A 72,089-nucleotide genomic window follows, 5' to 3' on the forward strand; every position below is an offset into this window, starting at 1 on the left:
GGCATCCTCACCAAGGTTGTGAGTAGCAGCAGGAGGGATTGGGCAGACATATTAGTGGAGGCCACTTGGGCCTATAACACAACTTGGAAAACAACTACTGGTTTTACTCCATATGATTTGGTCTATGGAAAGAAAGCTCTACTCTCTATTGAGTTTGAGTATAATACTTTGAGAATGGAAGCCCAATTGGATTTATATGTCACCAGATCATAGTAGGAGAGGTTTCTCAAGTTAAATGGCTTGGATGAATTCATGATGCATGCCCTCCTACACACTGAAGTTATCCAATTAGAGAGGAAGGTCAGGCATGATAGTCATATCAAGGACAAAGTTTTTCAAGAAGGGGATCGGGCCTTACTATATGACTCTAGGGTCAAGGATTTCAAGGAAAAATTGATGACAAGATGGTTAGGCCAATACCCGATAGAGAAATGCCATGAAAATGGAGTTGTTCAAATCATTACCATTGATGAGGAATGGATTCCCTTTCTTCTCAATGGCTACAAATTGAAGGTATACAAAAAGCTGTCTAAGGAAGAATTCATCAACACCATCAACGGAGAGGTTAATGTGATTGGAAGTGTCATAGCTTCCAAGGCACAACATTCCTAGATATGTTTTAAAAAAAAAAGAGACAAAAAAAGAAAAAACAATAAAAGGCATGGATAAAACCTTTATCAGGCATCTGAGGCCAACTCTTGGGTTGAAAACCTCCCTGAGGCAGCCCAGGAGTAAAGAAAAAGAAAAAACAAAGACCCCTAGGTGAAAACCTCTCTTGAGGCGCTTAGGGTAGGCATATAGGTTGAAAACCTGTCCTGAGGTAGCTTGTGTGTCTAAAAAAAGAGAGAGAAAGAAACAAAGAAAAAAACAAAGAAGAATCTCAAGACATGGATCCACAACATGTCTGTTAATTATTTTTGTCATTTTGCAGGTTTGAGGATAGTGGCAAATTCCAGAGCTATAGGGCCAACATCCTCAAGATTCTCTCCACTTCTCCCTCCATCCACTCCATATCCTCCATCCAAACCCATGTGCTCACCACTCTCCATCATCCCAGTAGCTCAAAAATAAAATTTCTGCCCTCTCTAGATTGCTACAAGCAGACTGTAATTGCTAAGGGAGATCCTGTAGCACTACAAGAGGACCCTGAAAGACTACAAGAAGAGAATCTGAATGAAAATACCACTAATCATGACCTTGCCAAAGGTAAATAAGGTTCTACCACCTTGATCCACCATCCATCCATCATTCATACATCTCGGTTCACAAAAAAGTTAATATTTTTCGAAACCAACCCTCCACTCTGTCTCATCCTGAAAATTTTCTTGAAAAACATGTAGCACATCCTATCCATTTTCACAAACCTACACTACTCAATAAGAGCCCTAACATCATCCTCCAAGCCCTCTACACCCTTTCTCAACACTCCCATGCAGTTAAAAGACCTTGGAAGAGAAGAAAAGGACTACTACAGGAAGAAAACCTCCTCCTGTAGCAGCTTGTGCAACCATTATAGAAAATCCATAATGCTAGTTTTTTCCTTTCCCATCAAGTAGAGTGGGTGATACCAACTCATGAGGCATTGTGTAGTAACCATACCACTCCAAGAAGGAATCTCCACCAGCAGTAGCAACACTTGGGCCATCAACAAAGGACCTGCACACATAGCAACAACAATAGTCAAATACCATGAGGAGCAAAGAAGATATACATAGGAACATAAAAACACAACAAGTCAACTCCCTTGGTGACATTACAAAGGTCCAACACTTGAGCATGCACACCCTTGCATCAATCAATCGTGAGGTAGGCACAAGTATGGAAACCTCTCATCTCCTCCCTATGTGTAAATAATGAAAAATGTATGAATGTCAAGAGGAGGTATTGTTATAAGTTGGAGGTGGCCAATTAACTTGGCCACCCTCGGTTAGTGAATAAAAAGTGATTATGTGCCCTCATGCAATGTGGAGGTGTTACATCAGTCAAGATTAGATCACAAAGAGTGGGTGATAATTATGAGGGACAAGGGAATGATTACTCCAGGTGGGGACAATGGTCCAAAAGCGGAAACCTCGTGCTTCTACCAAGTCATCACAACGCTCTAAGCCCTAGACAAAAATGGAATATAATGTACTAAGGCTCGAATTCTCTCACATCTATGCTCATTTCAAAAAAAGTTAAGGTGAGGATGAGTTTAGGGAGCCATCGAGAAGAGTCGAACCCTGCTCTACCACTTCTAAAGGAGGAAGATACAAGAAGCCTGCAAATGTTACAAGAAGCCCACGAAATTGCTACTGGAAGCCTCAAAGGGTGAAGGAATGCTACCAAGGGTTGATTTGGTCTCCAATTGATTATCCTTATCCCAGGCCATGTGGTAAAAAGTAAGTGCACCCTCTCATTCATCTATCCATAACTTGTATGCTAGTGCACCCTGAATTATATAGGAAATATTAGTCATTTTGTGAATTTTGGTGAGCACCAATATTGCAGCAATAATGCGGCAAATCTTGGGCTTCCTACTTTACTTTTATCAACCCGGTAGTTCGTAACAAACTTGGAAGCGACGGTGTTGTATGCACAAGTACTAGTTCTCACTGCAGGCTGTCACTTGGTTAGCTGGCGCAAGATCACTAGGAGATCAAGCCAACTTCTATGAATTCCAGAAGAAGCTTTATATGTGATGAAAGAAAGGAAAGCTTACTCTACAGAAGCTACTCTACTTGCAGAAAGAGAAAGAAGACTGAAATGCAAAGTAAACCTAGCAAAACCTAATTAACTAACTAAGCCTAATTTTGCAGAAAGAGAGATGAAAAACCATGAAATGAATGCTATTATTTAATCTAGGAAGCAAACAACATCTACTCAAATTATTTCTAGAAGGAAATGAGAAAAAAACATCTTTTTGGATTTTTATGTGTTTTTAGGTGAAATTGTCATGCATGTAATTTATTTGTTTGTGAATGTGGCAGCGATTAGGTGGCGATGGAGGGCGAATTTGGAGTTTGCAAAGATGTAGGAAGGTGTGGAGGGGTCCTAGGAGGTCCTAGGTGACCTTCTGGAGGCTTTCCCTGCAATCGGACTTCAGAAAGACACCTACAGGAAAATCTACAGGAGGCTGCAAGGGATCTACAGGAGGTCTACAAGAGGTCTATAGGAGGATGTCGAGGGCTGTTTTATAGGTTTTGAAGGTGGGAAAATGGATGGAAAGGGTATCTGATGGCTAGGAGGATGTGTTAAGGTGTCTAAGGTTCATCAAGGAGGATTAGGGAAGAGAAAGATGGTGGACTTGTTCAAGGAAAGAGAGGAAAATTCATGAGAAAAGTGCAAAAAATTAAGGCAGATTTGTGAGTGCTTTGGGTGACTTGTGGAACATGGATCAAAGAGAGATGGTGATGGCTGATTGGTTGATTTATTATGAGCAGAGATGTATTGCAAGAGAACTGAAAATCAAACACTGAGACTAAGCAAGCAAAGAAACTAGCTATACCAAAAAAACAGAACTGTTCATCAAGCTAGTCTAAATTCTGATCTAGGAAAGTAAATGTTGAAAAATGCTATATGGAAAGAAAACATGGAAGGGAATTTATTGTAAAGACAAAAATGAACATGGTGAAATAGATATACAACAAAAACATTAACCTTCTAACAAACTGCAACACTAGAAATCCTATGGAAAAGACAAATCTATGTTTTTTGTGGCAGCAAGAGGGTCTTGGCCTCAGTTCATGGTCCCAAAGGGGAGAAAGGAGGCCAAGGCTCTGTTGATGGCCTTTTTGTATCTTCTTCTATCACTGTTCAACCTGCTACAACAAACTGAAATGGAAACAACCTTTTAAATCACCAAAAGTAACCTATCCTTAACCAAGAAAGAAATCTATCTAACAGTAATGAATTCATAAACTGAAACAAAACATATAAATACAAAACAAGAGGTGCTTGGTTGCTTGGATTGGGCCCTAACCCAAGAGCTTCAGCCCTCTGAGGTAACTCAGTGCTAGCTCGAACAAGATCTCATCTTCATTATCAAAATAATAATAGCATTACATGAAACTGTCAACAAAAGTAAGCTCGAAGTTGAGCAGAGCAAAACTGCAACAAAAGTTTGAAAATTTGACTAATATTCAACAACCTAATGAGGCCCTAGGCCTCTCTACTTATACAACTGGAGCTCCCAACAACTCCCTTAGAATCAGGGAGGCTTGGCTCCCACCACTTGAGATAGACAACAGTTATCTTCCATTTGCTCGGCCGCCTCTTTGGTGCATTGATGTGGCTGCTTGTGCTCCGAGCTTTCTAAAGGAGAATTCAAAGTAGGGAGTCATAAATGAGGGGGACACCCTCCTATAAATCCTCCCCCTTGTCTTTTTCAATATTTGCTGCCAAATGTTCATTAAATCCTTGACTTTGTCTCCAAAATTGACCAAAAATTTGCATTAAGCTCACATTAGACTTCAAGGCATAATGACCAACCCAACTCACTCGATTAGCATAAATATAATAAAAAACATGAAATAAACTAATGAGAATGGTGGATTAAGCTAAGTTAGGAGGCAAAATGAGCCCATATAATTATCCATTTGTGGGTCTCATCATAACCCCCCTACTAAATGTGTTGCTCATCCTCTGAGAAACTAGTCCATCTCCTCATCTTTGATGGCCCTAATGGCTTCCCGGACATCCCATGCTTCTGATGTGAGGTCTTCTTCTTTGTCATGGAATCCTGCCTTTCTGTCCACCTCTTCCCACTTCTGTTGTTATTCTTCCTCTTTTCTACCTTCCAGTAGGCCTAGCAACAGTGGGGGACTCAATTTGAGGCCAATCCAATTGGCCTTCAAACTCTGCATAGAGTGCTTGTACAGTAGCACTCTCCTTAATGATTCTTTCATCCTTGTTGGGGAGTGATACTCCCTGATTTGCAGACTGTGTGGGAGAGTCTTCCAGTAGGCCTAGCAGCAGTGGGGGACTCAATTTGAGGCCAATCCAATTGGCCTTCAAACTCTACATAGAGTGTTTGTACAATAACACTCTCCTTAATGCTTCTTTCATCCTTGTTGGGGAGTGATACTCCTTGATTTGCAGACTGTGTGGGAGTGTTCCACCCCCTCATACAAGCATGAATACAGTCTTCCCCTAGTAATCTTTCCATGTCCTCAAAATGTGCAATGGCCTGAGCCTGCTCATTGATATACCTAGGGGCACTTTGAGGATTATTTGCAAGTAGCTGGTGGGTGCTTATGAGAGCCATGGGGTCTGATGGCTCAGCTCTGATCATTAAGGGTTCATTTTTCTCTTTTGCCATCAACTTTTTGATTTCTGTTGCCCTTTTCTCCTCATGATTCATCCATGATGCCATGGCCATCAGCTGCAAATCCCCTAGCCTAGCATTGGGGTCCCATAGGTTCATATCGGTGAGGGCCATGTTATGCAAATAGAACTCTGCTATCTTTGCCTTGTCTTTTGCTGAAGTTTGGTCACATAGGTCAGTAAACTGTTTATAATCTTGGAAAGGCATGGTGCCCATCTGTGCTAAAGTCTTGATTTGAAACTGCAACTATTGGTCTTTGAGGTATCCTCCGTATGATTTTGCTGGTGTTCTACACTGTAGTGCTTCCATAGACCAGCTGGCCATGCATGCCAATTGTGTTTCCTTTTCTTGCAGCTGTCTTTTTAGCAACTCATTTTCTGCTTCCAAGTGAGTTCTTATGATTGCCTCTCTACTTCTTACAGCACTTAACTCCCTGCCCATCTCTCTAAGTTGGTTCTCCATGTGGCAAATATCCTCTACCCCCTTGGATTTGGCAATTTTCATCCATCTATGGTTCCTTATTCTTTCTTTCTCCAACTCAAAGAGAACTGGGACTGCAAATTTCTGTGGAATGATTTTCCCCCTCTCAAGAAGATTGTAGTAAGAGCCCAAACTAGGCTGGGGGTTAGGTTCTTGAGTCTTTGTTGTTTCCTCCTTCCCTTTTGGTTGTTCTTCCACCCTTTTCTCAAGTTTTTCGGTCACCTGTAGCTTAGTTAGGGTCTCTTATAGAACAGTCTGTGCCTCCTGTAGAGTTGTTTTTTAGTCCTGTAGTCGCACTCTTTCCTTCCAGGTGGAAGATCTAGGACTTCCTCTTTCGTAAGTGATGGGGGTTTTAGAGGGAGATTCTTCCCCTTTGACAGTGGGTGAATCTTCAATTACAATAGGAATTGTTGAAGATGGTTGTGGTTTTCCTATTTTTATCCTTGTGCTTTTCCTAGCCCTGAAATACATTGAGGTTTGCCTCTTCCTCTTTTGTTTGGGTTTAACAGAGGTGCTGAGGGAAACAAGAACAGCTGCTGCCTCCCTTTCTAGGGTCTCAGGAGGCACTTCTGTCTTTTTTGCCCCTTGTTCCTCTCCTTTCGTCTTCTCTGCCTCTGTTGCTTTTGTTTCCTCTTGCTCTATTTTGGTTTCTTCCTCCTTTGGTTTAGTTTCCTCCTTCTCTGTTTTCGTGTCTTCCTCCTTTGTTTGTTCTCTAGTTTCCTCCCCTTCTTCCCCTTGCTGCTCTTCCCCCTCACTTTTAGAAGGACTGTGGTCATATGTGAGGGCCTTTATATCATCTTCTCTTGTCATATTTCTAAAGATTTCCCATTTTGTGGGGATTGTGAAGGTGTGGAGGGCTTCTTCCACTAATAGTTTAATTAGCCCATGGTGAGCCAACTGATCTGGAACTCCTGCCTTTAACTTAATGCCGGAGTCTATCACGGATTGTAGAAGAAAATAGGGGATGCTGAGTTTTTGGGGTGTGGGAGTGTCCATGCCATATCTCAGCTCATGGAGAAGTCTAAAATGGTAGCCATAAACTATGCTATACCTCCATTCAAAAGAAATATACTTGATGATTTGGTAACTAACCTCATCCCAAGGGTAAGGTATGCTTGTTCTTCTAATGCCATTTTTGTCTTCTACAGGATGTTCATTTGGTTGGAAGAAGGTTTTCTTGGCAACTTGTCCCATTGGCTTTTCATCTTTGCTCCAAGGTAATCCAAGGGGAAGGCTGGTAACTCTACTGATATATTTTGGGGTGATTTACATGGTGAGACCTCTGAAAGTAACAATGGCATGGATCTTTGAGTGAGGTACTAAAGAAAGGGCAAACTCCTGAGCCACTTCTTCATCAAACCCTCGGAATTTTTCGAAAAATGGCATCCAATTTGCTTTGGTGAAAATGGCTACCACCTCGGGATGTTCATGGAGCCTGATTGAATTTGTGGGTTCCTTCCTCATGAATCCCCCTGTCATTTTTCTTATATTCTTTTGGAACACCCCAGGTAGAGATGGAGACAAAAAAATTTTGAAGACACAAAAAACAGGGAAAAATTGTGTGTGTGTTTTTTTTAAAGAAAACAGGCAGAAATGTTTTTATGGAATTCCTCTCCTTTTACAGGCTTAATTCCTCATTAAAATTGTATCATTTCTTGCACATATTAATATTCAAGGTGGGTTTGTACAGAACTTACCTCTTCAAGCCAGAATTTGAGCAAAAACCCCATGTTTCCTCCTTAAAAACTGCTTATTGCCCCTCTTGTAGAAATGGCTGTAGGTGCTCCTGTAGAATGCCGATAGCAGAAGGATGGCTGAAAATGATAGAGAACAATGGTTTCGAGGTTATGGAGGTGGTATAGAGCTTGCTGCAGCTAAGTGGACAAGGATGAAATGGAAGAAAAGGTGTTGAAGGAGTTTCGGGGAGGAATACTTATGTCTTCTTTGAGATATTTCTGGTAATGGGGGGAGCTGGCAAAAAGGTATGTTGCCATATTTGGACCGTTGGTCCTCACTGCCTTGTCATCATGGCTCTTCATGACTCTTTCCCACAATCACTTCCCATCATTGCATCGGAGTTCATTGGAGTTTGTATAACCTCCACTACCTATCCTTTGGATTTTCTGTGAGTTGACTAGGCACACATGTGGTGGCATCTCTGGATGAGTGGAATCAACTAGATGAGGGTGGCCAGTTAAATGACCACCTTTTCTCATTCAACCCTAACCATCTCATTCGCTTATGCATATTTTTGAATTACACAGATGCAACAGAGGAGAGGGTTAGACACTTACCTGCAAGTCGAATGTTCGTGCTGTGGTGCATCTTGGTTCCTTTGCTGCTACATGCTCGTATTTCAGTTGCTGCATGCCTGTATCTCCTCTGTTGTATGCTTTCTGCTCCCTGATGTGTGGCTTGTTTGCTTTGTGTAGGTACCCTTTGGCTGGATCTGGCTCAGACATCCTCTTCAATCCTATGGCTGCACCTATTTTGCTGTTGTGGCTTGATTTTAAGGGGATCAGCTGCTACAGGAAATCCTACAGGAGCTCCTATAGCTGCTTCTCCCTTTGAAATTTTTAGCTAATTCTTGTGCTGGGAGTTGTGAGGATGCTACCAGAGATGCTGATGGTGATGGAGAGGTATTTGGTAAGCTGCAGGTGAGATTTGGAGGTGTTGTTCCTTTTATTATTTTGTTTTTTTTCCTCTAAAAACTGGTTTCTGTGTTTTTTTTAGCAGGAAGGAAAGAAATCGATGATGATGAGGTGGTGCAGGTGTGGGATGGATAGCCAAGAGGGTGGATAGCTATAGGAGGGCCTACATGCTCTTCATGAAACTTCCCAGCTCCTCAAACTATTTTTAAAATCCATTTTGAGCTCTCTGTGATTTCTACAGGAGTCTCCTGTAGAACACACAGGGCCTCCTGTAGGATACACAGTGTTCAGAAAAAACACACAATGAGGTGGAAGAAAGGTCAGAAATGATTGAGAAGAGTATGGAGGAGGTGAAATAGGCTTTGTGGCATCTTCTCTTGCTTCCTGTGGTCCACCTGTAACCTGCAATGCATTTTAAAAGTCAATTTCCTCTTTCTTCTTTTCTCTGTTTTTTTTTTTTTGAAAGACAACTAGGGTGCCTCAAGAAGGTTTTCATCCTAATTGCATGCCCTGGGCGCCTCCAAGGGAGGTTTTCACCTGAGGATCTTGTTCTCTCTCTTTTTTTGTTTTTGTCATCACTAGGCCGCCTCAAAAGAGGTTTTCAACCCAACGATGGGACTCAAGCACCTCATGGAGGTTTTCACCTGAGCCCTTATTATTTTTGTTTTTTCTACTTCTTTAGTGAGTGGGTGGAGTGGAGGCTGAGACCTGCTCCACTACCAATACTGTCTTATTTAGTTCTTCAATTAACTCTTGTTTAGAGAGGGGCTTCTTGTAAATTTTCAACCTATGTCCATTGACAAGCATGGGGATGGCTTCCTCATCAATGGTTCTGATCAGAACTGAACCATTGTCATTGCATTTTTCCACAGTGTAGGGTCCCAGCCATCTTGTCCTCAACTTGCCTTTGAAGTCTTTATACCTTGAGTCATAGAGAAGTGCCCAATCTCCCTCTTGGAATTGCTTCTCCTTGATATTTTTATCATGCCATATTTTCCTTTGAAGTTGGACTACCTCTGTGTGGAGAAGGGCTTGCAATCTTTGTTCATCCAATCCATTGAGCTAGAGTAGCCTTTCCCTCTATGCATGGCTGAGGTCTAGGTCCAACTGAGCTACCATCCTTAGTGTATTGTATTCAAATTCTATTGACAACAAAGCCTTCTTCCCATAGACCAGTTCATAGGGTGTGAACCCTGTGGTGGTCTTCCATGTTGTGTTGTAGGCCTAGGTGGCCTCAACTAGTCTATCTTCCCAGTCTTTCTGTTGTTGCTCACTACCTTGGTCAGAATTCCTTCCAAATCTCTGTTAGTGACTTCCACCTGCCCATTGGCTTGTGGATGGTAAGGGGTGGAAGTCCTGTGCTTGATTTTATGATGTGTGAGCAGGTCTTCAATCAAATTGGAAGTGAACTGACTGCCTTGATCTATAACCAGTTCTCTTGGATACTGAACTTATAGAATATTTTTTCTCTTAAAAACTCAGCTACTTTTTCCTCTGTTGCTGCCTTGATTGCTTTTGTCTCTGCCCATTTTGTCAGATAATCGGTGCACACAATGATGTATTGCCTCTGTTTTGAAGGAGGGTTGATAAGACCCACAAAGTCCATGCCCCACTTCTCAAATGGCTCAAAGGTCACTTGAGGTTGCATGGGCATCTCATCCTTTGGAGTAGGTTTCCCCATCCTTTGGCACCGATCACATTGGCTGGTATATCTCTTCACATATTGATGAAGAGTGGGCCAATAGTAGCCTGTTTGCAATATTTTGAAGGCAGCCCTCTTTGCTGCAAAATGGCTTCCACAAGGCTTGTCATGACAGGTCAGGAGAATGTCAAAAAATTCTGCCTCCTTGACACATCTTCTCAATATCTGATCTGGGCCAAATTTGAAGAGATTTCCCCCAATCCAAGTGAAAGGGGTGCTTTTCCTCATGATCTTGCTCTTCTCTTTTGAGGATAGTTGTGGTGGGAACTATGCTGAAACCACGTAATTTGCTATATCAGCAAACCATGGAGAGAGTACTAAGATAGCACATAGGTGCTCATCTGGCATTTGATCATCCACCATTCCTTCCTCACCTACACGCAAATTTACTGTAGACAAAAAGTCAGCAACAACATTTTCTTTACCAGGCTTATCAACAATGGTTAAATCAAACTGCTGCAGTAAAAGCAGCCATATAATAATGCGAGCATTTACATCTGGTTTATTCATTAAATACCTAATTGCAGCATTATCAGTGTGTACAAAGGTTTGATAGCCTATGATGTAATGTTTGAATTTTTTTAGGGAATGCACTACAACTAGAAGTTCCTTCTCAGTTACCGTGTAGTTTAACTCTGCCTTTGACAAGTTTTTACTTATAAAGTATATGGCATAAGGTAACTTTTCATCAATTTGTCCCAAGGCTGCTCCTATTGCTTTGTTCGAGGCATCTGTGTGAATGTGGAAAGGTAGGGCCCAGTTTGGGCCTCTCAAAATTGGGGCAGTCACAAGTTTGCTTTTCAAGGTATCTAGGGCTTCTTGACAGTTTTCAGTCCATATGAACTCGACATCTTTTCCCAAAATACCAAACAACGGAGAGACTAACTTACTGAAATATTTAATGAATCTTTTGTAATATCCTACTAAGCCTAGGAAACTTTGGACATCTCTCACCTTTTGAGGAGGTGGGACCCTTTGGATGATGGCAATTTTGTTGGGGTCCACCTGCAATCCTTGTTGAGAGATTGCATGACCTAGCACGGTCCCTTCAGTCATAAAAAAATCACATTTTTTCGGACTGAGGGACAGGTTCATTTCAATACATTTGTCCAAAACTTTTCCTAGGTTAGATAAAGCTTCCTAAAAGTTAGAACCATAAGGAGTAAAATCATCCATATATATTTCCACTACATCATGAATCAGTTCAGAAAATATACTCAATACTGCTCTCTGGAAAGTGGTTGGAGCGTTGCACAAACCAAAAGGAAGGACCCGGTATGCAAAGGTACCCCAATGACAAGTGAAAGTGGTCTTATCTTGGTCTTCCAGGCTGATTTGAATTTGGTTGTACTCACTAAACCTATCTAGGAAGGAGAAAAACTTTTTCCTTGCCAGACCATATAACACTTGATCTATGAAGGGCAAAGGAAAATGGTTCTTTTTAGTGGCTCTCTTTAGTTCCCAATAATCGACACAGATTCTCCACTTACCATTTTTCTTTGGCACTAGCACCAAAGGAGAGACCCATTCACTATCATAGATGGGGTAGATGAATCCTGCATCCAGTAATTTCTGCAATTCTTCCTTAAAAATGTCTTTAAGGGCTGGATTCATCCTCCTTTGAGGCTCCCTGACTGGTTTGCAATCTTCCTTAATGTATATGTGATGAGTACAAACTAAAGGGTGCACTCCCTTCATCTCCTTATAACTCCAAGTGAAGGCATTTAAATTTCTTCTCAATATGCTGCATAGTTCCTTCTCCTGGGAAGTGGATAGGGATGAGTTGATTTTCAAGGTTCTTTTTGGGATGAACTCTATATTCTTAACAATGAGAAAGGTTGGGTTGGCCACACAGAGATCAGTTAAGGGATTGTCTTGGGTTTCTTTCACTAGATCTTCTAATGGAAAAATACTGGGGGGTGGATTCTAAATTAAATTTTCAATGATATCAGCCTCATTTCACGATTTCCCCCCCATGACAGTTTCTACTACACATAGTGGTGCAGAATAGACTTCATCCTCATCCTCCTCATCCAACCAGAGAGGTAGATCATGTTCTAGCAAGGGTTGGGCAGGAGGGTATATGATTAGTTGCTTGGACATATGCCCGTTCTTGATGGTCATGTCCCCAGCCCGACAACTGATGTAAGCATCGATGGTGGCCAACTAGGGTCTTCCTAGGATGAGAGGATACCCAGTGAGCTTTGCCTTTGGCTGGAGAACCAGGAAATCAGTAGGGTACTCCCAAGAATCAATGGAGGCCATCACATCCTCCACAATCCCTTCAGGGGTCATGGTGGAGTGGTCTGCTAGCTGCAGTATTGTCGTGGTCTTTCTCAAGGAGCCCTAGAGTTTGATCTTGAGCATGATGTCCTTTGTCATCACATTAATGGCAGCTCCCATATCAATCAAGGTATGTGGGATCATGGTGCCATTGATGTGGACATCAACTACTAGGCTTTCAGGGTCTATATATTTCGGACAGATCACCTGCCCCAACATCAGGTTGGACAATTGTCCTATGACATTGATGGTCGGGGCATATCTTTTGCGCCTGCTTGGATGCCTGAAGCACTTCTATTTGATCATTTTATTGTATATAGGCACATCCTTTATGGCTTGGAGAAGTGGTATCATTACACATAACTGTTTCAATTCTCCTAGAAGTTCAGTCTCTTCTGGGGTGGGCTTTGTTGCCCTAGATAATCTCTCAGGAAAGGGTAGAATTTCTTTCGGTTCACTTTCCCTTTTATCTTCCTCAACCTCCTGAGGGGGAGGCTGGCTCTCTGGGAGAACCTTCCCAGAACGTAGGTTAATCTCCTGAATCTCCACAACATAAGTTGGGCATGATGGTTCCCCACTATATACTTGTTGGGCGTGTCTGTTGTTCAGGTTCGGGTTCGGTTGAGTAGGCATTTGGGGTTGCCTTGGTGGAGCAGGAGGCAATGGTTGTGGTTGAGCAGGTGGTGGAGTCAAAAGAGTGGGAGGAGAGTTGTATTGGGGCCTCCACCCCTTGTGAGATGCATTCCACTGAGGCTGTGGCTGAGCATAGGATTGAAATTCATGAGCAGCTGGTTGGGCATGATATTGAGAGGGATAGGACCAAGGAGGAGGTTTGGACCAGGAAGGATGAGCAGGAGGACCCCAAGAAGGTATGGAAGTGGCTTGTTTGGGGTTTTAGTATGCCTAAGATGTCCCTTGCATCCCCCACTGGTATGGTCTAGGCCCATGCAGTCTCCTTTGGTTCATGAAATAGAGTGGTTCAGTGGCTCCTTCGGCCCCTTGGTATATAGCTTTAAGTCCAGGCAAGGAAGATCACTTATCTGTAGAATGATCTTCTTCACAGACTGAACAAAACTCAATAGAGTTCAATGGAAATTCATTCTTAGGATGCCTTCTGGTGCATCTAGGACAAAAAATGGCCAAAGCCCTCTCTACTTCCTCTTGTTTCCTTTTGATATGCAAGGTATCCATTTGCATGGCAAGAGTTTGTAGCATCTCACTCTTGAAGTCTTCCAGCATGTTTCCAAGTTCACCTTTGAGGGATGAACTGGATGAGGAGGTACTGGCTATGGGTTGACTCCCCCTACCTCTCTTTCTGGCTGCCCTAGAATGGTTTCTAAAAACAGTCTTTATGTCTTCATAAGGTAGTTGGTAGATGTCTCCTCCAGCTAGTAGATGGAGGGTGTCTAGAAGGTCTTTCGAAATTCCCCTGAGTAGGACCAACTTCAGAGATTCGGGGTCAAGTGTGCACCTGACCCTTTTATAACTGAGCTGGAATCTCTCTTCATAATCTTCCAATGATTCATCACTTCCCATGGTCATTTGGAAGATTTCTTCCTTGGTGTCTTTTGACCTACAATAGTCTCGATATTTGTTATTAAAGGCCTGCTACATCTAGGCCCAAGTTGTGATGCTATTGCCAAGTAACCCCATGAGCTAGCGCAATGTTGACGGTAGAAGGAAATAATTTCAACTTTTGCTCATCTTCTGCACAGTCATAGGTTCGACAGATAACAACAAACTCAAACAAAAAGGTGTCAGGATCTTCTGTAGTCAATCCATGAAAGTGAGGTAGGGCTAAAGGGCTTATGTTCTTCATTTTAGTGTCCCCATTGGTCTCTCGGATGGGAAAGGTACCCTCTACTCTTTCTCCATTCCCCCTAGCATTTTTGTTTTCAGCCATTGTCTCAGGAGGGATGTTTTCTTCTTCTTCTTCCCCTATAGGTTCTTCAAATATCTCTGGTTGTTCACCTAAAGGTTCTTCTTGATCACTGCCACCGAAGAAGAGAGAAGGGTGGCTATGTGATGTGGTGGGGGTGTTAGGCAAGAATTTTCCTGAATTATCTCTATTTCTGCGAGGCATGAAAGGAAATCTCTTTTTGGGTGGTTTGTTTGTTTGTTTGTTTGTTTTTTGCTTGTACCTACGAAACTAAAATTGATTGAACAAACAAATTGCAACTAACTGAAATGAACTTTCTGAAATGGAAATTGCAAAAATGAAAGCAAGGAAATGACTAATCTACTTTTGCTGAAATGGAAATTGCAGAATTGAAATGAAAGTAAGGAAATGGCTAATCTACTTTTGCTGGAATGAAAATTGCAAAATTGAAATGAAAGCAAGGAAATGCGAAAATTGAGAGACAACTGCTCTACTTTTGCTGAAATAGACTACTTAGCAGAAGGTTGTAGTAGAAAAGAGAAGAAAAGCAGTAATCACAAAATACTCTGACACTTCCTTGGAAACGGCGCCAAAAAGCGGTGACCACTAGTATTGCAACAATAATGCGGCAAATCCTGGGCTTCCTACTCTACTTTTATCAACCCGGTAGTTAGTAACAAACTTGGAAGCGACAGTGTTGTATGCACAAGTACTAATTCTTACTGCAGGCTGTCACTTGGTCCATTGGCGCAAGCTCACTAGGAGCTCAAGCCAACTTATATGAATTCCAGAAGAAGCTTTATATGTGATGAAAGAAAGGAAAGCTTACTCTGCAGAGGCTACTCTACTTGCAGAAAGAGAAAGAAGACTGAAATGCAAAGTAAACCTAGCAAACCCTAATTAACCAACTAATCCTACTTTTGCAAAAAGAGAGATGAAAAACCATGAAATGAATGCTATTACTTAATCTAGGAAGCGAACAACATCTACTCAAGCTATTTCTAGAAGGCAATGAGAAAAAAACATCCTTTTTGATTTTTATGTGTTTTTAGGTGAAATTGTCATGCATGTAATTTATTTGTTTGTGAATGTTGCAGCGATTAGGTGGTGATGGAGGGCGACTTTGGAGTTTTCAGAGGTGTGGGAAGGTGTGGAGGGGTCCTAGGAGGTCCCAAGTGGCCTTCTGGAGGCTTTTCCTGCAATCAAACTTTAGAAAGACACCTACAAGAAAATCTACAGGAGGTTGCAGGGGATCTACAGGACGTCTACAAGAGGATGCTGAGGGTTGTTTTAGAGGTTTTGAAGTTGGGAAAATGGGTGGAAAGGGTAGCTGATGGCTAGGAGGATGTGTTAAGGTGTCTAAGGTTCATTAATGAGGATTAGGGAAGAGAAAGATGGTGGACTTGTTCAAGGAAAGAGAGGAAAGTTCATGAGAAAAGTGCAGAAAATAAAGGCAGATTTGTGAGGGATTTGGGTGACCTGTGGAACATGGATTAAATAGAAATGGTGATGGTTTATTGGTTGATTTATTGTGAGCAGAGATGTACTACAAGAGAACTGAAAATCAAACACTAAGACTAAGCAAGCAAAGAAACTAGCTATACCAAAAAAACAAAACTGTTCATCAAGCTAGTCTAAATTCTGATCTAGGAAAGTAAATGCTGAACAATGCTATATGGAAAGAAAACATGGAAGGGAATTTATTGTAAAGATAGAAATGAACATGGTGAAATAGATCTACAGCAAAAACATTAACCTTCTAACAAATTGCAACACTAGAAATCCTATGGAAAAGACAAATATATGCTTTTTGTGGCAGCAAGAGGGTCTTGGCCTCAGTTCATGGTCCCAAAGGGGAGAAAGGAGGCCAAGGCTCTGTTGATGGCCTTTTTGTATCTTCTTCTATCACTGTTCAACCTACTAGAGAAAACTGAAATGGAAACAACCTTTTAAATCACCAAAAGTAACCTATTCTTAACTAAGAAAGAAATCTATCTAACAACAATGAATTCATAAACTGCAAAAAAAAAAGAAGGTGCTTGGCTGCTTGGATTGGGCCCTAACCCAAGAGCTTCAACCCTCTAAGGTAACTCGATGCTAGCTCGAACAAGATCTCATCTTCATTATTAAAATAATAATAGCATTAGATGAAACTATTAACAAAAGTAAGCTCGAAGTTGAGCACAACAAAACAGCAACAAAAGTTCAAAAATTTGACTAATATTCAACAACCTAATGAGGTCCTAGGCCTCTCTACTTATACAACTGGAGCTCCCAACGAATCCCTTAAAATCAGGGAGGCTTGGCTCCCAACACTTGACATAGACAACAATTATCTTCCACTTGCTCAGTTGCCTCTTTGGTGCATTGATGTGGCTGCTTGTGCTTTGAGCTTCCTGAAGGATAATTCAAAGTAGGAAGTCTTAAATGAAGGGTACACCCTCCTATAAATCCTCTCTCTTGTCTTCTTCGAATATTTTCTGCCAAATTTTCATTAAATCCTTGAATTTGTCTCCAAAATTGACCAAAAATATGCATTAAGCACACATTAGACTTCAAGGCATAATGACCAACTCAACTCATTCGATTAGCATAAATATAATAAAAAACATGCAATAAACTAATGAGAATGGTGGATTAAGCTAATTTAGGAGGCAAAATGAGCCCATATAATTACCCATTTATGGGGCTCATCAAATTGAAATAACTGGTTTGGTTATAGAATAGAGGAATTATAAAAAATTGTCATCAACTAGAAATTTCAATCCTCTACTTCCATTGAATTACACATTAGAGCTATTATAGGAAGCATCCCTCCTACACTTAGTTGAAAACAAAGGAAAGATATGGGGGGAGGATTCAATAGAAGGGAGCCTTCAGACACTATAAGAATTCATCTTCACCCTCATGTATTAAATTTTTTTATAAAACATCAGTGGCTAGGATTCTTTGAATTGTTGAAGGGATATGATGATAACATTTCATATGAATTTTCCATGGCCCTAAGCACTTAGACAGAAGTCAGTGCCACCACTGTGTTGAGGGGATTAGCTATTTCAATCAATCCTAAGCTAATTAGCAGGGTGACAACCCTTCGCCTAGGGATCCAATGGAGAAGAGAAGACAAAACCACTAATGCCATTTTCAAAAAGAACTTCTTCATTGATGATGAAAAACCTATTAAAGACAACAATGGATTTAGGAGGGAAAGCCTATTCTATCCCTGGGATGAGGTGGCCTACCATATCCTAAAATATATCTCCTGTAAAGGAAGGCTGAGTGTAGTCTATGGCTACCATTTTAGATTACTCCATGAACTAAGGTTTCAAGCAAAATTTCCCCTAACCCAAAGACTCAGTGTACCATATTTCCTCCTACAGTCCATCAGGGACATGAGCCAAAAAGTGAGAGAGGGAAAACACCAACACTTAGGCCACCATGGCCTCATAAAAATGATAGTGGTAGATACTTTGAAAAAACTAAGGATCCCTATCCTTTGGTCCAAATTCATTGATATGGAAAGAGAGGCCTTCATTGACACTCAAGCCCTCACACCAGGTGAGACCCCAGCATCTAGTGTTGGAGAAAGAGAGGGGAAAGAAGAAGAAGAAGAGGAAGAGAGGGTAAACAACAATAAGAAGAGGCAGAGTCAAAAGAGGAAAGAGAATCAAAGGTAGAGAAAATAGAGGAAGACCTAGAGGCAAAAGTAGAGAAAGAGAAAGATGATGAAGAAGAAGAGGAGAAACAGGAAAAACTAAGCCCTGGGAAAACTACTGCATTGAGAGAAGAAGGGGTATCCCCAGAGAAAACAAGTTTGTCTCTGGGACGTAGTGAAAAAGAGGTAGTTGCCACATTAACTACCTTGAGCACACCAATCAAACCCAAAAAGAAAAGGCAAAGGAAAACTTTGGCATCAATGCCTCTTAGCGATTCTCAGATGAGTATGAGACCCCTATGCTTAGAACTTTGGTTCACACATGTAGATTAAATATTTGTGATATGTTGGACAGAATACCTGTCATGGCTAGTAGGGGTCCAGTCAAGGGCTTGTTCAAGTATTCGCATTTCCATCATTGTTTTATTGTTATCTTTTTGTTCTGAATCCCAGGTTTTGGGCCTAAAAAAGTGGCTCAAATACCAGGGATGCTAGCACAACATTGAGGAAAAAAGTATTTAAATGATGGCATGCCTTGTCATGAGAGTGTCGAGAGCCTCCTGGATGCTATCAGGCCCATAGCATGGGAGTATCCAGAGGTCTAAAACCTCAGTGGGACCCAGGGGTTGGTTACCAGAAGTGTTGGGATGGTTCTCAAGGGTCCTGTAGCTGATGTGGAAGGTTTGTATGATGTGTTTCCGTCGATTCCATTTCCTTAAGGTCACCTAGGAGGTTGAATCCAATCATAGTAGCCTCTCGTCACATGTTTACCCCAGTTGGACGGCTACTTGGGTAGATGTGGGAGGAGGGCGTTACATAAGATTAAAGTATGCTTTGGAAGGAAACTTGAATTTCGTTGCATGGTAGGATCACATGGAGGTCGTGCTTGATGAAAAAATATTGTTGGAATATGTCAAGGTAGACATTGAAAAACCATAGGCATCTAATGCACAAAACTTAGTCCAATGGAAGAAAAATGGAGCCAAGGAGAGGATGATAATCTTGGAGGGAGTGCGAGACCACATTATCTCAAATATCCATGGAGAAGAAACTCCTTTCACAATGTAAAAGGCACTGACAGAGCTATTCAAGAATAACAATGATCATAGAAAATTGGCTCTCAGAGACAAACTTCGAAAATTTAAAATGGAGAAGAATGATATTATTTCGCAGTATCTCACCAAATTCACATATGTTCGAGATGAGCTTGGAGGGGTTGGTGTGACTGTTGTAGAAGAAGTTCGTGTGAGCCTAGCTATACTAGGCCTTCCCAAAATTTGGCATAGCTACCAGGACTCAGTGAATGGGAGGGAAATTAAAAAAAGTATGAAAGGTTGTGGTCTGATTTGGTACAAGAAGAGTTTAAGAGAAATAACCGGGATGGAACTTCATCCAAAGCAGAGGATGAAGAAAATTTTTCATTGGCTAGAAAGGGCAAGAAGGGAAAAGGGAAAAAATCTCAAACCAAACCAGAATCCAGCCAAGGGGGAAAGAAGAATGAATTTTACAAAATTAAATGCTTCAATTGTTATGAATTCGGGAACTATGCTACAAAGTGTCCACACAAAAATTATGGCAAGAAGAAATCAGGAGGAGAAACTGTAGAATTATCAAGTAGATTCACAAGCTCATGTAATCTACTAAAACAAGAGACAAGAATCTACTTCTACTCTTTACAGCAGAAGCCCATAAAGATCGATCAAAACAAAAGTCGACAAGAGGAAGACAAATCAATGGCACATAATACAATAAATATCTGGGGAAAGTCACAACTCAAAACCCCACTATCTGTATTTCATTAATGAGAAATCAAAGATGATAATATAATTCTTGTTCTCACAAGAACAATCACAACACTCAGTAAAATAAATCTCCCATCTCACAAGCAAGCTCAAGTCAAATCCATGCCTCTTCTCTGCTCTCCAAGCTCCTTACTTCCTTGTGCCCTTGGTCAAAGAATTCAGATGAATACAATATGCTCTACTCAACCTTGAGCTTAACCTGCGCAAGTATTTCCGATCCTCCTCGTGATGACTTCCTTTGGCCAATACTTAGCCAAATTTCCAAGACTCCAAGATTCTAATTCTTTGCACAAATCCTAAGAGAATTAGCCTATATTTAAAGGGAAATTCCTCATCCATAACTACGCAATCCCTTCTAGGTTCAGTTCCTGATTGCATGCATCATTTGTATAACTCAGAAAATTATACAACAAATAGTACACTGTCCCTACACTCTAGTCTCAACTGGGTCTTTCTCAGAATCAAAATGCATGAGTTTCTAATGAGGGAATATTTAGCTAACTGGAGTAGCACTAGTTGAGTGCACTAATGCATCAACTGACTGTTAACTCCATATTAGTTCCTCAAAAAGTTTGGAACTAATAGAATTGGACTTAACTCAATAAAGTGAGTTAACTAATTACCACTCATACTTAATTAATCCTGGACCCTATAATATAGGGAGAACATATACATGACTTCAGAAAGACTTCCAACTCGAAATTCCTAAGTTAACTAAGTCAACTCACTCTAGTTAACTATTACAAGTTGCTATGAGATAGAATTCGATTTTAATTCTCAGTTCAATTCAAGGACAAATTAAACTGGAATTTATGGATTCTATTTTTAACATTTCTTGTTGCTATTTTCAACACTCCCTCTCAACAATAAATGAATTTAACTCGATCCTAATCATGAACCTTTGGAATGTTATGCATGCAACACTTCTCTCTAGTGTTGTTGCTCTAGCAACTCCAGAAACAAAAAAACATCCAAACTGAATCAGAATGACGCCTCTGTCATCAAAGTCTTTGACTGCTATTGCCTCTGTCAACTGAAAACTCTGCGCTTCTGTTGACTCTACCTTTTTGCACTATTGTCAACCCTCTCTATGCTTTTCAGTATTTGACTGCTCTAGCCTATGTCACTCTGATCTCTGACTGCATCAATCCCACTGATTCCTCCCTCTACTATGTACTTTGGGCTCCCGTATCAAGGTACAATCCATGAGATAAAACCACTCAAGGGACTCTGCCTAATTTCATCCCTCTTGGAATTATCACTTCAAATCGCCCCACCTCACACCTGGAGGTATGGCTGCATGTGATCCCTCTGCCCACTTGGCTTGAAATTTCTCCCTACTGGAGGTCTCTGCATGATTGGATGCCTCCACTCGATCTCCTCATGACTTCTCCAATTGTGGTTGCTCCATGATTGTTTAAGACTGATTCTGAGACTGCTTCTTCTCTGCTTGAGTGGATCTCTCCACTCGGTCTCCTCTGGCTTCTCTAGTTGTGGCTACTCCATAACTTCTTGAAGCTGCTTCAGAATTTTCTTTAGGGGTTGCATGTTGAGAGGTAATTTACTCTCCCTCTCAACCACCAAGTCTCTAAAATTTTCCTTGCTCCTCAAGGCTTTGCATGCAGTTTGAACCTCAAGAGCATACATGTTCTTGGCTAGCACACCAATCTGTTTCATATGTTTCGCTGTCACGAAATTTTCTAGAAAAAGGGATGACTTTAAATTAGAGATATATCCCTCATTTGAAGTCCGATTTAGCTGATTTGTTTTTTGAATTTGGGTATTTTTCGCAAGGAATCTAGATTTTCTATTTGTTTCTAAAAATTTTGCACAAAATTTTTCAGATCTTCTCTGCAAAATTGCAACCCAAAACTCAAAACTTCGAAATCTCCTCTAGTATATTGTTCTCAACTCTGATGCCTTGTAGAATTATCCTGTAGATTCACAAGCTCATGTAATCTACTAAAACAAGAGACAAGAATCTAATTCTACTCTTTACAGTGGAAGCCCATAAAGATCGAGCAAAACAATAATCAACAAGAGGAAGACAAATCAATGGCACATAACATAATAAATATCCGAGGAAAGCCATAGCTCAAAACCCCACTATATTTATTGCATTAATCAGAAATCCAAGATGATAATACAATGCTTGTTCTCACAATAACAATCCCAACGCTCAGTAAAATCAATCTCCTAGCTCACAACCACGCTCAAGTCAAATCCAAGCCTCTTCTCTGCTCTCCAAGCTCCCTATTTCCTTGCGCCCTTGTTCAAAGAATTCAGATGAATACAATATGCTCTGCTCAACCTTGAGCTTAACCTGCATAAGTATTTCTTATCCTCTGCCTGATGACTTCCTTTGGATAATACTTAGCCAAATTTCCAAGCCTCCAAGCTTCTAATTCTTTACACAATTCTTGAGAGAATTAACCCATATTTAAAGGGAAATTCCTCATCCATAACTACGCAATCCCTTCTAGGTTCAGTTCCTGATTGCATGCACCATCTTTACAACTCAAAAAATTATACAACAAACAATACATTGTCCCTACACTCTAGTCTCAACTAGGTCTTTCTCAGGATCGACATGCATGAGTTTCTAATGAGGGAATATTCAGTTAACTGGAGTAGAACTAGATGAATGCACTAATGCATCAACTGACTATTAACTCACTATTAGTTCCTCAAATAATTTGGAACTAATATAAATGGACTTAACTCAATAAACTGAGTTAACTAATTACCACTCATACTTAATTTATCCTGGACCCCTATAATATAGGGAGATCATATACATGACTTCAGAATGACTTCCAACTCGAAATTCCTAAGTTAACTAAGTCAGCTCACTCTAGTAAACTATTACAATTTGCTATGATAATAGAATTTGATTTTAATTCTCAGTTTAATTCAAGGACAAATTAAAATGGAATTTATAGATTCTATTTTTAACATTTCTTGTTGTTATTTTTAATAGTCCCTCTCAACAAGAAATTAATTTAAATCGATCTCGATCCTGAACCTTTGGAATGTTCTGCATGCAACACTTCTCTCTAGTGTTGTTGCTCCAACAAATCCAAAAACAAAAAACATCCAATCTGAATCAGAATGATGCCTCTGTTATCAAAGTCTTTGACTGTTATTGCCTCTGTCAAGTGAAAGCTCTGTGCTTTCGTTGATTCTGCCTTTCTGCACTGTTGTCAACCCTCTCTATGCTGTTCAATATCTGTCTGCTCTAGCCTATGTCACTATGATCTCTGACTGCATCAATCCCACTGATTCCTCCCACTACTATGTACTTTGGGCTCCCGTAGCGAGGTGTGATCCGTGAGATAAAACCACTCAATGGACCTTACCCAATTTCAACCCTCTCAGGAATATCACTTGAAATCGCCCCATCTCACACCTAGAGGTTGGCTGTATGTGATCCCTTTGCCCACTTGGCTCAAAATTTCCTCCTACTAGAGGTCTTTGCATGACTAGATGCCTCCACTCGGTCTCCTCTCGGCTTCTCCAATTGTTCATGCTGCATAATTATATGAGACTACTTCTTCTCTACTTGAGTGGATCTCTCTACTCGGTTTCCTCTCAGCTTCTCTAGTTGTGACTGCTCCACAAATTCCTGAAGCTGCTTCAAAAGCTTCTTCTGGGGCTGGATGTTGAGAGGTAATTTACTCTACCTCTCAACCACCAAGTCTCTAACCTTTGCCTTGCTCCTCAAGGCTTTGCATGAATCTTGAACCTCAAGAGCATACAATTTCTTGGCTAGCACACCAATCTGTTTCATCTATCCTACCGTCATGAAATTTTATGGAAAAGATATGATTTTAAATCATTGATATCTCCTTCATACAAACTTCGATTCAGCCATTTTTTTTTTTGAATTTGGGTATTTTTTCGCAAGGAATCCAGATCTACTTCTTTTCTTCTTCTTCTTCTTTTGAAAATTTCGCACAAAATTTTTCAGATTTGCTCTACAAACTCGCGGCCCAAAACTCAAAACTTCAAAATCTCCTTTAGTATACTGTCCTTAACTCTGATACCATGTAGAATTATCCTGTAGATTCACAAGCTCATGTAATCTACTAAAACAAGAGACAAGAATATAGTTCTACTCTTTATAGTGGAAGCCCATAGAGATCAAGCAAAACAATAATCGACAAGAGGAAGACAAATCAATGGCACATAACACAATAAATATCCGAGGAAAGCCACAACTCAAAACCCCACTATCTATATTGCATTAATCAGAAATCCAATATGATAATACTATGCTTGTTCTCACAAGAAAAACCCCAGCACTCAGTAAAATCAATCTCCTAGCTCACAAGCAAGCTCAAGCCAAATACATGCCTCTTCTCTGCTCTCTAAGCTCCCTATTTCCTTAACCTTGGTCAAAGAATTCAAATGAATACAATATGCTCTACTCAACCTTGAGCTTAACCTGCACAAGTATTTCTGATCCTCCGTCTGATGACTTCCTTTGGCCAATACTTAGCTAGATTTCCAAGCCTCCAAGGTTCTCATTCTTTACACAATTCCCGAGAGAATTAGCCCGAATTTAAAGGGAAATTCCTCATCCATAATTGCGCAATCTCTTTTAGGTCCAGTTCCTGATTGCATGCACCATCTGCAAAATTCAAAAAATTATACAACAAATACCACACTTTCCCTGCAATATAGTCTCAACTAGGTCTTTCTTAGAATCGACATGCATGAGTTTCTGATGAGGGAATATTCATTTAACTCAAGTAGCACTAGTTGAGTGCACTAATGCATCAACTGATTGTTAACTCACTATTAGTTCCTCAAAGAGTTTGGAACTAAAATAACTGGACTTAACTCAATAAATTGAGTTAACTAATTACCACTCATACTTAACTCATCCTAGACCCCTATAATATAAGGAGAACATATACGTGACTTTATAAAGACTTCCAACTTGAAATTCCTAAGTTAATTAAGTCAACTCACTCTAGTTAACTATTACAAGTTTCTATGAGAATAGAATTCGATTTTAATTCTCAGTTTAATTCAAGGACAAATTAAATTGGAAATTTTGGATTCTATTTTTAAATTTTTTTGTTGCTATTTTCAACAGAAACATGTGAAGCATTGGCTTCATAGTTCAAGCTTGACTTCACCCTTATCGCATGCATGGCTAGCACTCTGTTTGGGTGTTTGCGGTACTTTGATTTGGGTGCCTCATTCCACATGACAAGGTGTAGAGAGTTTTCCAGTGACTTGGAGAAGAAAGATCTGAAGAAGCATATTGAGTTTGGGGATGAAAGAAGGTATAGTGCTACCAAGATTGGTACAGTAACCTTTCAGGGGGGAGTTGGGATCTCCTCTTCGCCTCAAATATGTCATGTTTCTTCCAGGCTGAAAAAATAATCTCATCTCTGTAGCAGTTTTGGAAGACTCTGGTTACGATGTGATCTTCATCAAAGGGAAAACATACTTGAGACATATATCCACTAGACAGGCGAATTAGATCGGGGTTCGTGTGAAGAACCTCTACAAGTTGGATGTGGAAGATTGAACTACATTAAGCAGTAAGGTAGAGAAAGCATAGAGCTTTGATGTTGGTGAAATTTGGAACAGAAGACTCGGCCATTTGCATCATGACACCCTGAAAATTATGTAGTAAATAACCACTGGCCTCCCTAAAGGAGCACTTGAGCATAAGGATGTCTGCAAAGGTTGTACCTTGTGGAATTATGTGAAATCCACATTCCATGATCGAGACAACAAAGCACATGTAGTCTTGGAAAGAGTCCACTCTGATGTTTGTGGAATTTTCTCGACAACCCCCATTTCCAGACATAACTATTATGTTATATTTGTTGATGATTTGTCAAGGAAGTGTTGGATCTTCTTCACGCAGAAGAAGGATGAGACATTCTCAAACTTTGTAGAGTTCAAGGCACTAGCTGAGAAAGAGATCGGAAATAAGGTGAAGGCTCTCAGGAGCAACAATTGAGGTGAGTATGTTTTGAATGAATTTAAGGAGTTTTGTGTGAAAGAAGTAATTTGAAGAGAGATGACATTACCCCACAACCCATAGCAAAATGGGGTAGCTGAGAGAAAAAACCGTAGAATTTTTGGAGCTACGAGAGCTATGCTACATGACCAAGGCCCACCACTGCATTTGTGGGCTAAGGCATGTAACAAAACAATCTACATGCAGAACCAGAGTCCTTTTTAGATTCTTGGTATGATTATACTGAAGTAGGCTTTCTCAGGGAGGAAGCTGAATGTGTCTCACTTCAGGATTTTTGGAGCCTTTGTTTACTTCCATGTCTCCAAATATTCAAGGAAGAAGCTTGAGCTGACAACAGAGTTGGGAGTTTTTGTGGGTTACACTGAAACTTCACATAATTACCGTGTGTACTTACCTTCCCTTAAAATTACATTTGTGCGAAGGGATGTAAAGTTTGATGAGGAGAAAGCGATGTGGTGCTCCCTTGAGAGGAAACTTTAGATCCGACTAGAAAAGGAAATTTTAGCTCCAAAGGAGGAGCTTCAAGAAGTTGTCGAGCAACGAAAAATAGAAGAGTAGATATTGGAGACATCCACTCAAGTAGAAACATCCAAAGAAGGCAGAAAAAGAATTAGGGAAGTTGATATATTAATGCAAGATGAATGTGGGAGCTCCTTCAAATTTACGTAGGAAAAGGAGGTCACATGAGAGGTACACTGGCTACATGGCTCTTATGTGTTAGGGTCCTATGTCTAGGAATCTTGGTCATGTTAGTATTTCTATATACCTAAAGTCAGTTTGTAAATATTAGTCATGATGACCTGACAATTATTGTTTAAAGAGGTCTAGGTTTAGATTAAGTGCCATGTAAATGTGTCTATTTTGCTAAGAGTCCAATGTCTAGAATCATGTGTTTTCCTTATTAAAGGGTAATCATAGGAATTCTTTGGCCACCTTGGAAAAAGTACAAAAAACATGTTTTGTAAATCCTTGGTTATTGTGAGTTGGTCACCATTCAAAGACATTATTAGTAGGTCACCTAAGTCTAGAGGCTATGTTCACATCAAAATAAATCATGAAATGAACTTGGCACATAATTGGAGGCTCTTTGGCATCATTTTTAATTTCATTTCAAAAGGACAACTCATGATCTCAGCAGGGAATAACAATACTTCATTTTCCCAATGTGTTGCGTTTTCAGAAAAGCATTGCGCATTCATGATTTTCTTTCTAAATAAATATTAGTGCCTTCATTTCCACTCCAAGCCATTCCACATGAGAATTTGAACTTCCCTCTTCATCCCATATCATTCAGCTCTTCATCACATGTGTTGAAAAGCTCAGGTTGCTTGTTTCATTCGTTGCGAAAGGGAGGCAGGGGCGTTGGGAATCCACACAACGCTACAATTCTTGTAAACCAATAGTTAATTCTCCTTCACAGGTGGAAATCCACGTTTATCCTTGTCCCTTAATGCTAAATGAATCCTCAATTGCATGTATGAACCAGGAAAAAAAAATTCATAGAAAGCCAGCAAGAGAAAAAAAACTCATCTTTGTTGCATTTTTGGTTGTGGAAATGAATGTTTGGTATTTTTGATGAATAAAGGTTTGAAAGGGGTCTCCAACATGGTTAGTATTATGTCAACATCATGAAAGGATGTGAATATTGTTCAAAGACATCATTGTTGATCAAAACCTATAGAGGACACGTGGTGTTGCACTTTCTCACTAGCAATGTATTTTTTATGAAAGTGAAATTTAGAGAGTTGGAGGATTTGTGAGATAAAAGAAAGTTTCTAAGGAGGAATTTGATGTTGTTTAGGCCTTTTCACACCTGCTGAAGTCATCAAGCAACTCAAGGAGTGATCAAAGGTATCTCAACCATGGAGTGTTGCGCTTTTGCACTGCATTTTCACACAGTCACCATATTTTCACCATATCTCTTAGACCTGCTATCAATTTTCCATGAAATTTTTACAGTATATGTGTGGGGGTGATATGAATAAACTAAGTTGATTTCAGCCCAAAATGCTTCATGGTTTTCAAGAAACAAGCTACTGTCACCTACACCCATTTTCAGGTTTTCTTGAAATCTGTGAGTTGGATTTGGCTCAAATCTTGTGTAGAGAATAATTATGATGATATTAACTCTTTTTTCCAAATGTAAGCTAAATTTGATTCACCGTTTAGGAGATATTAAATAAATACCAGTCGCGTTGCGAAAGTTGACAATTTTGCTGCGAAAATGGGGGATAGTCCAAAGGGAGGTCTGTGAGCACTTTGAATCTTTTCTAAGAGGTTCAGCACCATCACATAGGTATTTGAAGCATACTCATTTGCTCCATTTTTACAAAGAAGGGTTGCAACCATACATAACGTGGAGGGCTACTTTAATTTGATGCGAATCTGGCTAATGCACTGCAAGTCTAGATAGTCAATGCCATTTCATTTCAAAATTCAAATTTTTGGCTTCTAGAAGTAGTTTAAATAATGTGGATGGGTGGCTTATTGTCTTAGGAGGTGTAGTTAATGTTTATTTGCAAATATTCCAAGTTTATGATTTATTAGGAAAATTATAATAAATAGGTCAAAGGTAGTTTCCTAGTACCTAGGAAAGTAGTTTTGTTAGCTATTTTCATATAATTAATTTGATCTATTAGGGGAATAGGTGGATTTCAACCCCCTTATACTTAGGAATAGAATATTGTATATAATTCATGAATTTGAATGTAGAAAGGGTTGGATGTTGGTTGGATTAGAGAAGAAGAGACTTTTTATGGACTGTATTATTTGAAAACTTTGTTAGTGAATGAATCAAAGTTAGAAGGTGATTTGTAGGGATTCTCGTGTCAGAATCTTGGTGGTTTGTGCTCCTATGATATTATAAGTTGTTTCATGGGTTTAAATCTCTTAAATGTGTATCTTTTTGCTTAAAAAAATAGATGTTTAATTCAGAATTCATCCTTCATGATGCTCTGATTTAGTTCTTCAAGTTATCAATGTTTTCATCTTAAAGCAACAATTTAGAATTCATCTATGGTATTGATGCTCTATGTGTTGTCTTTCACCTTTCTACACTCACCCTCTACAAGGATTTTACCTAAATTACACCACCAAGGCTGCCTACCTTGCCCCTTGGAGAAACCCTTTTCTCTTTCCATCATCTTACTAGAAAAAAATAGATTTGACATGACTCCATGCCCAATGGATTTGTCTCTTTTCTCATCAATAGACCTTTAAACAATAAAACCTTGTTGAGCTTATTACCTAGCCTAATATTATATTTTTCAAGTAACCTAAGTGAGAGAGCCCTCTCCAAGCTAGAAGGGCTAGATTTTGGCCTAGAAGTGGTTTGTGGTTACCTCTAGAATTTTTATCCTCAGCCTAGGGAAATTTACAGAGTGCTAACAGTATGGCATCGTTGTCGGGCCTGAATGAAAGGTTTCATCTTCTCTGGGAAAGATCATCAAAAGTTTTAGATTTGAATGCTAATGGTGGACAACATTCAAACACATATTAAGGGTGAACCATTCACCTTGCAAATCCAATCTACCTGATCCAAAGAATCCAATGGCAGTAGGATCCTAAAATCAAGGTTTTACTGGCAACTCCACCGTTCAAATAATTCATAGCTTGAATTTCCTAATATATCAAAATGGCAGGGTATCTAGCAGACCCTATTTTTATTGAAGGTTTAAAATAATACTAGGATAATTTTGATGATGATCAAATTGATGAAGATTTCTCTAATTTATTACCTATTTATTTAAAGTCGTGCAAATTCATATTTTAAGAAAAAATCAATTTTTAGAGGAGTTTGTTGACAAACTTGAGGACTTTTTACGGTTGAAAGTAGGGTATGATTTAAACAATACATATGAGAAGTCTCATCATGGAAATCAAATTATAGAACTTCTTGATGATCAGAAAGCAAAATATGTTTTCTTTGATCCTATACTTGATTATATGAAAGATTTCAATAGTCAAGATTTGCATCTTTTAATTAGTTGTACGTCTACAAATGAAAATGATGGTCAACTAGTATCAAAAATATTGCGAGGAATGATTTTATTGCAGTTGTTTTACGCAGACTTTTAGTCCTTTCATGATAGATCTAAATTAGCTTTGTGCGAGAGAAAATATGCAGTTGATAGATTGCTACAATATGATTGTCTTCTATTTTCATTTGAGGATCCTTTTACGAGCCTGTTGGAATCATCAGTCAAGGTAGATCTTGTTTTGTTCACCAGTGCAAAGATTGGATTCAGTTTGAGGTTTGATTTGCTTCTGCCATTTAATATTCCAGTGTTTACCTTGTTGAAGCACAATCAAGCAATCAGATTATGTGAGCAGCTACTTGATTGGCTTTACTGGAAATTTGAGATCACTTGATTCAACACTTGTGCTCAACAAAGTAAGATAAGTAGGAAAGTGTGTGCAATAACCTTTATTGTCAAGCATCTCTTTCAACATGTTTGTTTTCAGATTATAGTTTGAACATCTTTTTCCAGCGGCGTGCAGTTGTGATTTTCAAAATGTACAGTGGTTTTGGTCTCAACATCAGTTTGCAAGTTTCAAGATTGGGAACAACCCAATGGATGAGGCTACTAGTTTACAGTGTTATTGGCACCTCACAAGGAGGATGTCATCCCCATTAGACCCTATGTTAGGGTCCTATGTACAGGAATCTTGGTCATGCTAGTATTTCTATTTATCTAAATATTAGTCATGATGACCTACCTATTATTGTTTAAAGAGGTCTAGGTTTAGATTAAGTTTCATGTAAAGGTGTCTATTTTTCTAAGAGTCCAATGTCTAGACTCATGTATTTTCCTTATTAAAGGGTAAGCATAGGAATTCTTTGGTCACCTTGGAAAAAGTACCAAAAAATGTTTTATAAATCCTTGGTTATTGTGAGTTGGTCACCGTTCTAAGTCATTGTCAATAGGTCACCTAAGTCTAGAGGTTATGTCTACATCAAAACAATTCATGGAATAATATTGGCATATATTTGGAGGCTCTTTGGTATTAGTTTGAATGTAATTTCAAAAGTAAAACTCATGATCTCAACAGGGAATAATGGTCAGAAGCACAGTCCTTCCTTTTCCCAATGCGCTACGTTTTCTGAAGAGCGTTGCGCATTCATGATTTTCTTTACAAATCATGATCATCACCTTCATTTCTACTCTAGGCCATTCCACATGAGCATTTTACCTTGCCTCTTCATCCCATATCATTAAGCTCTTCATGATCTGCATCGAAAATCTTGGGTTGCTCGTTTCATTCAATGCGAAAGGGAGTTAGGGGTTCTACGAATCCACACAACACTGCAATTCTCACATACTGGTGGTTAATTCTCCTTCACATTTGAAAATCCAAGTTTATCCTTGTCCCTTAATGCTGAATGAATCCTCAATTGCATGTATGAACCAACAAAAAAATCATAGAAAGCTTGCAAGAGAAAAAAAAATCTTCGTTGCATTTTGGTTGGGGGTGGGGGGTAATGAATGTTTGGTATTTTTTATGAAGAAAGGTTTGAAAGTGGTCTCAAACATGGTTATCATTATGTCAGCATCATGAAAAGGATGTGCATATTGTACAAAGACATCATTGTTGATTGAAACCTATAAAGACAAGTGGCGCTACATTTTTGATGAAAGTGAAATTTAGAGAGTTGGGGGATTTATGAGATAAAAGAAAGTTTCTAAGGAGGAAGATGATGTTTTTTAGGCCTTTTCACACCTATTGAAGTCATCAAGCAACTTAGGGAATGACCAGAGGTATCTCTACCATGGAGCGTTGCGCTTTTGCACTACGTTTTCACACAGCCACCATATTTTCACCATATCTCTTAGACCCTGTACCCATTTGCCCTGAAATTTTTACAGTAGATGTATGGGGGTGAGATGAATAAACTCAATTAATTTCAGCCCAAAATGCTTCACGGTTGTTGATAATCAAGCTACTGTTACCTACAAACATTTTCATATTTTCTATAAATCTGTGAGTCAGATTTTTCTTAAATTTGGTGTGGAGAATAATTATGATGATATTAACTCGTTGTCCAAATTTAAGCTCAATCAGATTCACCGTTTAGGATATACTAAAGAAATATCAATCATGATGCAAAAGTTGACAATTTTTCTGTGAAAGTTGACAATTTTTCTGCGAAAGTGAGGGATAGCCAAAGGGAGGTCTGCAAGCACTTTGAATCTTATCTAAGAGGTTCAGTACTATCACAGAGGTATTTAAAGCATACCCATTTGCTTCATTTTGTCAGAGGAAGGAAGGTGTTATCACTGAAAATGATGTTGTCAAAATTTTTCTAGATTAGCTTAAAGATCGAGCAGTTTCGCAGCGCCTGAATTCTTTTAGCAGTTTCGCAGCGCTACCTGTTTGAGTGATTTTGTAGCAAAAGCACTGACTTTGCACTGGCTGCGCTACGAAATTAGGGATTTGCTCTAAGTTTTCAGTGAAGGCCCAAATTCTAAGCACGCCTATGGTATACTGGCTATAACTGCTGTGGATGAGGGTGAGGTGCTTAAAGGTCTAATGCTGACTAAAGGATATAACTCTGGTGTTGTGTCGGTGATTTCTCCTCCATAATCATAGTTGGAGTATGCGTAATGGAAAAGAAGGTTCCTTCTGCTGCCAAGAAGTACATCCTGGATTGGTTGAGGGAATTTGGTGAATTTGAGATCATAATATTTGGAGACATCATCATTCTTGAAGAAGCAACGATGAAGTGGTCAATTTGTGATTGTTTTTATTAAACCAGCTATCCTGTTGAGAAAGTTGAAGCTTATGCTACTCTTTGAAAGCCTTTCCTTCTGAATGAGGTTAGATCTTAACATCCTCTCCATGATAATCGAAAGGTATATGAGCGCCTTCAAAATTTTGGCATTCCCACTCCAAGTATGCACTTGTAAACGGGGATTACCTTTATCAAGAGTTGGACTATTTTGTGGAGCAAGGGATTTTGTTCAAGTCCATGAAAAGTGAATTATGAAGTCTTTTGTGAAATAACCAGTTCATGGATATGATCACAGTGTTATGATTTACTACCCAAGTTCTGCTGGTGGAGGAATGAAAAAGCTACTTTAAAGGGTTGGAAATCATTCATGTGAGTTTTGTCAAGATTTTAGAAATGTACGATGGAAGGGTCAGCCTATTGATTCTAGTTAAAGGGAATGATAAGGAGTGCATTTCCTGGAGTTGATGTGGAATTTTCAAATTATCCCTCCACCATTATCGAAGTATGGGCTCAGCAAGTTTGTGCCAGTGTTACAGACAGGCGGCATTGTGTTTATTGCTGGCAGAAGAAAAAAGGGACATCGAGAATTCTGTTTGGAACCGGTGTAAGAGATTTGTTTCTTCCCAGCCATTGAGTAACATATATTAAAGTTCATCCATGCATTCTATGAAACATGAACTTTTCAGCCAGAAAACGAGATATTTGAGGCCGAACTCTTCTGGTGTTGATTTTATATTTATTGTGCATTGGTAACGTCGTATGAGGTCAGAACTTTTCTCAACAACCATCTCAATGGTCCGAATGGTAGCAATGTAGAAGAAGAGTTTAGTAAATGAATTCTTGAAGGACGAATGGTATCGTTTGAGAATTTGCGAGCCAAGCTTTTGCTAGAAAAAGGATTTATCTGTGATTTAAGTCACACCCTGCTACCTAAAAAATCAAGCAAATCCTCTTTCATGGCTTATGCGAAATGCATTGCAGCCGTTTCTTCAAGACACATGGGCTTTTAAAATAACTGATATAAATGAAATTGGCGTGAATGTTTTTAAGCACGTTGTTTCATTATTAATGAATATATTGAAGGCATGAAAGTGCTCTTATGAAATGCAGCGATTAATGCCAAGTGTCAAGTAGCTTTATAAAGAATTTGATTGCCATAAGGCCGTCATGGTTAGTGACACTGGGATAGAGATGTGGCGCAAAAGCTGGAATGATATTGATTGATGTCATTAAAAGACAAGTGCGCATTGAATAAACACAGAAGGAAGGTTGGATTGGGAGGAGAGATAGAATGGCGCTTTTATAATTTGCAAGGATTAGTTCAGGGGTTTCTAGACTCCGTCTTTCGGGCAAACTGTTAATATTGATGAATATTTGATAGATAAAAAAGTATCATAAAATCGTTGCTGTCGTAGTGTTGCTCAGGTGCGCGCTATACATTTCATTCTGTGGAGGATAATCAGATCAGAGGATGTTTGTTAAGATCCTTCAATCTTGTGAAACGCATATGATTAGAGTTCTTTCAGATATGGTAAAATAAAGCTCGTTTTTGGGGATTTCAATTGTGGATTGAATCGTGCAGAAGTTGTGAATTTGGATCTTGTAGATTGGCTACCACATAGTAGGGTTTGCAGTGGAAATGTTTCTGATATTTACAATAAAGATTTGGATCGTTGGTCAGTAAGCAGGAACCCAAACGCTCCCAAGGGAACAGAAGGCTAGAGTTTGCATGGTTAAATTGTTGAAGCCATGAAGCCACATTTAATTGGAATGACAGGTCTCGGGGAAATCCATTGCTGTTGTATCATTCCCTTATTTCTGCATTGAGCTGCCATATTCACTGGTATGCTTGGGAATAAGTTGGGAAGGTAAAACATTTATAAAGGAATAACTTTAACTTATGGAATGGAAGGTCACCGTGCTAAGATATGATTTAGAACTTTCATCTTTCTTATTCCTTAATTGAGAGGGTGTCATCTTCACAAATTTGTTTGCTAGCCAATCTGCCATCTGTAACATGTTTGCAATCTTCATAGTACTGTCATGGAATGTTGCTTCTATCCTGGGATGGGATTCAAATCGTGCTGTTAAGAAATCTCGTTTTTCAGAGGATGAAGCACGTTTCTATATTGCAGAGATTGTGGATGTCCTTGAATACCTTCACAAAGTAGGACTGATACACCGAGATGTAAAGAGAATATACTTCTTCAAACCAATGGAAAACACCTCAATTTCAATTATTCCGACTACTTCAAACGAGAAGACCTGCACATTTGTTGGTACAGCTGCCTGCGTTCCGCCAGAGGTCTTTAAGCATGCACCTCCAACAATTGGAAACGATCTATGGGCACTGGGTTGCGCGTTGTATCAGATGCTGTCTGACATGTTACCTTTTAAAGATGGCAGTGAGTGGCTCACATTCCAAAGGATCATGGATAGAGATTTCAAATTTCCTGAATATTTTTCTTCTGAAGCATGGCACCTTATTGATTGTTTGCTGAATATGGGCCCATATAAAAGGTTTTGCTGGATATGGACCCATCTAAAAGATTGGCTTCTGGCCCTGAAGGGTATGCTTCTCTCTAGAGTCATCCTTTCTTCAAGGGAGTTGACTGGGATAATGTTAGGAGTATGCTGGCTCCAAAGTTAGCCCCACTATTAACTGTGACTCTAAATGGGAGAAATTTCTAGATCCAGGGGGAGTTTATTGTGATGGTTTCATTGGTTAAGAAAATTCGGAAACTTTACAACAAAAAGATGCAGCTGATTCTGACAGACAAGCCGAAGTTGATATATGTAGACCCAGTTAAATTGGTACAGTAGGTTGAGATAGTTTGGTTTAATAATCCTAAGGAGCTTAATGTCCAAGTGTTGAATTTTTCCAACTTTAAGATCTGTACTTTGAAAAAGACCACCTCATTTGAAGATTTGAAGACAGCAAGGAATACTACAGTGACTTTATGTTCCAGTTGGGATTTATGAAGCTTTTTATTGGTTTGATGCTAATCAAGTTGGCTGTGATATGTAATGACAGAAGCAAGCTTCATCTTCTTAAACTATTTAGGTTCCTAATAGCTGTACAAATGTCTGAAGAGATCATGAATCTAAGTAGAAAACGCTTCAAAGATACATAGGTTCTGTTTTGACATCTACAGCAGTTTCGTAGCGCGCTACGAAACTGCTGTAGAATGCTGTTTTGTGGAAAAACAATGAATTTTGATGATGAGGTCAGCTAACGGTAAAAAGAAGGTCTCAAACACAGGCAGAGAGATCATACATGGATTTCCTAACAGCTCAAACGGTGACAGGTGTAGGTCTTGAAGAGAAAATAAAATATTCTGTTTAAGTTTCATAAAGTTTTCTCAAAGGCAATTTATGATCGAGCTACTAGGGTATTGGTGGGGTTACCAGAATGTTCGGTTGATACACCTGTCTGGTCCTTGAAGCATCCAGATCATATAACATTTGGTGGTTATGCGTTGTTAATTAAAGGTTTAAAGAACTTGGAGTGTGGTTTTTAAATGATGAAGAAGAATGGAAGACAGGGGACCGTGGATATAGGGTGATTAATTTTATCAATTAATAAGCTGTCTTACAGCCAGCATCCGAGACCAGCTTGCTCGGTGAATGCTCCCTTAACATATCTTAGCCATAATGGAAATCATACAGCTGTCCAGCATCCAAGAAGAATCATATTACGAGGAGAAATGGATTAGTGTTTTAGTTTGATTAGGACTTTATGTAGTCATAGCTCAGCACTTTTGTAATTAATGCATTAGTTAAAAAGCATGTAGGAGTAGTTAATAGCCACCTTCGAGGCTCCCCTCATGCTGGAGGAGGAAGCTCGAGGTGGGGGAGTTTGCTTGCCTATATAGGGATCAGATTAGAATGTAAAAAGGGTTGGATACTTTATAAAAGAACAGTGTGGTTTTGGGCCATTGGAAGACCCTTTTTGACAGTAATAGTAAAACAGAGTTATTCTCTTCCCAAGATTCTCGAAGGATTGTCATGTTCAAATGTAGTGAATGGTGTCTTATACTTTATGTTATTGATAGTCTTGCTGTATGCAATCACTCAGAATTCATGATTACATGCTCTGACTTCCTGTGTATACAGCAAACTATGTTTTGGTGAGTTATGTTTGACATGTAATGCTTAGTGCCTTGGCTTCCATGAGATGATTAAAGTTTTCCTTGTTTACTTGATATTATAGACTCCATAGCCCAATGAGCTAGTTTGATGTGTTCCCAACCAGTTATGTTCTCATAAGTTAATAAAGAGTTAGCCATCTAGTATTTGAAGTATTTTATCAAGAATTGTGAGAGAGCCCTCTCTGGTTAGGAAGGCTAATTCCTAATCTAAAGCATGGTCTGAAACAGTTACATGAAGCTTTGCTTGGTTGCAGCCCCTAGTACTAGTTTTGTGATAACATTTTGGTGCGTCTGCCGGGAGCTTAATATTGGATTTTTGAAGGTAGCAGGAGTTCAAATGATTTTCAAGGCTGCAAAACTACCTTGGCGACTCCATTGTTGAAGAATTCAAAGTTATATTTTCATGGTGATTCCACTGGAGTTATGAAAGACCCAGAAGTTGCCCTTATTTGTTCAAGGTATGCATGCATAGATTTCTCAGGACTTCATGGTTTCCCAAACCATTTTCCCAAGGATGTTTATTTTCTAAAGAATGGTCCAAAATACACCGGAGAAGATTTGAGTTTAACCTTGGATCATATCTCAGATTTTTGTCATTTTGCTGAGGTTCTTAGAATTAAACATGAAGATATTTGCATGAGGTTATTTTATGATTCTTTCCAAGGGAAATGCAAACAGTGGGTTGAATGCTTGCCAGCCAAGTCCATTAAGTCATTGCCAGAATTTTGGCTTTTGTTCTTGGAGGAATGGATAGATAGGCCAGAGGTGGAAGTAAAATCTCCTTCAGTTGAAGGTTTTAAACAGTGGAATGATGATCATAATAAAGAAGAAACAAATGAATCTTTTTCTTTGTCCCTGTCCTCATATCTGGAATCTTTTGACTGCAAGTCAGAGGATAAGATGAAATTTTTTGATGAATTTTCCAAAGACATTGAGAAAGAAATTGAAGGTTTAGAAGGACAAATTCAGGAATATAATTTTCATGATCATTATTCTCAGAAATATTTTATGGCTGAGCGCAAGGAGACTATGCTGGTTCCCCTCTCTTTTACGTTTGAGGAACTGAACACTGTGGTTGAAGATCAGTTTGCACAGATGAAAAGTGTCGTGGAAGGACAAGCTGATCATGTGTTTTGGGATCCTATAGCTGATTACATGGAAGAGTTTTATTCTCCAGTGTTTCAGCTTACCTATGAAGATCAGAGACAGTTTCAGTGGCAGCGGTCATTACATTATCACATTGGCTCTGAAATCCGATGCAGTCAAAGACATTTTCAGTGGCAGCTGTCATCCCACTATCACATTGGCGCTGAACTTCGGGACAGGCAAAGAAATCAAATGTCAGATAAAGCAAATGACTGGCTGCATTGGAAGTTTCATATTGATTGAGCTGAGGAAAGTTGAAATGGTTAGGGTAGGTAGGTAATTGCAAATAAGCTCAAGGTTAACTGAGCATTTCTTTTCAGTAGCATTAGTTTCTTTCTCCTACAGTCAGGCTTGTCAAGCAAATTTCTGTTTGTTACAAATGGGTAAGGCACTGGAGCTGCGTGTTCTTAGCGCACCACAAGGGCACACTATCCCTAGTGGAGCCACTGTTATCACTGAAAATGATGTTGTCAAAATTTTTCTAGATTAGCTTAAAGATCGAGCAGTTTCGCAGCGCCTGAATTCTTTTAGCAGTTTCGCAGCGCTACCTGTTTGAGTGATTTTGTAGCAAAAGCACTGACTTTGCACTGGCTGCGCTACGAAATTAGGGATTTGCTCTAAGTTTTCAGTGAAGGCCCAAATTCTAAGCACGCCTATGGTATACTGGCTATAACTGCTGTGGATGAGGGTGAGGTGCTTAAAGGTCTAATGCTGACTAAAGGATATAACTCTGGTGTTGTGTCGGTGATTTCTCCTCCATAATCATAGTTGGAGTATGCGTAATGGAAAAGAAGGTTCCTTCTGCTGCCAAGAAGTACATCCTGGATTGGTTGAGGGAATTTGGTGAATTTGAGATCATAATATTTGGAGACATCATCATTCTTGAAGAAGCAACGATGAAGTGGTCAATTTGTGATTGTTTTTATTAAACCAGCTATCCTGTTGAGAAAGTTGAAGCTTATGCTACTCTTTGAAAGCCTTTCCTTCTGAATGAGGTTAGATCTTAACATCCTCTCCATGATAATCGAAAGGTATATGAGCGCCTTCAAAATTTTGGCATTCCCACTCCAAGTATGCACTTGTAAACGGGGATTACCTTTATCAAGAGTTGGACTATTTTGTGGAGCAAGGGATTTTGTTCAAGTCCATGAAAAGTGAATTATGAAGTCTTTTGTGAAATAACCAGTTCATGGATATGATCACAGTGTTATGATTTACTACCCAAGTTCTGCTGGTGGAGGAATGAAAAAGCTACTTTAAAGGGTTGGAAATCATTCATGTGAGTTTTGTCAAGATTTTAGAAATGTACGATGGAAGGGTCAGCCTATTGATTCCAGTTAAAGGGAATGATAAGGAGTGCATTTCCTGGAGTTGATGTGGAATTTTCAAATTATCCCTCCACCATTATCGAAGTATGGGCTCAGCAAGTTTGTGCCAGTGTTACAGACAGGCGGCATTGTGTTTATTGCTGGCAGAAGAAAAAAGGGACATCGAGAATTCTGTTTGGAACCGGTGTAAGAGATTTGTTTCTTCCCAGCCATTGAGTAACATATATTAAAGTTCATCCATGCATTCTATGAAACATGAACTTTTCAGCCAGAAAACGAGATATTTGAGGCCGAACTCTTCTGGTGTTGATTTTATATTTATTGTGCATTGGTAACGTCGTATGAGGTCAGAACTTTTCTCAACAACCATCTCAATGGTCCGAATGGTAGCAATGTAGAAGAAGAGTTTAGTAAATGAATTCTTGAAGGACGAATGGTATCGTTTGAGAATTTGCGAGCCAAGCTTTTGCTAGAAAAAGGATTTATCTGTGATTTAAGTCACACCCTGCTACCTAAAAAATCAAGCAAATCCTCTTTCATGGCTTATGCGAAATGCATTGCAGCCGTTTCTTCAAGACACATGGGCTTTTAAAATAACTGATATAAATGAAATTGGCGTGAATGTTTTTAAGCACGTTGTTTCATTATTAATGAATATATTGAAGGCATGAAAGTGCTCTTATGAAATGCAGCGATTAATGCCAAGTGTCAAGTAGCTTTATAAAGAATTTGATTGCCATAAGGCCGTCATGGTTAGTGACACTGGGATAGAGATGTGGCGCAAAAGCTGGAATGATATTGATTGATGTCATTAAAAGACAAGTGCGCATTGAATAAACACAGAAGGAAGGTTGGATTGGGAGGAGAGATAGAATGGCGCTTTTATAATTTGCAAGGATTAGTTCAGGGGTTTCTAGACTCCGTCTTTCGGGCAAACTGTTAATATTGATGAATATTTGATAGATAAAAAAGTATCATAAAATCGTTGCTGTCGTAGTGTTGCTCAGGTGCGCGCTATACATTTCATTCTGTGGAGGATAATCAGATCAGAGGATGTTTGTTAAGATCCTTCAATCTTGTGAAACGCATATGATTAGAGTTCTTTCAGATATGGTAAAATAAAGCTCGTTTTTGGGATTTCAATTGTGGATTGAATCGTGCAGAAGTTGTGAATTTGGATCTTGTAGATTGGCTACCACATAGTAGGGTTTGCAGTGGAAATGTTTCTGATATTTACAATAAAGATTTGGATCGTTGGTCAGTAAGCAGGAACCCAAACGCTCCCAAGGGAACAGAAGGCTAGAGTTTGCATGGTTAAATTGTTGAAGCCATGAAGCCACATTTAATTGGAATGACAGGTCTCGGGGAAATCCATTGCTGTTGTATCATTCCCTTATTTCTGCATTGAGCTGCCATATTCACTGGTATGCTTTGGAATAAGTTGGGAAGGTAAAACATTTATAAAGGAATAACTTTAACTTATGGAATGGAAGGTCACCATGCTAAGATATGATTTAGAACTTTCATCTTTCTTATTCCTTAATTGAGAGGGTGTCATCTTCACAAATTTGTTTGCTAACCAATCTGCCATCTGTAACATGTTTGCAATCTTCATAGTACTGTCATGGAATGTTGCTTTCTATCCTGGGATGGGATTCAAATCGTGCTGTTAAGAAATCTCGTTTTTCAGAGGATGAAGCACGTTTCTATATTGCAGAGATTGTGGATGTCCTTGAATACCTTCACAAAGTAGGACTGATACACCGAGATGTAAAGAGAATATACTTCTTCAAACCAATGGAAAACACCTCAATTTCAATTATTCCGACTACTTCAAACGAGAAGACCTGCACATTTGTTGGTACAGCTGCCTGCGTTCCGCCAGAGGTCCTTAAGCATGCACCTCCAACAATTGGAAACGATCTATGGGCACTGGGTTGCGCGTTGTATCAGATGCTGTCTGACATGTTACCTTTTAAAGATGGCAGTGAGTGGCTCACATTCCAAAGGATCATGGATAGAGATTTCAAATTTCCTGAATATTTTTCTTCTGAAGCATGGCACCTTATTGATTGTTTGCTGAATATGGGCCCATCTAAAAGGTTTTGCTGGATATGGACCCATCTAAAAGATTGGCTTCTGGCCCTGAAGGGTATGCTTCTCTCTAGAGTCATCCTTTCTTCAAGGGAGTTGACTGGGATAATGTTAGGAGTATGCTGGCTCCAAAGTTAGCCCCACTATTAACTGTGACTCTAAATGGGAGAAATTTCTAGATCCAGGGGGAGTTTATTGTGATGGTTTCATTGGTTAAGAAAATTCGGAAACTTTACAACAAAAAGATGCAGCTGATTCTGACAGACAAGCCGAAGTTGATATATGTAGACCCAGTTAAATTGGTACAGTAGGTTGAGATAGTTTGGTTTAATAATCCTAAGGAGCTTAATGTCCAAGTGTTGAATTTTTCCAACTTTAAGATCTGTACTTTGAAAAAGACCACCTCATTTGAAGATTTGAAGACAACAAGGAATACTACAGTGACTTTATGTTCCAGTTGGGATTTATGAAGCTTTTTATTGGTTTGATGCTAATCAAGTTGGCTGTGATATGTAATGACAGAAGCAAGCTTCATCTTCTTAAACTATTTAGGTTCCTAATAGCTGTACAAATGTCTGAAGAGATCATGAATCTAAGTAGAAAACGCTTCAAAGATACATAGGTTCTGTTTTGACATCTACAGCAGTTTCGTAGCGCGCTACGAAACTGCTGTAGAATGCTGTTTTGTGGAAAAACAATGAATTTTGATGATGAGGTCAGCTAACGGTAAAAAGAAGGTCTCAAACACAGGCAGAGAGATCATACATGGATTTCCTAACAGCTCAAACGGTGACAGGTGTAGGTCTTGAAGAGAAAATAAAATATTCTGTTTAAGTTTCATAAAGTTTTCTCAAAGGCAATTTATGATCGAGCTACTAGGGTATTGGTGGGGTTACCAGAATGTTCGGTTGATACACCTGTCTGGTCCTTGAAGCATCCAGATCATATAACATTTGGTGGTTATGCGTTGTTAATTAAAGGTTTAAAGAACTTGGAGTGTGGTTTTTAAATGATGAAGAAGAATGGAAGACAGGGGACCGTGGATATAGGGTGATTAATTTTATCAATTAATAAGTTGTCTTACAGCCAGCATCCGAGACCAGCTTGCTCGGTGAATGCTCCCTTAACATATCTTAGCCATAATGGAAATCATACAGCTGTCCAGCATCCAAGAAGAATCATATTACGAGGAGAAATGGATTAGTGTTTTAGTTTGATTAGGACTTTATGTAGTCATAGCTCAGCACTTTTGTAATTAATGCATTAGTTAAAAAGCATGTAGGAGTAGTTAATAGCCACCTTCGAGGCTCCCCTCATGCTGGAGGAGGAAGCTCGAGGTGGGGGAGTTTGCTTGCCTATATAGGGATCAGATTAGAATGTAAAAAGGGTTGGATACTTTATAAAAGAACAGTGTGGTTTTGGGCCATTGGAAGACCCTTTTTGACAGTAATAGTAAAACAGAGTTATTCTCTTCCCAAGATTCTCGAAGGATTGTCATGTTCAAATGTAGTGAATGGTGTCTTATACTTTATGTTATTGATAGTCTTGCTGTATGCAATCACTCAGAATTCATGATTACATGCTCTGACTTCCTGTGTATACAACAAACTATGTTTTGGTGAGTTATGTTTGACATGTAATGCTTAGTGCCTTGGCTTCCATGAGATGATTAAAGTTTTCCTTGTTTACTTGATATTATAGACTCCATAGCCCAATGAGCTAGTTTGATGTGTTTCCAACCAGTTATGTTCTCATAAGTTAATAAAGAGTTAGCCATCTAGTATTTGAAGTATTTTATCAAGAATTGTGAGAGAGCCCTCTCTGGTTAGGAAGGCTAATTCCTAATCTAAAGCATGGTCTGAAACAGTTACATGAAGCTTTGCTTGGTTGCAGCCCCTAGTACTAGTTTTGTGATAACAGAAGGAATCATATGGAACATGGAGATCTACTTCAATTTGCTGTGAGTCTATCTATTGCGCTACAAATCTGGACAGTCAACGCCATTTCATTTCAAATTTAGAAATTTCTGGCTTCTAGAAGTAGTTTAGACCATGTGGATAAGTGGTGTATTGTCTTAGGAGGTGTAGTTAATGTTTATTCTCAAATATTCCAAATTGATGATGTATTATAAAAGTTATAATAAATAGGTCAAAGATAGTTTCCTAGTACCTAGGAAAGTGGTTTTATTTGCTATTTTCATGTAATTAGTTTCATCTATTACGGGAATAGGTGGATTTCGACCCCCTTAGACTTAGGAAGAGAATATTGTATATAATTCATGAATTTGAATGTAGAAAGGGTTGGTTGTTGGTTGGATTAGAGAAGAAAGGATTTTTTGTGGACTGTATTATTTGAAAACTTTTCCAGTGAATGAATGAAAATTAGAAGGTGATTTGGAGGGATTCCTGTGTCAGAATCTTGGTGGTTTGTGCTCCTTTGATATTGTAAGTTGTCTCATGTGTTTACATCTCTTAAATATGTATCTTCTTGTTTGAAAGACTAGATGTTTAATTTAGAATTCATCCTTCATGATGCTCTGAATTAGTTCTTGAAGTTATCAATGTTTTCATCCTAAAGAAACAATTTAGAATTCATCTATGCCATTTATGCTCTATATGTTGTATTTCACCTTTATACACTCACCATGTACAATGATTTAACCTAATTTACACAACCAAGGATGCCTACCTTGCCCCTGTGGAGAAACCCTTTTCTCTTTCCATCATCTCATTGGACAAAAATAGATTTGACATGACTCCATGCCCAATGGATCTATCTCTTTTCTCATCAACATACCTTTAAAAAATCAAACATTGTTGAGCTTATTACCTAGCCTAATATCATATTTTTTGAGTAACCAAAGTGAGAGATCCCTCTCTAGGCCAGAAGGGCTAGATTATGGCCTAGAAGTGGTTTGTGGTTACCTCTAGAATTTCTCTCCTCAACCTAGGGAAATTTACAGAGTGCTAACATTATGAATGACCTTAGAGAGATTGAGCCATCATCTTTTGAGGAAGTAATTGAGAAACCAGTTTAGGTTGATTTAATGGTGGAATAATAAGAATCCATCATGAAGAGCGGGGTTTGTGAAGTGGCCCCAAGGCTGGTAGATAAATCATTTGTGGTTTTGACATGGATCTTCAAAGTTAAGCATGCAACATAAAAAAGTATAGAGAAGTATAAGGAAAAATTTGTGGCCAAATGATTCTCTCAATTTTAGGGAATTGACTATGAGTAAACTTTTGCTCCTATAGCAAGGTATTCATCCATCAGATCAATTTTTGCTAGCAACGCAAATGGGGTGGAAGATCCACCAGATGGATGTAAAAACAACATTCCTTAATGGGGCTATTGAGGAGGAGGTGTACATAGAGAAACCAGAAGGTTTTGGGACATTTGATTGGGGGTCTCATGTGTGCAGACTCAAGTGAGCATTGTACGGTCTCAAACAAGCACCCCATGCTTGGTACACCCAGATCGACAATTATCTCATTGGATTGGGCTTCACCAAAAGTGAAGTGGATGCGAACCCCTATCATATTTTGGTAGAAGGTAAATTTATTATAATTTTTTATATGTTGATGATTTAATATTGACAAGTGATGAGAAACTGATCATCTCTTGCAAGGGAATTTGATATGAAATACATGGTCTCATGCACTACTTCCTCAGGCTGGAAATATGGAAAGGCGATGGGGAATTGTTTGTGTCTCAAGGAAAGTATGCAAATAAGATACTGCAAAGGTTTTGTATGGAGAGTTGTAATCCCATGGAGACACCTCTAGCGACCAACTAGAGGAAGGAGACTTCCACTACAGGTGAAGAGGTGGATGTTACCATTTACTGACAACTAGTGGGTTCACTATTCTATCTTGTGAATACACGACCAAATATGTGTTATACAGTCAACCAGCTGAGCCAAACTATGGTTAGGTCAACCAAATTGTATTGGAAGGAAGCTAAGCATGTTTTATGGTACCTTAGAGGCACTACATAGTATGGATTATGGTACAGAGGGATAGAAGGAGTGAAGTTGTGTGGCTTCACAGATGCATATTGGGAAAGGAGTCCATCCGTATGAAAGAGTATATCAGGTGGAATTTTCAGTGTTTGGTCTGCAACGGTTTCCTGGTACAATAGGAAGCAAATATTTGTGGCGTTCAACACAATAGAAGCAGAATACATGGTTGCAAGTCAAGCAACATGTGAGGCGATATGGATGAGAAAGATACTTGTGGGATTGTCTGGTTAGATGATGGATCCAACAGTGATCTATTGTGATAATCATAGTTACATTAAGCTCTCTAATAATCTTGTATTTCACGATTGATCCAAGCATATAGATATATGGTATCATCATTTACGAGACTGTGTGCAGATGCAAATAATATTGCTACAATACATTCCGACAGAGGAATAAGATGCTGACATTTTGACAAATGCCTTATCAAGAGGGAAGTTTGAGTTCCACGAGTGCAGGATAAGGGTGGTTGATAATCCATTTCTTGCTGAGGAGTAGTGTTGAGAAATGCAACAAGAAAGTCTAAATTTGGTTTTGCCTTGGTCAAATTGAGAAAATTTGAATTTTCACATCAATAGAAAAATTGGATGTAGTTAACTTGTGTGACATGGTTTGTGTCACTTAGTTTACTCACTAAATTCGAGTTAGAGGGATTGGAGTTCATTTAATCATGTGTGATGGATAATTTGTAGCAATCAATATCAGTTATTTCAAGTTTTTTTCAATTAAACTAGTTATAAATGTAGATAGGAATAGTGGAAGGTTAGTTGTGCAATGGGACAACAATCTAACTCAGGGATCATCCAGTTAATTGATCAATCAGACCAAAAAATAGCTAGTGCATGCAGAGAATTCAAGTTCCCCATATGTGGTGTAGATTCCAAGGTAGTGTAATATCAGTTGTGAACTAGTATTGAGTGTACAGGTGTTGCATGAAACCAGATGATCAACCTTGGGAATTGTGCAGTCAATTGGAGGAAAATTCCTAATCAATAGGGTCCTAATTCCTCAGTAATTGTGCAAGGAAATAGGGGCTTAAGTTGAGGCATAAATTGGCTAAGTCTGGGTCAAATCTTCTCATTGAGCAAAGAGATAGGTTATTCACTTACAGGTTGAGCTCAAACTGAGATAACAATTGTAATACATCTCTATTCATATGATTAATGCAAGCAAACATAAGGGGTTTTTAGCAATTGCTTTCCCCTAGAAAAATATTGTGCATGTGTGTTATTTCCTATTGCATGTATCGATTGTTATTCTAAATTGTAAATTAAATTACACATATCAATATAGTAGGATTGTGTCTCTTGATTTAGATTAAAATTTCTTGAGAAGTTGCAATTCTACACCATATTTCCATAAGACATGCCCCTTTCACATGAACGAAAAACTATAAATAGAGCCATTTTGTCTCCATCAAGGATAAAATTCATAGTATCTTTTATGAGTGTATGCTACAAGTTTGCTGAGTTAGAGAGTAGATAATATCTCCAGTTTGGACCGGACTTTAGAGGATGATGGAGCCATAATAGATTGACATGATTGACAGATTTTGTTTTGAATATCGTGGCTTCCAGTTGTTGATGCAATGGAGAGGATTTTGTTATAGTTGTTGTAGTTGTTGATCAAAGATTTATTTATGAACTCTTTGTGTTGTAGGGGCTTTGTTGTAGAGTATTATTGTTATAGCTTCAATATTGATATTTGTATGGATGCATGAGTTTTTCTATGGCTGAGTGTGTAAATCAGATTGTTATATTTTGCTATTGTAGGGTTTGTTTTTGTTGAGCATATTTTGGTTGAGATTGTGTAGCATATGTATGCAGATTGGTGATTGTTTGCAGGTGTTGCTGCAGATTGTGATGAATTTATTTTTTGTATGGGTCCAATATGAACATGGGATGAAATGAGGCCCATGATGATTGTATGAGTTTGTAAATTGGATGTAGTCAGAAATTTTTGTTGGGATGGGGTCCTTGGGGTCAAATTTTGTCAATAAGTCAATTTTTATAATAGTTTTTGTTAAAGAATGTAAAATCTCCACGAAATGTGGAAGCTGAGCGTGAAGCTAAGTAAGAGTCAAATGGGCATTAGTCCCTTGTATGGGTAATTGATAGGATGGTTTTGAGACTCACCCATGGTTTGTGGGCCATGGTATTGTAATGAAAATGCTATATATAGTTGAGTCATAGCGAGTCTAAAAAAGTAACTTTTGTGAAGAATCATTGTAAAGGCAAGGTGCTAAGGCAAGAAATGTTTGTTTCCTGTACTTAGGTGAAAGGGGAAGGCTCCTGCAGCTGAGTCCGTAGATACCTTGGTAAGTCTGTAAGTTGAGTGTGTGGGCCCCTGTAGTAGAGTGTGTAGGGAGGAGAAATATGTAAATTGAATGCTTATTCATAATAAAGATTGTTTTGGAAGCAATTCTGATGCATATTTGCCTTGTTATTTACTTTTGTTTAAGTTTATGTATCTTCGATCTGTGATCTGTTTTATGTGAATTAATGCTTAGTTTCTGGGTGAAATGGATAGATCTGTAATATTTATGCATAATAAGTATAATTAACCCCCTTCGCGAAGATCAGGAAGTCGTTAGATAGATCTGTTGTAGTTAGTTGTCCAGAAAGGGTTGATTTGCGCGACGACAGATCTAGGCCATACATTAGGGGAATTTCGAGGTCTAAAATGGGCCTCCTAAGAAAAATGTACAACCAAAACAAATTTTATAAGAACCAATAAGATTCAAGATGATGATGTCAACCATGGGGGATTATTTACCATTTTTTGAGTAAAAAAGTAAAAAGATTAAAAAATAATAAAATAATAAAACTACTTTTTCAACTCGTATTTTCAACTTATCTCCCTAACGTTTTACTCAATTTCGAGCGGGAATACTCGTTGGATGCAAAATTTAATTATTCATCCAAGGATTACCCATGTTGTATACTTTTGATGGACCTTACTGCACGAAAAATGAGAAATACATGAAAACACGTGATTGCAATAATGGTTTTCATGTATTTCTAATTTTTCGTGTAGCAGGGTCCATCAAATGTATGCAACATGGGTACTCATTGGATGAGGAATCATATTATGCATCCAACGAGTGTTGTCAATCGAAATTTGAGTAACCCCATAGGGAGATAAGTTGAAAAAATAGTTTTTTCTCTTTTCCCTCTAAAATTTGATGATGTAATCTAATCTTATTTTATCGTTTCCACTATTATTTTATAATTTCCTTAGGATGCCCATTTTAGACCCCAAAAGTCCCCTAATGAGGGCTTCAGAGTGCACATTTACTACGTAGAACTCGTAGATCTGTAATATTTCCGCATGATAAGTACAATTAAGTACCTTCGAAGATCTGAAGGTCATTTTGATATAGTTGCAGTAGTTGACAGTCAGAAGGAGTAGATCTATGCGAAGGTAGATCTAAAACCTAAGAACCTTAGGAAACCATCACACAGGCCTCTGGATGTAGAAACTTGGTTCTAGCATCCCCCACTACTACTTCGGGCGAGATTGCAACCTGCGCTACATAGGTTGTTGCCAAAAGGGCCAGCAATTAGGGTTTTTTTGGTTGGTATGAATAACTCCGAACTTGGGTGAGGCCCCCTTAAGCCAACAACTTTTTTAAACATGGTCTGTGTGATATGTGTTGAAGGTTAGGACTTTCACTTAGCAAGTGATGGCTTACATATTCAAGGTGTACCAAGATCCTTCAAGTGGTGTTCTGAGAACATGGGAATGATGGCTTCCATCTAATGGTGGTTGGGTGAGGCTTATTGGGATTAGTGGCTTCCAGCAGGTGGTGGCCTACAAAGTTCTTCAGGTTTTTTTTATGGAGTGAGTAGCAGATCACATGATTAGCAAGTGGTGTCTTACACACTAGTAGTGGCTAGTGAATCAGATGTAAAGAATTTTCACATAATAGAAGAGATGACAACGAAGATGATCTATTGATGATGGTTTTTACCCTTCTGGTTTCCTCCTTACATCTGATGTCCACATGTGTGAATATTGATGTGTTATTGTGATGTGTTGTGATGGTCTATGGTTCATGCATTGTTAATCTCATGGTTATATTCTTATATTTTTTTACTAATATGATCGTGGTTATTCATATGTTATTAGCTGCTAATATATTGTGATGTGCTACAAATTAAGTGTGCATTTCAGTTAAAGTTTAATAAAGGGTAAAAATTGTTCATAAGTCACACTAATGTTTCACCCCCCCTACTCTGAATAATGCTCAAGGCCTCTGAAATTTTTCCCTCACTCATTTTGTAGAAATAAAGGGATTGAGAAGCCCATTAGGCATTTAGAACCTAGCAGAAGTAGAAGAGGATAAGAGTGTAAAAAGTCTAGTTTCCCAGTTATGTAACATTTTGATATGTACCAATAATTCTTTAAATAAAGAAAGTTACCTTTAGTTCTTAGTGTTGAACCTCAGAATTACCCTCTCCTTGACAAATTTTCTCACTTCTTTCCCTTGTTTTTCCATAAGAATACAGATCCCCATCAATGATAAATGATAGATTTTGTCTTAAGGAGGACATTAAATGATTGACATGTTATACTTTTATGTTTTTGCTATTTGAATAAGTTTTTTCAAATTAGCTATAGAACGCAGCCTATTCTGCAGCTAACTATGTGTTCCGTAGCTACTTCCGTGGTTTGGCAGGTTCCAGGTGTCAAACAAAGAAACCGGCCACATGGGCATCTCTGGAATCGTCTCGACATGGATTCCATCCTAGTCACCCAACCCAGATCGATAAAAAAGCTAGCTCAAGACCACAATCAAAGGTGGAGTCAAACATATGAAACCCAGAAGCAATAGGACTCTTTGTTTACTCTTTCATGGCTAATTATAAATCCAACAATTCTATTGCAACATTAACTCGGATCAACCACCTGTGAACGGTTCTGTGCAACCATCTTGCTCGAATTCAAGTCACCCGTAGCTGATCAAACATTTACGCAGTTTTGTTGTGATATGTGTAGACCACCTGCAGCTAATTTTCCTTAAAAGACAGTTATGAATATTTTTATTTTAAATACCAGTTGTACAGAACAGAGAAGGGTTCGAAGTTTTTGATGTATTAATCTCAGACTTGCAACTCTGTAATTTTGAACTTTTGTTCTTGTTTATAATATAAAGTTGTGTGTTGACCAATGATCATTTGAAGGAGCATTTGAATTAGTTAGCAGCTCAACCCAGTCAGTTGCAGAGGGCCCCTGCACTGAAGGAGGTTTTATTTTCATTTGTTTTCTATTTAGTTTTAATTTCATCATTTACTTTTAGTAGTGTTTGTAACTTAGGTTGATTTCCTGTAGTTTGATTTCTTTTAGTTCTGATCAGTAGCATAATGTTAGAATTCAATTGTGTAGTCTTGTCTCTCCAATCCATTTCATAAAGGAAATGATTTTTTTTTTAAACAGAGTAAGGTTGAAATTAATGAGGATACATTGTTGATTAGTTTACTCATTGTTTTTGTTATTTATTTCCTAGTTCAGATTGCCAATGCACTGTGTGAATGAATGTTTTTGATCACCATTACAAGCTGATATCCATCCTAAACTAAATTGTTAAACATTCACTTTACACAAGGGTTGAAACCAATCAGTTACTTTCTACATGTTTAATTTAGTTCTTTAGACCATAAAGTACAGAGAGTTTCTTATATTCCATCTCAAGAAAGCTATCTTTCAAAATTGAAGGTTTGGGTAACCAGAAGTACTTCAGTTAATTTACTTCTCTGTATTTATTTCAACTTGCCTTACAACTTTACTTTTTAATTTTAAGAATTAGATTCATGACTTAGGATTAATGACCAGATATGACAGATGCTTTGTTTTTCCTTCTTTTAACTTATATTTTGACTAGTTTTAAGCTCTTGGTTCACCTTTAGGAAGTTTAGATTCAGCTTCTCATAGTTCAGATTGTACATTGTTAGGAATCAAAGGACATAAACCCCCAAAAACAATATAAAATACAAAACAACGAATTAAGAAGGGTTAACTAAGCACATACAGTGCACTACACTTCATCAACTTACGAACCTCGGTTGATAATTTATGCAAGAAATTTAGGACACTAAATTGACTAAACATTTTGGCGCCGTTGTTGGGGAAGTGTAATTAGGTAACCTTATCTCTTACATTCAAAACAAAAAATTGATATGCATAGAGAAAGAGACTCTAGGGGTAGATTTATAGCTAGAGGCAGAAGTTCAATTCCTACAACACCACCTACTCCACCAAGGACAAGAAGAGATACTCCTCTATCTCAAGCTCATACTCCCAGCCATATAACTCTTGAAATTCTAAGGTCAGAAATCCAATCAAAAGAATCTCCTACTTCATCTCCCGAGGCAGTCCTAGAGGAGAAAAATCTTAGGTCTCCAACAGCAGGAGTAGCCTTTTTCACCTCCACAGGGGAGCACATTTTAGTTGAAGAATTAGGAATACCCGGTGAGGAAGAAGAAGTGGAACCTCTCTCCCATTTTCCATTAATAGAAGAACCAAAGGAAGAGAAAGTAACCTTGCAGGTTGAACCTTATATTGAATCTGAAGAAACTATAATGGCAGAAGAGGGAGAGGATGGAGAATTCACACTGTTTGGAGGAGGGGGTAGAAAAAGAGGTAGAGGAAATAATGGAGGAGGCAGAGGAAATTGGGAAATAGATAATTCTTTTGGATTCCGTGTAGTGGATGAAGAAACAAATGCCATAATGAAAAATATCTCACCTTCTGTCCTCCCAAATTTCCATGTGTTAAAAAGTGAGGACCCTGAAACTTTTTTATTTGAGTTTGAAGTCTTGTGCAGAAACTATGATTACTTAGAAGACTCTCAAAAACTTAAGTTATTTCCTTCAACATTGAAAGAAGCTGCTTTGAAGTGTTTCATGGGCTTCGTCACTCAGTCCATTAGAACGTGGAATGACATGAAGAAAGCGTTTTTGGGTAGGTATTTGGATTATTGCAGGCCTACCAATCACAAGGATGAAGTGTTCAAAATGATACAAAGAGAGGATGAAAATTTGGAGGATTTAATTGAAAGATTCAACTATAACTTGAAAAGAGCAAAGATGGAAAATTTAGATGAAGATACCTTAAAAGCTCTTTTATTAAAAGCCATTAGAGATGAGTGGATAGATATCCTTAACATGATGGGGAAGGGAGATATCTCTCAATTCCCATTAAGTGACATAGGAGAATTATGTGTTCATCTCTCAAGAGGGAAATCCAAAACTGGGAAAGGTCCAAGAGATCCTTCTCTTGTTAGAGTGAATAAGTCTGCAACTGGATCAGTGAGTAGGGCAGAAATTGGGAATATGCTTGATGAATTCAAAACAGATATTCTAGGGAGCCTTAGTGAGCAAATAGACACCCTTAAGTTGCAAAACAAGCAGAAAACCAAGGCTGATTCTTTAGCTATTTTATGTCCCAAATGCAGAAAAAAAAAAAAAAAAAAAAAAAAAAAAAAAAAAAAAAAAAACACTTTAAGAGAATGTCTTTTGGATGCAAAAATTATAGAGACTTATATGATTTGTTCAGAAAACCATGAGACCAAGGGTTGTCCTTCAATTCCAGGTCTTAAGGTTGTTTTTCAAGAAGAAATAATTCCAAATTCAGCAGAATCTCTTTGCTTTGTCTCTAGAAGACCTTGGTAGGGGCCACAAAATCATGGATTTAACAATCAAATGTATCTTCAGCCCCCACCAAATTGGAATTCTTGGCACAAACTTTGGCCTCAACCTCAACCTCAATCTCAAGGAGTACAAAATCCTTATGGGATATTTTCTCAATATTATCAAAATCCTCCATCATATCAAAATTATCCTTCCCCACACATTCCACAACAACTTCAAAATCATAACCCTCAACTTTCACTACCATTTCCATAACAAATTCCACAACAAAACCAAAATCCTCAACTCTTACTACCATTTCAGGAGAGACCAAATCAGCTACCTTCCCAACCATTACCAAACTCCAACAATAAAAATCCTCAGAATACTTACATGGTGGAAGGACAACAATTTCCAACTTATATTATCACTCCTCTAGATCTTAATGATGTTCAACTAAGATCTGGTAGGATATTAGAAAAGGAAAGGCCTTCTGTAGTTATTCAAGAACAAGACAATTCTGAGGAAGACTCTCTACAACCCAATAAAAGTTTTGAAGGAACATCTCTCCAAAACCAAAATACTGAAAATGAAAAACAGAAAGAACCAGTGAACTCAACTCATATCATTGAGCGACCAGTATCTACTTCTGCACCTCCTTTTCCTAAAAGGTTACAAGTTGATAAAGGAGTAGAAAAGTAGATTATGTTGCCTAATTATGATTTTCTAGATGAATTGAAAAATGTCTATATCAAAATCCCTTTGGTACAAGTCATTAAGGAGATTCCAATCCTAGCTAAAACAATAAAGGAGTTGAGCATAAAGAAACCAGGAAGAAAAGCAAAAGAAACAAAAATAATTCACCTAGTAGGAAAAATAGGAGATATAATGATGGGAAAAATTGCCATACAAAAATATGTAGATCCAGGAAGTCCAATTGTGAAAACACATATCAATGGAGTTGAAATTCCAAATACATTGATTGATTTAGAAGCAGCAATAAACATCATGAGGAAACAAACCATGGAACAACTCAAGCTTCCTAATCTTCTTTACACACCTACATTACTGCAATTAGCAAACAGATCTGTAATCAAACCATATGGTGTGTTAGAAGATATTTCAGTATCCTTAGATTCTTGGGAATATCCTGTTGATTCTATGATCTTAACCCCCAAGAACAATCTAGGAGGATATTCACTCATATTAGGAAGACCTTGGTTGGCCACAAATGATGCTTTCATTAGCTGTAGATCTGGTGACATGTATATTTCTGATGGGAATTCAAAAAAGAAATTCACTCTATATCCTCCAGCTAGAACAATCATAGAAATAGATGACAAAGAATGGATTGATGCTGAAAATGACATTCAGCCTCTCTTTACTATTTCAGACATTACTGAAGAAAGTCAAATCTTAAATACACTGGAAAATTTTGAATCATCTCAAGAATATGAACATGATCAATTTCAAGAAAAATCCAATATTGAATATTTGTCATCTAGGCAGATGTCTCTTTATTATATGGAAGAATTTGGTAGCTCTACAATTGAAATCTTTCCAAGGAGAACATTAAACATAAACAAAAACTTGGAGAAATTACAACAAGAAAAGATAATCAAAACATTACAACAACATTCTGCTGCATATGCATTGGAATATACTGACATGAAAGGAATTAGTCCTAAGATTTGTATACATCACATCTACATTGAGGAAAACTGTAAACCTATCAGACAACGTCAAAGAAGGACGAATCCAAATCTTAGGGAAATTGTGAAAGAAGAGTAGCAAAAACTATTGAATGTAAACTTCATTTACCCAATTTCAGACAACCAATGGGTTTCCCCTTTAGTGATTGTGCCTAAAAAGGATGGTAAATGGAGGGTGTGCATTGATTACCAAGAATTGAATAAAGCTACCCTTAAATATCATTTTCCTTTTCCCTTTATAGATCAACTGTTAGATACATTAGCAGGTAAGAAGCATTTCTCATTCTTGGATGGTTTTAGTGGTTTCTGATGGGTGAAAATCAGAAATTTTTGACATCCTATATTTTTCATTTCCTTTCTATAATAAGTAGTGACAAAAAGCTACATTCATTTGTAGTTTAGAGTCTGCAAATTCATAGTCTCATTCTATCTCATTCTGTTTTCATTTTATTTTAGAGTTCCATTTCATCTCACTGTCATATTTCATTACATTTTATTTTTATAGTTTTACTCCATTTCACCCTATTTCTCATTTTATCTTACACCTCATTCCATCTCATTGTCATAAATCATTACCATTTCATTTTTACACTCATATTCCATAGCCATATTTCATTTTTCCTTCTTTTCACATTCTGCAGCTGATTCCATTCCGAAGCTAATCTGATTCTGCAGTTACAACTTACTTATCAACTCTGGCACAATTGTACAACTCACAAATAAATCGTGAATGCAAGAAAATCGAAGAATGAAGTTTTGGAGATCAACCATGCTAAAAGTACCTACGGATCAACACCAAAAGAATTATCAAGCAAAAGGTTATGTTCTAAAGGTAAAATGCAAAATTTATTTCAAACAACAAGTTACAAACATAAGTCATGTATAATATGAACGATCATATGTCTCCTTAACAAGTCATCATTTGATTTGACTGCCACTTCATGATACCACATCTTCCACATTTGGTACCAAACAGTCTATAATAATTTCATCATACCACACCTCCACTACAGTCTCCATACTCTGTACCTAAATGGTCCCTAATAACTCCATTTGTTAACGGTAAAAACTATGATGTGACCAACGTATTCACGTCTCTCCAAACCCTCACCGACTACTTATTCCACACAAACCATAGTTCTTTTTCACCATAGCCGCAATCAATCCATTTCATAAACTAGGAGAGTAATTCTGAAGGTTAGAAATTCTACGAAACAGAAGCCATGGGACTCATTGTCAGGACAAAGCTACTACGAGCAAAATATATGGAAGGATACCCACAACTCAAGGAGATGCTGCAGAAGGCTGGATGGCTCAATTTCATTGAAAAATTTGATGGCTATCACAAAGAGATCACAAAATATTTTTCTAGATCATTCTTTGGTACAGAAGTAGAAATTGAAGACATTAAGTTTGCAGTAACAAAATCTTACATAGCAGAGGCTACGAAACTACAACACTTGGTGAGAGATGGTTTAAAAATAAGGAATTTCACAGTGAATCATGGAAGGTAATCCTCAGGAACCCAAGTATGGATGTCTCTGTGTTTAGAAAAGGAATTCCTATTTTAGCACTTAAAAATAAGTGGAGAAGCATGCTTTTGATATTACAGAAATTCATTACTTGTGAGGGGAGATTCGGGTGCATGTATGTCTATCATATACATTTATTTATAAACTTTCTAGAAAATGGAGACATCAACCTCTCTTTCTTCCTTCTAAACAGTTTAAGTAGGATGGCTTCAAATGTATAGAAGAAAATAGAATTCATACACAAAACTATGTACCATCATGGGTTGGTAAAAATATTGGTTGAGTTTCATTTGAAAAGAATAAGAGATACTTGGGAAAACATCCTGATAAGAAACTGTTTCCAAGAGGCACTAGAATCTTCTGAAGAGGGTAATGTCGGAAGGAGTAGGAGGAAAAATACCAGTATGGCCATTCAAAGCAAACCTGAGTCCTCCACACAGAAAGATGATGAAAAGATAGTCTCTGAAAAATTGACAGAGATCAGACAACAGATCAAGAAAAAAGGGAAGATGAAAAAGAAAGTTGGTGGAATTACTAGAAATAAACTTGAATCTTCATTACAACAAGATGATGAACAATTAATCTCTGAAAAATTGACAGAGATTAGGAAACAAATCAAGAGAAAGGAAAAGATAGGAAAGGAGAAAAAGGGTACAAATGAGAAGAACATAAGCCCTCTACAACTTAGAAGCAGCTCTAGACTCTGAGGTATGGTAAAAAAGGTATCATCAAAGGGAACAAAGTTCATAAATCTAGAAGAAGAAACCCTAGTACCATCTCCTAATAATGTTCCATTTACACACAGTCCTCAAAATGCCCCTGAACAATACTTCGAAGGCAGCCCTAGCAGAGGATCTCCAGGCATAGACCGAATGCAGCAACAAATTTATGATTATATAGAATCATTGGAGAAGAAAAGTGCCTCAGTGGATCTAGAATCCTCAGCCAATCCAGAACCCCCTGTCAATCCAAAAGAACCTCTAACTGACTCTCTCAAACAGGAAATATATGATTTATAGATATTGAACAGGCATATTAAGAAAGAAAATGAAGCCCTGAGGGAACAAAATAAATTGGATAAAGTTATTCATGATAATACAATACTGCACCTAGGGATATGGTACAAGAAAAATAGGAAGTTGAAGAGGAAGAATAGAAACTTGAACAGAACATTCATCAACCTTAAATACAAACTTCTCATGAAGAAACCCAGGATGGAAGTCACTTCAAAAAGGAGCAAGAGAAGAAAATTAGATGTACTAGGAGAAGTGTCTCAGCAGATGCAATAGGAAAGAAGAATTTATCTAGGTGGATGTTGGTGGCCACCCACCTATCCCATTTGGACCCCCACAACTATCTCTTTCAGTTTTTAAGTTTCCTAAATTGTAGCACAGTTTACTATTTTTAGTAGTTTTTCGGGTCCTGAACTTCCGGAGCTATTTTGAGGCCCTAAACGACGTTTTTTGGGAAATCTAGGGGCAACATGGGTCCATGGACCGATGTTGCCCTTCCCAAAGTTGTAGTGCTCAGATAGATCTTTCTAACAAGCTATTGTACATGTCAAACGGAGATGGTATGCCAAAGTTATGACCCTGGGAAATTGATGTACCAATTTACCCAAACGGGGCCCACAATTTGGCGTTTCATCTTCTAGGGTTAGATTTTGGGATGTGAAGGATTTTCCATTGTTTCTCAACAATAAATAGGCCTTTGAGCCTGATTGTAACACAGTTCAGAGGCATGTAGCTGCCACATCTCTTCTCAAAGATAAGCTACCATCGCCCTAGCTGGTTTATTTCCATTTCTAGTTGTAAGCATATTTCAGTATTTTACAATAATGAAATGAAGTGTTATTTCCACTGCATATCTGTGTTTATGGTTATCTCTGTAATTTGTTGCGTTTCTGTTTAAATCTGGATCAGTGGTATAAGAGCGGTCTGCTTTTTCTCTATTTTTCTTTGCATGTCCCCAACGAGGTCAGGATATAAGGATTTAGGGCTTGAACTGGTCGAACCTTTGCAAGACCAGCCTCGCAAAACCCGACAACCTCCCATGGCAGATGAAAATAAAGACGAGGGAGCAGGAGATCCTATCAAAATCTTGCTCGAAGAAGCCCTCGAGCGACAAAGGAACGCGATGATGGAGAGGTTTGCATAGATCCTTCAGCGGCTACCCAGAGGCGATGCATCGACTTCCAACAGCTACTCTGGAAACGCCACACCTTTTAAGGTACAAGTTCATTTTGAAATCCCCATCTTCGAGGGTCAAATAGATGCAGATGTCGTAGATAAATGGTTAAATCTGCTATATGGGTATTTTTCTATTCATGAATTTTCGAGTCGAGAAAAGATTGTTTTAACTCTTCTCAAAGCAGCCCCCCATGTCAAGGATTAGTGGGAAACCTACTACGAGCAAAAGAATTAAAACACAAGCTCACTATTTTCAGCTGCACCCACTTGGGATTCATTCCGAGATGTCGTCAAGGAGCAATACTACCCTGTCAAAAGCTACAAGGACAAATACATAAAGTGGACCACGCTGTGGCAAGGAAGGGACCAAGATGTGCCAAAGTTTACAAACATTTTTCATACCCTTCGCACATAGTTGGGTATGAGAGATTCTGATCTACATCTAGTACTCAAATATCGCAGCTGCCTACACAGATACATCCAGGAAGAGATGGAGTTCCTGAACATCTCCTAGCTTGGCACGACGTACCAATACGCTGTCAAAATCGAGCAAAAGTTCAAACAGAAGAAGCGAGACTTTGGATTTGCAAATTCGAAGCCCAAGGGACAAAGCCAAGACGGGATGACCCAAGACAACCTGTTGAAGCTGCAAGAAAAGAACAACACCACGAAGCCGAAGAAGGACACAAGAAAGTGGTGTGAGTTCCACAAGAGTCCGACTCATAACAAAAGTGAGTGTTAGACCAAGCAGTCGTTGGTGGCCGAGTTGAAGGCTTCAGAATCAGATGCATGTTCCGACCCTGAGCCAGAACTCGACAAGGGGAATGGCAAAGGGAAGTAGATCATTGATGTGGATCCTAGTGCCACTGTTGCCACCGCCAAGATCTAGAAGAATGAACCCGAAGATCCAGAGGAGGGGGAACGTCTTTTCCACTCAGATGTGGGTGAAGGGTTCGCCGCTGCAATTCATTGTCAACAATGGCAGCCAAAAGAACCTCATTTCAGCATAGGTCATGAAGCAGTTGGGCCTACCGACTACACCACACTCGCAGCCGTACAGTATTGGGTGGCTTCATGAAGGACGAGATCTCAAAGTTCGCCAGCAGTGCCACCTTCCCTACAGCATCAAGCCCTTCACAGATGAGGTATTGTGTGATGTTACACCTCTGGATGCTTGTGATGTACTATTAGGCCAACCATACTTGTGGAGGCGACATGCCGTGTATGAGTCAAGGCCTCGTGCTATCATTATTTCTTTGAATAATTCATTATACAGGATACCAGAGGTAGCCCCACCTACCACCACCTCTTTGATCACTGCTAAGAAAGGCAGCAAGCTCATCTCCCAGACTAGGAAATTCATCTGTCTAGTTCACTCCCAAAGAAAGGAGAAGATCGTCACCACACCCATGACCGTCGTGAAGGGTTCCTCCACACAGCAACAGCATCAAAGGGATACGGTCAAGACAGAACACAAGAACAACTTCTCCTCACTCACAGGGGTACCACACAACTTTCAGGTGGGCGAAAAAGTTTGGTTACATCTACATAAAGAACACCTTACAAGAGCCCATCAGAAGCTCAGACCACTCCGACATGGTCCTTACAGCAGTATCAAGACTGTGGGAAACAATGCTTTGGAGCACAACATTCCTCCATTCCTTCGCCTGCACAAAGTGTTCAATGTGTACCGCCCTAGACCATGCTTCCCACCATTACTGGACACATTAGAGATTGTAGAATAGCTCACCAGGGACCAAGTTTAGCAGATGGAGGAACTCAATGCAATGGGGAGCATTGCTTCCTAAGGGGGGAGGAATGATCCAAGTGGATGATGGTGGCCACCTACCTATCCTATTTGGACCCCCACAACTGTCTCTTTCAGTTTTTCAGTTTCCTAAATTGTAGCACAGTTTACTATTTTTAGCAGATTTTCGGGTCCTGAACTTCTGAAGCTGTTTTGAGGCCCTAAATGACGTTTTTTGGGAAATGTGGGGGCAACATGGGTCCCATGGGTCCATGGACCCATGTTGCCTTTCCCAAAGTTGTAGTGCTCGGATAGATCTTTCTAACGAGCTATTGTACGCGTCAAACATAGATGGTATGCCAAAGTTACAACCCCGAGAAATTGATGTACCAATTTACCCAAACGGGGTGCACAATTTGGCGTTTTATCTTCCAGGGTTAGGTTTCGGGATGTGAAGGGCTTTCCATTGTCTCTCAACAATAAATAGGCCTTCGAGCCTCATTGTAACATAGTTCAGAGGCATGTAGCCGCCACATCTCTTCTTAGAGATAAGCTATTATCACCCTAGCTGGTTTATTTCCATTTTTGTTTGTAAGCAGATTTTAGTATTTTACAGTAATGAAATGAAGTGTTATTTCCACTGCATCTCTATGTTTATGGTTATCTCTGTAATTTGTTACATTCCTGTTTAAATCTGGATCAAGAATTCACATTTTTGGCAAAACTACATGGGGACATGCAATGATTTTGCAGTGGGTGCATGTTGAACCTTAGAATTACCCTCTCCTTGACAACTTTTCTCACTTCTTTGTTGGAAATAATACTGAGAGGGGGGGTGAATCAGTATTATCAGATCAATAATTTAATTTTCCAAACATATTTGCATATTCTACTTCAGCTAAGTGAACTAGCGTGTATACACAACTGTAATTAAGGCAACCAACGTATATGCAGAGAACTTTTGATTTACCCAATTTATCATGCATTGAAATTTAACCAGTATATCAGAGATTTATTAGACAGTGCAGTAAAAGCAGGATAAAGAATCACACATAATCAACACACATGAACACCAAGATATAAGGTGGAAACCCAATGTGGGTGAAAACCACCTGCTGCTGTCGTCTCTGTCTTCTTTTAATAATAAGAAAATTTGTTTACGATTTTGTAGTGGTGCAGAGTTATACCACTATGCAGGCTTCTACCTGCAGAAGGTTACAATCTTCTCTCGTTCTCCAGCTTCTCCTGTAAGGGAGCTACAACCCCCTAACTCTTGTACTAGCCGATATGTTTAGTAGTACATAGGCTGCGACCTACAGAAGGCTACAACCTTCTTTCTTCCTCCATGGACCACGTTTCATAAATTTTCAGACTGGATCCATCAACAACATCATTACTGTAATTCAATCATCAAATACATCTGCATCAACCAATCACTTTCTGAACCAACCACAACCGAATCAATCAATCACTTTGACAACCCATCAATCTGATCATTCAGAATACTGTCACCAGAATACAGTAACCAGAACCCAAAACTTTGAAACAACAACATAAACAACTAAAACATATTTTATAAGGTATACACTACTTCCATGTGTCGAACCTGCGTGTATACACACTTTTCTCAAAGCCAACCAGCGTATACATCTGCAAATATTAATTCATAATTCTGCAGCTATTCCAGACTTCAGTTATACCCAAATCATAATATTTACAGAACAACACATGCATCAGTATACAGATCTAGAATAAACATGATCAAACCATATAAATATAATTCATTTCAAGCCTTAAGATCTCGATCCATCATTAGATCTTATCCTCCATCAACCGCTAAGGTTCATCCCTGGTTCAGATCAAGCACAACACCATAAGCCAATAACCTGCATACTAGATCTCACACTTCATCAGATATTCGATACTTGCACACCTTGGCCTAATGATCTTCTCCTCCTTTTATAGTTTTAGGCCTTTCTCAATACCATGGACCAATACCTTGGACCAAATACCTAGGGTCAATACCTCATACCAGATACCTTGGACCAATACCATGGACCAAATACTTCAAACCAAAAACTTAGTTTTCCAAGGTATACACACTTTTCCTTCTATGAAAGTGCATGTGTACGTATACGCTACTTGTGGTCAGTGAACCTGCGTGTATACGCACCTTGGTCAAGGTGAACCTACGTATACCTCTCTTTCTTCATTTTGATCTGTAATTCTTTGTTGTTAACCTATTGTACTGTGATCTTTCATCTGAGTGAGTTTCCATCAAGGACAATACCTGTATCATAATGCCAACAATATCCCCCTTTGGACTTGATGGCAAAAACACCAAGTCACTCTCCCCCTTTGAAATCATGGGAAAAGGGTCATGCTCCCCTTCTGACATATATTATGCTAGTCATGCTCCCCCTGAGTACATGCTGAATTCTCTGATATGATGAAGTGTACTGATTGAGCTCCCATGATTGAGTCCATGCTCCCCCTGAGCATAAGCAAAGTCTGCAAACATGACTCTATACATACATCACCAATGACCTTCCTATCACCAATGACTCATACATACATCCATCTCCCAACCAAGTGGGGATATACCAAATTTGACTCATCCACCCAACCAAGTGGGGTTATACCAATTGTTTATACGTGACAAAAACAAGAAATATTACATTATCCATCCCATGCATAGTGGGGTTACAAATTAGGTCTTTTCATGACCTTTACATTAAATGATATACATGACATTTATAATAAGGATAACCTGTTATCACTTAAGAATTCTAATGCCAAAATTTCTCATACTAGCTTGATGGTAAAGATTCGGTGCTAGTCCAAGTTTGAGTTTTTGTTTGCCTTAGAGTCTGAGTCTTAGGAGTCCACTATGCATTCTCATTCACCACTGGTCTCATAATTCACACAATTTCCATGTGTCAGCTCTGTTCAAAGGTTATTATGTGCTACAAAGCTCTTTAGGTAATTTCGTAGTGCATAAGTCAGTTTTAGGTGTTTTCGCAGCGCAACTGTCTAGGTGATTTCGTGCTGATCCATAAAAAATCTCACTCAGCTGTCATATTTATTAGAATCCTCATCATTAGGTCATTATCTGTCTTGGTATGCACAAGTTGCAAGTTTCAAAAAGAAGCAAAGAAAAGAAATACATTTATGAACTCCAAAGTTTTATTATGAAAAGGTAGTCAACTTCCAGGAGGTCTCTAAAGCAAATGAAAGCCTATTTTGGGAAATGGAAAGAGGTTTTTATTCCTAACAGAATCAACTAGAAAAATCTCCTTCAGTTTCCTCAAATCCATTACGATCTGAGAGAAATTAATGACCAAAGTTGCGCTACGAAACTGCTGTAGGTGCAGTTTTTCATCTCCTGTTTTACACCTATTTTTCAAAGACACATTCTGGGCGGTAGGGAAGGTTTTTCAAAAAACCAAGATAGGTTTTTGTTCAGCATGGATTGGTTCACAAAAGCCTCCTTCAGTTTTTCCAAATACGTTTTTTGTGAGAAGTTATGAGCTCTGTCCCAAGCCATATTTTTCAGCCAGAATAGAAGCTTATATCTCATGTCATCTTCACTTATTGGCAATGCAAGAAAAAGGAAGCAAGGAATCATGATTCAGTTCCAGAAATGGGTTGGGAAATCAATCTAGATCAACTTCATACAATTGCAGACAGCAACACAGTGGCAATGGTTGTTATCAATCCAAGCAACCCATATGGCACCACTTTTACCCATGATCATTTGGCTAAGGTTGCAGAGACAGCTAAAAGGTTAGGTTTGTTAATAATATCAGATGAAGTATATGCTCATATTGTCTTTGGTAAGAAGCCATTCATTCCAATGGGATTCTTTGCATCAACTATATCAGTAATTACTCTTGGGAGCATATCGAAGAAATGGATGGTTCCTGGTTGGCAGATTGGTTGGTTTGTGACATGTGATCCAGATGGTATTCTGAGGAAATCTCAGATAACTGAAGGCATTATTGCAACCCATTTAATTGACTAGGCACTAGATAGGTTTTTTGCTGCAGCTGTCCAGAATCCTATGTGTAATCTCTCATTAATGGTTGGCACAACAAATGATTGGTGTTATGTGGAGGCATATGGAAAGAATGGGGTCCATATATATATTCAGTTTGAAAAGCTTCAAGGCACATGAGAAGGACATTCAAAGATAAAGAAACTCAAGACAGTCGAATTTTGGCATTAAGCTTTGTTTTTGAAATTACACAGCAGTTTCGCAGTGCGCTGCGAAACCCCTGTAGCAGCCTGTTTCAGCAGAAAAAACTCTGTTTTCTGCGTTTACTAGTAAATTTCCAGAAGGGGTTCTGAGCAGCGGAAAACTTAATTTTGAAAACTGAAAGAGGCTTTTATTCATAACATACCAAAATACAAAAACCTCTTTCATTTTCTTCAAATTAGTTCTGAGGTGGGAGGAATTTATGGTTAAACGTGCGCTACGAAACTGCTGAAAGTCAAGCTTTGTCTACTGGTTTTAGCAGTCTTTTTCAAAATCAGTTTTTGGTTACAGGAAGACGTATTTTGGAATTTTGAGGGAGGTTTCTCTTCATAAAATGTCCAGATACAATAACCTATCTCACTTTATTCATAAGTGTTTTCAGTTGGGATATACTAAGCTTTCATTGAGACCCTAATTTCAGAAAACGGATTTTTCCTGTTTGCCATGTGTTTTTCAAGGACAGTTTCTGGACAGCTGGAGAAATTTTTTCAAAAACCAGGAGAGGTTTTTGTTTTGGAAAACATGGGCTACAAAACCTCCTTCCGTTTCGTAAAATGTGTCATGGATGAAGAGATAAAGGCTCTGCAATTTTCAAGGATCTAAACCTAAAAACAGGGAAACATGTTCCCTAATTTCTAGGGTTTGTCATCAGCAGTTGGGTGACCATGTGGGAGGCTTCATCAAATTCAACTCCTTGAGGTTGCAAGTTGTCAAATAATGCTTTAAATGCTTATATAAGGTTGTTGAATCATGATAAGGAGTTACACTCCTAGTTGTATTAGGTCTCTAGGACTGCTAGTTAGGTGTCATTTGCATTTAATAGTTAGTTTTGAGTATCAATAGGTGTCATAGTAGGATGAATTCGAATTTCCCTCATGCTGGAGGAGGAATCTAAGTTGTGTAAAGAGCTCTATATATAGCAGAAGAGCTGATGTACAAAGGGTTGGAAATCTTTATGGAAAAGCTTGTATTTGGCATATGTATGACTCATTTTCAATAATAGATGCTTGACTTTGCTTCTCAGGATTCATGAAGGGTTTTTCATGTTCAGAATATGTGATGTTGCCCTTTTTATTAATTCTTACAGTGGTATGGATGTATAATCACTCAGAATTCACTGAATGTGCTCTGACTTCCTGTATACATGCATAAACTGTGTGTCCCATATGAGTTTATGTTCTGAATATTTAAACGCTGAATGCCCTGACTTCCATGTAAGGTTGAGTTCATTGTTATATTGAGGTGTTGTTGACTCCATAAGCCCAATGGATAGTTTTGTTTAATGTGTTTCCACCATTCATATTTTTCATACTTGTTTCATAGAGTTAGCCATCTAATATTTATCAAAATCATTAACCTTTGAGAGAGCCCTCTCAGGTTGAGGAGGCTAAGCCTCAGCCAAAAGTTGGTTTGAAATAGTTACTTGAAGTCTTCCTGGTCTGCAGCCTATCAGGGTCCTATTTTTGTGATAAAATTTTGGTGCGTCTGCCGGGAGCCTGAAGTCTATTCATTCCCGAAATTAAGAGGTTGAACTTCTGAAGGTAGCAGGAGCTCAAACATCTTTTTGAGGCTGCAAAACTACCTTGGCGACTCCACACATCGAATTAGAAATTGGAAGGTGACTCCACTGCTAGAAGATCAGTAGCTTGATGAAGTTACAAGATGAGTTCCACTGCAAGAATGAATGCTAGGTATGCTCCTATGAATCGATCTCATATCCCTGGTTTTCCAAATCCTATGCCAAAGGTTGATTGGTTAGAGGATCTTCCAATATTCAAAGATGAAAAGAAAGATGATGCTGCTCTTCATTTGGTTAGGTTTCATATGCATGTACGCAGTCTTAAGGTTCATTTCCCTGAAGATTGTCTCATGAAGATGTTTATGACCACTTTAGAAGGAAAAGCATGGTCTTGGTATAAAAATTTGGAAAATGGTTCAATATATCCGCTTGCTAGTTTTCATGATGAATTCTATGAGATGTATAAAGAATGTTATCCTTCCTTATTGCTGCTCAAAGATTGCTGTAGACATTCTTTAAGTCTTATTCAATACTTGGAGGATTGTTATGATGATGATGAATTTATGGATGAAGAAATTTTAGAGGCTCTTCATAACAATGCATTTCAGCACCAAGAAGAAAGTATAACATCTCATGAAACGCAGCATGAAGAGCAGCAGGGGTTTACTTGTGAAAACCATGTTTCATCCTTTGATATGAATGAAAAGATGCAGCAGATTTGTCAGTCTTTGGATCATAAAGAATATGAAATTGATTGCAAACAGCAAGAAGAAGTACTGGAAGATAGCTTTTACGACCCTCGGGCAGAGGAAAAGGTTGGTTTTTTATTTCAAACTTCTCAGCAGCTTACAACAATAAATGATCATAAGAAAGAGGAAAATTACATTGTTTGTAGGCAGCATTTAGAAAAGCAGTTCGATAGCATATCGAAAGAATCTTGTGTGGTTGAGAATCAGTTGTCTAAAGATGTAGAATGTTATGATGATCATCAACATAACCATGTATTCTTTGACCCTATAAGTGAATATATGGACAAGCTTTGCACACCAGTATTTCATTTTCATTTGCATTATGAAGATCAGGTACATTATAAGTTGATTTGGTCATCTCACTACCATGGTTATTTTGAGGTTGAATGCAGTCAAGAGCCTCCAATATCAGAGAAGACAATTGATTGGCTTTATTGGAAATATCATGTTGCTTGAGCTACAAGTGGAGCTTGCAGCTGGTAGGGTAGGTAGGTAGGAAAGTGCAAATAAGCTCAAGGTTGACTGAGCATTTTTTTCAGTAGTGGTAGATTTCTTTTTCCCACAGTGATCATCAAGTTTAAGCACGAGGTGAAGGCCCAAGAAACTTAAAGGAGATGCTTGTCAAGCAAATTTCTGTTTGTCATAAATGGAGGCATTGGACGTACGAGTTCTTAGTGTACTACAGGAGCACACTATCCCAAGTGGAGCCACTGTTATCACTTAAGAATTCTAATGCCAAAATTTCTCATACTAGCTTGATGGTAAAGATTCGGTGCTAGTCCAAGTTTGAGATTTTGTTTGCCTTAGAGTCTGAGTCTTAGGAGTCCACTATGCATTCTCATTCACCACTGGTCTCATAATTCACACAATTTCCATGTGTCAGCTCTGTTCAAAGGTTATTATGTGCTACAAAGCTCTTTAGGTAATTTCGTAGTGCATAAGTCAGTTTTAGGTGTTTTCGCAGCACAACTGTCTAGGTGATTTCGTGCTGATCCATAAAAAATCTCACTCAGCTGTCATATTTATCAGAATCCTCATCATTAGGTCATTAGCTGTCTTGGTATGCACAGGTTGCAAGTTTCAAAAAGAAGCAAAGAAAAGAAATACATTTATGAACTCCAAAGTTTTATTATGAAAAGGTAGTCAACTTCCAGGAGGTCTCTAAAGCAAATGAAAGCCTATTTTCGGAAATGGAAAGAGTTTTTTCTTCCTAACAGAATGAACTAGAAAAACCTCCTTCAGTTTCCTCAAATCCATTACGATCTGAGAGAAATTAATGACCAAAGTTGCGCTACGAAACTGCTGTAGGTGCAGTTTTTCATCTCCTGTTTTACACCTGTTTTTCAAAGACACATTCTGGGCGGTAGGGAAGGTGTTTCAAAAAACCAAGATAGGTTTTTGTTCAGCATGGATTGGTTCACAAAAGCCTCCTTCATTTTTTCCAAATACGGTTTTTGTGAGAAGTTATGAGCTCTGTACCAAGCCATATTTTTCAGCCAAAATAGAAGCTTATATCTCATGTCATCTTCACTTATTGGCAATGCAAGAAAAAGGAAGCAAGGCATCATGATTCAGTTCCAGAAATGGGTTGGGAAATAAATCTAGATCAACTTCATACAATTGCAGACAGCAACACAGTGGCAATGGTTGTTATCAATCCAAGCAACCCATATGGCACCACTTTTACCCATGATCATTTGGCTAAGGTTGCAGAGACAGCTAAAAGGTTAGGTTTGTTAATAATATTAGATGAAGTATATGCTCATATTGTCTTTGGTAAGAAGCCATTCATTCCAATGGGATTCTTTGCATCAACTATATCAGTAATTACTCTTGGGAGCATATCGAAGAAATGGATGGTTCCTGGTTGGCAGATTGGTTGGTTTGTGACATGTGATCCAGATGGTATTCTGAGGAAATCTCAGATAACTGAAGGCATTATTGCAACCCATTTAATTGACTAGGCACTAGATAGGTTTTTTGCTGCAGCTGTCCAGAATCCTATGTGTAATCTCTCATTAATGGTTGGCACAACAAATGATTGGTGTTATGTGGAGGCATATGGAAAGAATGGGGTCCATATATATATTCAGTTTGAAAAGCTCCAAGGCACATGAGAAGGAAATTCAAAGATAAAGAAACTCAAGACAGTCGAATTTTGGCATTAAGCTGTGTTTTTGAAATTACACAGCAGTTTCGCAGCGCGCTGCGAAACCCCTGTAGCAGCCTGTTTCAGCAGAAAAAACTCTGTTTTCTGCGTTTACTAGTAAATTTCCAGAAGGGGTTCTGAGTAGCTGAAAACTTAATTTTGAAAACTGAAAGAGGCTTTTATTCCTAACATACCAAAATACAAAAACCTCTTTAAGTTTCTTCAAATTCGTTCTGAGGTGGGAGGAATTTATGGTTAAACTTGCGCTACGAAACTGCTGAAAGTCAAGCTTTGTCTACTGGTTTTAGCAGTCGTTTTCAAAATCAGTTTTTGGTTACAGGAAGACGTATTTTGGAATTATGAGGGAGGTTTCTCTTCATAAAATGTCCAGCTACAATAACCTATCTCACTTTATTCATAAGTGTTTTCAGTTGGGATATACTAAGCTTTCATTGAGACCCTAATTTCAGAAAACGGATTTTTCCTGTTTGCCACGTGTTTTTCAAGGACAGTTTCTGGACAGCTGGAGAAATGTTTTCAAAAACCAGGAGAGGTTTTTTTTATGGAAAACATGGGCTACAAAAACCTCCTTCAGTTTCATAAAATGTGTCATGGATGAAGAGATAAAGGCTTTGCAATTTTCAAGGATCTAAACCTAAAAACAGGGAAACATGTTCCCTAATTTCTAGGGTTTGTCATCAGCAGTTGGGTGACCACGTGGGAGGCTTCATCAAATTCGACTCCTTGAGGTTGAAAGTTGTCAAATAATGCTTTAAATGCTTAGATAAGGTTGTTGAATCATGATAAGGAGTTACACTCCTAGTTGTATTAGGTCTCTAGGACTGCTAGTTAGGTGTCATTTGCATTTAATAGTTAGTTTTGAGTATCAATAGGTGTCATAGTAGGATGAATTCGAATTTCCCTCATGTTGGAGGAGGAATATAAGTTGTGTAAAGAGCTCTATATATAGCAGAAGAGCTGATGTACAAAGGGTTGGAAATCTTTATGGAAAAGCTTGTATTTGGCATATGTATGATTCATTTTCAATAATAGATGCTTGACTTTGCTTCTCAGGATTCATGAAGGGTTTTTCATGTTCAGAATATGTGATGTTGCCCTTTTTCTTAATTATTACAGTGGTATGGATGTATAATCACTCAGAATTCACTGAATGTGCTCTGACTTCCTGTATACATGCATAAACTGTGTGTCCCATATGAGTTTATGTTCTGAATATTTAAACGTTGAATGCCCTGACTTCCATGTAAGGTTGAGTTCATTGTTATATTGAGGTGTTGTTGACTCCATAAGCCCAATGGATAGTTTTGTTTAATGTGTTTCCACCATTCATATTTTTCATACTTGTTTCATAGAGTTAGCCATCTAATCTTTATCAAAATCATTAACCTTTGAGAGAGCCCTCTCAGGTTGAGGAGGCTAAGCCTCAGCCAAAAGTTGGTTTGAAATAGTTACTTGAAGTCTTCCTGGTCTGCAGCCTTCCAGGGCCTGATTTTGAGATAACATAACCAATCTAAACAAGACCATGATAGTCATCAACAACTATCATACACCATATATGATCTGCACCATCAGAAACATCATGATCAACAACCTGTATATTTCCATCATCAAAAGAGTCACCTGAACCAAAACAATTACGTGGATCTGTACCAAGATCTTCTAAGATAATGCCAACAATGCATTATTAGAAGCATATGCTCCCCCTGAATCTGTGCCAGATGTTCACTATCAGATCTGATTATTTCATATATCAGTAAGAAATATCAAGTCATCATCATTAATCAGATATACATCAAGTTATCAACAACTTATGAGGACCAACATGTTTCCACATGTTATCAACAGATTGTATCCATCATCAAACAAAGAAGATAATTGACGGAACCATATTAGACCCCTTTTTTCTAAGTCTGGCCCACTGCTTTTCCTCAAACCAACATATACGTGACTCTGCCCACAGAAACCCACATATGTACGCAATTACGCTTTATGAAACTCGTGTATAACAATCTTTCTCTGAAAAATAGGATTTAACAGCAGGATGATGCAGCAACTACTCCCAGCTTTTGTCTGAGATATTCAAATGTCTCTTTGGGAAGTGGTTTAGTGAATATATCAACAACCTGTTCTTTGGAGGGAACATACTCCAATTTGACCTTTTGTTCAATCACTTGTTCACGTAGAAAATGATATTTGATGGGTATGTGCTTGGTCTTGGAGTGCATGACTGGATTCTTTGAAATACTGATGGCACTTGTATTATCACATAGAATGGAGATGGGTGGAGTTCATGTGATCTGAATGTCTTGCAAGGTTTGCATCATCCAAAGTAGTTGTGTGTAGCAAGATGCAGTAGCCACATATTCTACTTTAGCTATAGATAATGCAACCAAACTTTGTTTCTTGTTAAACCAAGACACTAACCTGGAACCCATATAGAATGCACCACCACTAGTGCTTTTTCTGTTATCAACACTTCCTGCCCAATCTGCATCTATATATGCATGAAGAGTAAGATCTGTATCTCTAGGATACCATAAACCAATGTTCTGTGTTCCTTGAAGATATTTGAAAATCCATTTGACTGCCTGAAGATGTGATTCCTTTGGATTTGCTTGGAATATTCCAACTATTCCTACTACATGCATGATGTCAGGTCAGGTACCTGTTAGATACAACAGACTGTCAATCATGGATCTATAAGTTGGTTGATGTACTGCTGCTAATTCATCATTTGAGCTGAGACTACATCCTGTTACCATTGGGGTACATATTGGTTTAGAATCTTCCATGCCGTACTTTTTCAAGATTTGTTTGAGATATTTGTTTTATGAAAGAAAAATACCATCTTTATTTTGTTGAACTTGTAGACCAAGAAAATAGGTAAGCTCACCAAGCAAGGACATTTCAAATTCTTGTTGCATTACTGAAGCAAAATTTTGACTCATGGATTCTTCATTGCTACCAAAAATGATGTCATCAACATAAACAACAATTATTAGCAATTTATCAGTGACAATATTTGTATATAGATTGCTATCTGCTGACCCCTTTGAAAAACCCCATTGGTGGAGATATTTGTCAAGTCGATAATACCAGGCCCTTGGAGCCTGTTTTAGACCATAGAGAGCCTTTCTGAGTCTGCATACAAGTTTTGCATCATTTCCAAGAATGAATCCTTCTGGTTGTTCAATATAGACTTCTTCTTCTAAGTCTCCATTAAGGAAGGCAGATTTTACATCCATTTGGTATACTTTGAATTTCTGAAAACTAGAAAGAGCAAGAAAAATCCTTATAACTTCAAGTCTAGTAACAGGTGCAAAAGTTTCTTCAAAATCTATACCT

General features: G+C 38.5%; 1 protein-coding gene and 2 pseudogenes across 1 annotated transcript; all 3 read left to right on the forward strand.

Moving 5' to 3' along the window:
* The first annotated feature begins 7,746 nt into the window (after positions 1-7,746).
* Positions 7,747-41,354, forward strand: LOC149260968 (uncharacterized). Its single transcript, XM_089366867.1, has 7 exons — positions 7,747-7,767; positions 34,013-34,177; positions 34,275-34,340; positions 34,467-35,067; positions 40,286-40,383; positions 40,481-40,546; positions 40,740-41,354. The coding sequence occupies exons 1-7, from the start codon at positions 7,747-7,749 to the stop codon at positions 41,352-41,354; spliced, it is 1,632 nt and encodes a 543-aa protein (XP_089222993.1).
* A 22,337-nt stretch (positions 41,355-63,691) lies between these two features.
* LOC149260969 (putative aminotransferase TAT2 pseudogene) lies at positions 63,692-64,072 on the forward strand (annotated as a pseudogene).
* Positions 64,073-68,157: 4,085 nt separating this feature from the next.
* LOC149260970 (putative aminotransferase TAT2 pseudogene) lies at positions 68,158-68,538 on the forward strand (annotated as a pseudogene).
* Positions 68,539-72,089: the final 3,551 nt, after the last annotated feature.

This window comes from Pinus tabuliformis, chromosome 6 (genome assembly GCF_031772625.1).
Source record: "Pinus tabuliformis cultivar Carrire ecotype Pingquan chromosome 6, CPIR1, whole genome shotgun sequence".
NCBI lineage: Eukaryota > Viridiplantae > Streptophyta > Pinopsida > Pinales > Pinaceae > Pinus > Pinus tabuliformis.

Coding starts and splice junctions, on each gene's coding strand:
- LOC149260968 (XM_089366867.1), top strand. CDS start 7,747: ATGGGGGGAGCTGGCAAAAAG. Junction 7,768..34,012: donor TGGGGGGAGCTGGCAAAAAG/GTATGTTGCCAT, acceptor GCATATGATTAG/AGTTCTTTCAGATATGGTAA. Junction 34,178..34,274: donor AAGATTTGGATCGTTGGTCA/GTAAGCAGGAAC, acceptor TTGGAATGACAG/GTCTCGGGGAAATCCATTGC.